The 72089-nt window shown below is 42.8% G+C and overlaps 1 pseudogene across 1 annotated transcript; it reads right to left on the minus strand.

Moving 5' to 3' along the window:
• Nucleotides 1–4138: 4138 nt before the first annotated feature.
• Nucleotides 4139–50784, minus strand: LOC309546650 (small nuclear ribonucleoprotein G-like; annotated as a pseudogene). The gene is made up of 2 exons: nucleotides 50507–50784; nucleotides 4139–4296 (listed from the first exon to the last, which is right to left on the minus strand). The product of its transcript is annotated as a small nuclear ribonucleoprotein G-like (transcript).
• Nucleotides 50785–72089: the final 21305 nt, after the last annotated feature.

The following is a 72089-nucleotide window of genomic DNA, read 5'->3' on the forward strand; positions in this document are numbered from 1 at the left end:
GTGGCGAATGCGGCCCTTTCAGAGGGGCTTCCTTCGGCAGTGGAATCCGGAAGATCACGATCAGCGTATCTTTATTTCCCACAGCATGAGGAGCAGCTTATTATGGTGGCTACAACGCAAGAACCTGCTCATTTGCCATTCTCTAGTCCCCATCACATGGGTCATCATTACAACCGATGCCAGCAACTCTGGCTGGGGAGCCCATTGCATGACAAAGGTGGCTCTAGGGAAATGGCCTCCGCAAGCCCACTCCCTGGTTTCCAACGTCCTGGAGCTTCGTGCGGCTTTTCTAGCTCTTCAAGCTTTCCATAATCTAATAGAAGGCAAATCCGTACTTCTTCGAATGGACAACACCACGGCAGTGGCTTATGTGAAAAGACAGGGCAGTATCAGGAGTCTCTCCCTTCTTCAGGAAGTAGACCCAATCATGACATGGGCCCAAGCCCATCTGTCCAACATCTCGGCGGCCTACATTCCGGCGCCACAGAATGTTCAGGCAGATTTCCTTTCCAGAGTTCAGTTGAATCACGAGTGGTCTCTGCACATAGACTCATTCAAGTGGATTCTGTCCCTAGGGGTCTCACCAGAAGTAGACCTGTTTGCATCTCCATGCAACCACAAGCTAGTCCGGTACTTCACACGCAGCAAGTGTCACCAAGCATGCGGAACGGATGCTCTGACCGACAGATGGGAATTCAGCAGGGCATATGCTTTTCCCCCATTTCCCATCATCCTCAGATTTCTTCAGAGACTCCAAGCAGAAGATGTGGAGATCGTCATGGTAGCCCCTCACTGGCCGAACAGGCCCTGGTTCCCACTTCTCCTGCAACTCAGCTATCGGAGCCCGATTCCCCTGCCCATCAAACCAGACCTTCTCTCGCAGGGAACAACATTACACCCCTGCCCCGCCTTGCTCAGGTTAACGGTCTGGTTCTTGAGAGGGAGAGGTTGGAGTCACTCGGATGCCCTCCTGGGGCAATCCCTACTTTAATGAACTCCAGGAGACCTAGCACGAACAGAGTTTACTGTAGAGTCTGGTCTAGATTCTTGGAATTTACGTACCCGAAGGGAAATCCTTCCCTGAATTTCGGAGTTCAAGAAGTCCTGAAGTTCCTTAAAGCAGGTCTGGATAAGTCCCTATCAGTTGGGACTCTCAGGGTGCAAATATCAGCCTTATCGGTGTTCTCAGGGTTCTCCTGGGCCAAGCATATGCTCATACAGCAATTCTTCAAAGGTGCGGTCAGACTCAGACCTCAGAGGAAGCCAAGGTTCCCAAAATGGGACCTTCCCCTTGTCCTTAACGTCCTTTCAAGTTCTAGTTTGTCTGACTCCATTAGAGATCTTACCATTAAAACAGCCTTTTTAGTAGCAATCACTTCAGCTAAAAGAGTTTCTGAGATCAGTTCTCTTGGTCATAAAGAACCTTTTCTTACGTTCTTCCCGGACCGAGTAGTCCTAATTCCGATGCTCAATTCCAATCCGAAGGTATCATCGGTTTTTCATGAGAACCAGGAGATTGTACTTCCTACCTTTCGTTCTTCAGAGGATAATGAACCTCATCCCTTGGATGTAGGGAAAACTCTTATGGAATATCTCCAGTCAACGTCTTCTTTCAGACAATCGGATAATCTCTTCGTCCTTTTCTCAGGCAAGAATAGAGGGAAACGGGCCTCGTCAAGGTCCATTGCGGCCTGGATTGTGTCTGCCATTCAGCGAGCTTACTGTGTAGAGGGTTTGGCTCCTCCGGAGGCGGTGACAGCCCACTTGACGAGAAGCATCTCAACGTCCTGGGCGGCTTCACATCATGTTGCACCAGAAGTAGTCTGCAGAGCAGCTTCCTGGTCTTCTGTAAATACGTTTATGACACATTATTGTGTGGAGCCAGCCTCCTTATCTTCAGTTAATTTTGGCTTGACTGTTTTGTCTGCTAATAATTTGAAGTAAAATTTGATTTGAAACATTCCCACCCGTGTGGTTTGGGCTAGTTATTTCCCACACGTAGGCTGCCATGGAGACTGCCAGGAAAACGGAAAATTCCTATCATACTTACCGTAATTTTCCTTTCCTGGTGGTCTCCATGGCAGCCGGAGTTCCCACCCTCTGGTCTTGGATTCGGCTAAGATATGGAACACTGGCTGTGCCTGCAAGCTGAAATTTATAGAGGGGGGTCCTATACCATTGGAGAGGAGGCGGGGTTAACCCACACGTAGGCTGCCATGGAGACCACCAGGAAAGGAAAATTACGGTAAGTATGATAGGAATTTTCCGTTATATGGACTGTAATATTTCTGGGACTTTATTTCTATGTCATTTTAGCACTGCAATTCTCTGTTTTGTATAAGAACAAATACCTGTATATATATTTTTTTAAAATAAATCACAGAAATCTAAACTTACTCATCCCTATTGAAAGCTCTGTCAATTTGCTAAAAAAATAACTAGTGTTAGATATAATTACAGTCAACAAGATTTTCATGTATTACCAAGGTGAAATATTTAGTAAAAGGCAATAACAGGAAGCAAGTTTTGCTCACAGCAGTCAGACTTCTGGTGGCCATACACATTTCAGATTGTTTTATCTGATCAATATGCAAATTGATCAAAGCAATCAAATCTGCAAATGTTCGAATTGCCTTAGAATCAATTTAGACTCAATTTTAATCAGACTGAGTCAGGGTGAAATATTATTGATTGTTTTGCAACACTTATTTATATATATACAATTGTATTTCAATTGATCAGATTAAGAGATCACATGGTGGAAACAGAGATACGATCGATAACTTTTGATTATAATTTATGATCATATCTTGGTTATTCATAGAAATCCACTTCTCTGTGGGTGGTATATCGATCAAGTGGGTTTGCCAACTATCGATCAGTTATTGCTATTGGAAGGTATCAATCGGAAACAAAAATCATTAATTTATCAAAGTCTGTATGTTCACCATACATCTGTAGTTTTGTAACAGGCTTGAATCTTTAGAGTGTATCTCCATTTTTGAAGGCAACTTCAAACACCTACTTTATATTTGTTACATTTCCCAATTCACATAGCATAAAATATATATATATTTAAACTTGCAACTTACCTTTTTTTTAGATGCTCTATTCTGGACCCTCCAGCAAAGAAAAATCTTAAATACTTTGTAAATTTGTTTAAAGGGGCAAGGCAGCTGTGTTTGGCATAAATAATCCTGTCTGTACTGTGCAGGCAAATCTACATGATCAAATTTAACTAGATTTCAACACTGTCCTAACAAACGGTTAAAGGTGAAGATGCTGGGCCTCTTGCATTGTATGTTACAAGGACAGACCTGGGACAGGCTCATTCTAACATTGTTCAAACAAACCTTGTAGTCAGCACCTCGCACTGAGGAACATCTAAAAGATAAGAAATATTTAAAAACATTTTTTTAGGCATGCTGTGTGACTGGGAACACATATCAAACATACAGTAAAATGTTCTCAAACGTGACTGGAAAAGTGGAAATAAGCTTTAAAGCGGAGTTTCACACTGAAAAAAATTTTTTAGCTAAAAATACCCCTGGGACAGTTAGGGCTAGTGCATTTCAGCAACGATAGCCTCTGAACTGTCCCCTGTTTCACTTACCTTTTAGAAGAAATACTTAACTTGAAAATGTCTTGTCCAGCGCTGCCATCTCAGGTGTGGGCAACTGAAGCCGGAGCATCCTCTTCGGTGTCCTCTTCGGTCACTTCGGAGTCCCAGAATGCCAGAGTCCCAGAATGCCCTGCTCGCCACTTCCGGGGCAGGCGCGTCATCCCTGCACAGCTTCTGGGCATGCCCAGAAGCTGTTTAGCAGTGAATGACGCGTCTGCACTGGAAGTGACGAGCAGGGCCGGTGAAGGCGCATTGACTTCTGGGAGCGATGACGCTCATCTCCCAGGAGTCAATGCAAGCAGGAAGAGACGGCGCAGGCCACAGCCAAGGAGGGAGGAAGAGGAAGGAAGGTAAGTATATTTTCTTTAAAAACAAGGTAAGTAAATAAAAAAAAAATGTAAACTATCCAATTCTTTTTCAGAAAAAAAAAAGAAAGCGGATGGTGCAAAATTGTTTTCGAGGCCTGAACTCCGCTTTAAGGAACACTCCGGTTTTTTTTTTTAGAATGCCTTATTGCTACAGAAAGTGTTCTTTCTCAAATAGTAAAGTAAATCTGTAATGTTCCAAGTCTGTAGAAACAGTGCCAATGTTTTCATGATTATTATCCTGTGATGCTTTTATATCCTGCTGTCCTCTCACAGCAGCAAGGGTGAAAGAGAAGCATGCGTACAGACCTGGAATATAAATCAGAGTTATGAAAGCATTTGAAAGCTCTGTCATAATGAGATATATGCTGCACTGAGAATCAATAGATGCCAAAGGTTTCTAATACTGATTTGCTTCCCAAGTTATGCCTGCAAATCACTGTCTGTAATTTATATACAGTTCTCAGTGTGCGCTACTTCATATGAGCTGTTTATTTACGTCAATGAACCCTGCTTAGGAATCATAGGACCTGGTTGACTAGGTAGATAATTGCATTGTATGTAATGTACTGCATTTATGGGGGAATATACATACAATGTCAGAGTTACAATGAGCCATTTACTTTGCTGCAGGGATTTATATTGAACACAAGTACTAATTTTCTTTAATTTTTATAGAAGGTCTTTTTTTTTAATTATTTCTCTTTATTTGTGCAATAACAGAATTTAATAAGTGAGCTTTGTACAATGGTATGCCTAAATGTAAGTTCTATGAATTTCATGCATCTAAACAAAAGGTTCAAACTATTAAAGGCATACTCTACCTTTTGCACACAAAAAAATTGTAAATGCAGCAACACTGATCTCATTAATGTGTAACTATTTTTTTTTTTTTTTGTAATGAATCCTGCAGGACATTGCACCTGTGATCACTGTGTTGCAGGAGGAATGCACATGCTTTTGCAAATTTTCCCCCAGCCTTGGATTTGTATAGACTGCTGTTATGGGCCAAAGGATGTCCTGCTAAACCTACAGAGCACTGAGAAGGAAGAGGAGGTGCTAATGCAGCCACCGATTAAATACTGCAATATATTAGAATTTTAAAAAGTGTAAATCATAAATAAGAAATATTTTAGGACAGCATATAATCATATATATTGTATTTTATTTTATTTTAATTTAATTTATATAGGTTGGTGTGGGCCATGCTTTGTCATAGCGAAGTGGTTAGCACTTCAGCCTAGCAGCGCTAGGGCTGTCAGTTCAAATCCCAACCACAGCACTATGTGGATGGAGTCTGCATGTTCTTCCTATGCCTGCGTGGATTTCCTCCCACACTCCAAAGACATGCTGGTAGGTTATTTGGCTCCTGTCTAAATTAGCCCTAGTATGTGTGAATGTGATTTGTGGACCTTAGATCGTAAGCTCCTCGGGGTAGGGACTGATGTGAATGTACAATATACATGTAAATCATTGTGTAAATGGAGTTATATAAGTACCTGAAATGAAAATAAAATAAAAATTCTTAAAGGTGGACTTTTTTTCAGTTTTGGATAGAAGTAAGGAAACACAAGCTCTGCCAATTCAAGGGCAGCAGCACACTTTATGCACTATGCACTGCCCAAAATACTACTTCTTAGTGGCAATGAGCCTTGCAAACGTTTTGCACTGAACTCTGTCTTAATGAAAAAATATTTGAAATAGAGATTTTATTTTAGTTATTGACTATTTTAGCAGCAATATTGTAACATACTGATTGAAATAGAATATGCTTAACATTCTTTCCATAGCATAGGAATCAAAACATCAAAACTAAACACTAATTACACAGTCTGGCAAAAATCAATACTATAATTACATTTCAGTGACTATTATATACAGCTCCACCAGTACTATAACAACTTCACAAACAAATAAAATGTTTTATAGATCAAAAGCAATTCAGTATTCTTAGAAACAAAAGTGTACAACATAACATTATTTGACTAGAAATACACCACAATATCTGATACATTCCATAAGAATTGCAACAACAAACAAATGAGCGCTACCTATGTGAAACTAAAAACAATTGTGGAGGGGTTGCCAACCCCCATTACTTTTTTTTACTGACAACACATAGAAATCTTACAGATTTTTTTACTGATAAACCTAAAATATGATAGAAACTCCTAATACAATTGATATTTAATATAAGAAAATTCATATTTAAGGAATAAAAGCAATATGTAAACATTAACAATATCTAAGCCTGGCTTTGCAATGAAAAATTTAAAACAGTGTACAAAATGTGAGCATGACTGGGGTTAGAAAAGACCTGAAAAAATATAAGTGAAATATAAGTGCTATGATGCTCATAGTGCTCCGTGGAAAATGGTGGTTGTGGTCAGAACCAGAGCCTAGTCACTGTATAAACTGCATGCCTATTACCTTGGCCCCCCTCACTACACACATAATCAGGCCCCTACCGCTACAACCCTGGCAGACAGACTATGCCAGAAGCTTCAAAAAAACATAGTCGCACTCTTGAGGGTCTGTGGTGTAAGACAAAGTCACAGCAAGATTTCTGCCAATATAAATCTGTCCTCAATTCCTGTCTCCACACTGCCAAACAGACCTATTTATCACTCTCATTAACACCCTATCACACAGTCCCCGTCAACTCTTTTCAACCTTTAACTTAATCACTGCCCAGGAGATTGCCAATCACTTAAAAAAAAAGATTGATACAATTTGTGATGAGATCTCTTCCTCACTTTTCACTCCTTGTCCTCCTGCACAATCAATATTCCCTTGTTTAACCCAGCTACTATAGAGGAAGTTACTAAACTTTTTCTAACGCCCACCTAACTTCCTGCCCCCTGTTCCTTCTCAAATACTATGGTGACCCTCTGGCTCTATCCTACACTCTCTAACTCATATCTTCAATCTCTCCCTCTCCACTGGCATCTTCCCCAACCCTCTAAAACATGCACTAGTCACTCCCATACCAAAGAAGGCCTCACTAGACCCCACCAATCTTAACAACCTAAGACCCATCTCCTTACTCCCTATTGCCTCCAAACTCGGAGTCCTTGAACATCTAGTCTACAACCGACCTCATTGAGAATAACTTTCTTGATACCCTTCAGTCTGGATTTCACCGGCAGCACTCCACAGAAACTTCTCTCCTAAAACTCACAAACGACATGCTCACAGCTAAAACCAACGGTCACTATTCCGTACTCTTACTCTTTGACCTCTCCGCTGCCTTTGATACAGTTGACCACCCCCTCCTCCTCAAAAACTCAATTTGCTTGGTCTCTGTGGCTGTGCTTTCCGTGGTTGGAATCTTACCTACCTCACCGCACCTTCAGTGTCATTTACAACTCCACTTACTCCTCTATTACCATTGTGGTCCCCCAAGATTCTGTCCTTGGACCTCTACTATTCTCGATCTACACCTCCTCCACTCCGCTTCCACTACCATTTAAATGCTGATGACACCCAAATCTATCTCTCTACCCCTTAACTAATCCCATCACTCTCCTCGCGCATCACTGATTTACTAAGAGACATATCAGCCTGGATGTCACACCACTTAATCAAACTGAATCTATCTAAAACTGAGATCATATTATTTCCTCCTCCACGTGCCCCTTGCCCTGAATTCTCAGTCAAGATCAATGGCACAACTATCAGTCCTTCCAAATATGCCAGGGTGCTAGGGGTAACCCTGGACTCTGAACTGTCCTTTCAGGCCCACATCCAATCCCTGTCCAAATTATCCTCCCCAACATCTCCAGAATATCCCCTTTTTAACCAACGACACCACCAAGCTTCTAATTCATTCCCTGGTTATCTCTAACCTTGACTACTGCAACTCCCTCCTCATTGGGTTACCTTTACATAGACTATCCCCCCTTCAGTCCATAATAAATGCTGCTGCAAGACTCATCCACTTTACCAACCGTTAAGTGTCCTCCACCCCTCTCTGCTGATCCCTCCACGGGCTTCCCCTTACCCAACAAATAAAATTCAAAGTACTAACAATAGTTTACAACACCATTCACAACTCTGCCCCCAGCTACATGACTAACCTGATCTCAAAATATTAACCAAGCCACTCTCTTTGGTCCTCCCAAGATCTCCTGCTCTCTAGCTTCCTTGTCACCTCCTTCCATGCTCGCCTCCAGGATTTCTCCAGAGCTTTTTCCATTCTTTTGAACTCCCTACCCCAATCTGTCTGACTGTCTCCTAATCTATCCATCTTTAGACGATCCCTAAAAACTCTTTTCTTTAAAGAAGCCTATCCAACTTCTAACTAATATACTGTTTCACTTTTTCCATCAGCTCATCCCCCACAGCTATTACCTTTTGTATCAATTAACCCTCCCTCTTAGATTTTAATCTCTAATGAGCAGGGTCCTCTAATTCCTTTTGTACCAAGTGTATTGTACCTGCAATGTCTGCCTTTATTTTATTAAGCGCTGTGCAAACTGTTGGCACTACATAAATCCTGTATAATATTATAATAATAATATACCACAGTCTGTGTACACACAAAATACTCTCAACTACTGTGTGACAAGTGACAGTCTCACAGACAAACATACCCATCTGGACATGCAAAAAAGTTACATATGCTTTTCTGCATAAAAAAAAAGATATCACTTTGTCTGACTCCATTAAAGGAAGAAATTCATTACAATCAGCAACTGTGGAAACAAATAACACTTTAGTGAGGACTATGTAATGACAACACACTGTACAGAGAGAAGCAGGCAGGATGAGGGGGAAGAGGTAGGAAAGGGAGAGACATAAAGAAGGAGAGAGGAAAAGAAAGGGCAAAGAGAAAGGGGAGCAGAGAGCGAGAGAGTGGAAAGAGTGGGGAGAAAAGTTAGGGGAGAGAGAAGAAGGGAGGAAAAAAGAGGGGGAAAGAGTAGGAGGGAGGGAGGGGAGAGAGGAGGGAGAAGAGAAAGGGAGGGGAGAGAGGGGAGGGAAGAGGAAAAGGAAAGGGAGGGATTGGGCAGAGAAAGGGGGAAGAGAGAGGGAAAGAGAGATGGGGACAGTGAGAAAAAGGAGGCGAGAGAGAATAGGGAAGAAGAGAAAAGAATGTAGAGGGAGGGAGTTGAGAGAGGGAAGGGGAGAGGAGACAGAGAGAGAGGAAGTAGAAAAGCAGGAAAAGAGAGAGGGAAGAAGGAAAGGGAGTATGAGAGTGGTCAAACAGAGAGGGGGGAAAGAGAGGATGGAGAGAGAGATAGAGGAGGGAGGGAGAGCAAGGGAGAGAAAAAAAGGGGGGAGGCAGAGCGAGAGAAAGGGAATGAGAGTGTAGCAGAGAGAGATAGTAGAGGGGAAAGGTGCAGAAAGGGAGGAAGGTAGAAAGAGAGGGAGGGGAGAGAGAGGATCGAGAAAAGGGGTGAGGAAGAGATTGAGGGAGGGAGGGAGAGAGGGAAGGGGAAAAGAGAGGAATAGAGAGATTTTGGAGATAAAAAGGGGGGGGAGAGAGAGAAATTGGGAAGAAAAGTGAGAGAGAGGGAATGAGAGAGTGGCAGAGAGAGGGACAGTAGAGGGGGAGAGGTGGAGAAAGGGAGGGGGAGAGAGAGGAGGGAGAAAATGGGGGAAGGAATAGATTAATGGAGGGATAGAGGGAAGGGGAAAAGGGAGGGATCCCTCCCTTTTCCCCTTCCCTCTATGAGAGAGGGGGTAGGTAGGGTGAGAGAGGAACAGCATGAGGAATATAGACAGAGAGAGAGAGAAAGAAAGTAAGAAAGAGAGCAAAGGGAAAGATGGGGCAAGAGAGAGGGGAGGAAAAGATGGGGGGAGCATTAATGCAGTCTGAACAGTAGGGGGAGAAGGAGCAGCATGTTAATAAGCATGTGCAAATTGCAAGTTCCAACATAGCAGTACAGAGTTCAATAAGGTGGTGTATGGAACTGGGAACCACATCCCATGTAACAATCTCACCCAACATTGTAGCTGTTACGAAGCTCATGTGATCTTGTGAGCGAAACGCATCATCATGTTATGTGACCCGGTCTCTCCAGCTTACCAACACGGCTCATACATCTGCTGCTCCTTAATGTCCCAAGGAGACTTGACAGCCTGTCTGATGACCTCTGAATGGCACCTATTCAGCTAGGGCACTGATACATGGCAGCCAGAAATCTATCTCCTGAGGACTTGGAAGTATTGAGCAGTTCCTGAACTCAGCTACGCTGTGGGTCCTATATGCCATTGTGAGATTCTATATGGAGCCAATTTTCTGATGTAACCTCTGTCTTTGAGCTTTGGTCATTTCTTCCTGCATATTGATTGTCTGGCTCCTGAAACCCCACCTTTGCAAAGGGTAAGTCGGCCACTAATTTACCTTTTGTATCTAAAGTGATGTATATCCCTTTTTAAACCCTTTAAGTGTATCCTATTTCTTTAATCAATTTAGATATAAAAATTTTAGCTAAAATACCCTTTGCTTACATTCTATTATAGGAACATAAATCCATAACCACCTGGTAGTTTATACCACGACGGCAAACAGGTTACAATATCATGGTGATAAAGTGCATATAAAGAGCACTACCCTATATGGGTTCTTTCTATTACCCCCTGTTTAAATATAAACAAAAAAAATATCAATTAACCATGAATGATGAATACAAATAAATCAAATACAATGCATCATAAATTACATATACTCCATTATCTCATATTGGGTAGTGCTCTTTATATACACTTTATCACTATTTAAAGGCACAGCACTTTTTAGAGCAGCAACCCACATTAATATATTTTTTCCACTTACACCATAAGCATGGGAATATAAATCAAAGTGGTATACACACATCCATATATACTGTATATACTTTTTTGTTTATTGGGTTAAAATATCAGTAAAGCAATTCTCCTGCAGCATATAGCAGAAAAATGACATATCTCATTTTCTGTTGTTGGATATCACAAGGCCTTCAATACTGTGTCCTGGCCCTATCTCATACATTATGCAAACATTGTGTTTTGGCCCTAATTTATTGGCTTGGGTGACTTCTTTATATACCAACCCCCAGGCTTACTTGATGTATGCAAGATTTAAGTCAGACCAGCTTGAGGGATGAGGACTAGGGATGATCGAACTTTTCAAAAGTTCAGTTCGGCCAGAACATCCGAACTTCCCGAAAGTTCGGCCCGGATTTCAGAACCCCATTGAAATCAATGGGACCCGAACTTCGGTAATCAAAAAACACAATTTTTAAGCCCTAAAACCCAATAAATGCCCCTAAAAAGTGCCTAGGGTTCTGGGTCATACCCCAGGGACTATTAATCACACAAAAAAAATCTTAAAAATTTGTCATTTTTGATAGAGAGCCAATTATTGAAAAAATTAAAAAAAAAAAAAAGAAATTTCTTTGGATTTAGTATCTGGGGGGGTCTAAAAAGTGTACCTGTGAAGTTTCGGCTCTGTAGCATGTCCAGAACCATAAAAAAATATTGTTTGTATTAGGTCACTTATAGAACAGGATAGTGGCTTCTCTCTTTTCACACCTTGCCGGTTTAGTAGCAAGCGTTTTTTTGGGCATTTTTTGGGGTCTTTTGAGGCAGGCAAAACATCTGAACTTGTGTATACGGGTATATATACACACATACTTATATGTATATATACACCTAGACATATATAGGTGTGATAGTAGCAGAAATGTATGCTTGCGCTAATGAAATAATTAACACTAATATAGTTACGCTCCTATAACACCTATATATGTGTAAGTGTAAAATACATATAAGTATGTGTGTATATATACCACTATACACAAGTTCAGATGTTTTGCCTGCCTCCAAAGAACCCAAAAAAATGCTAGCGCCAAAAAAAAAACGCCCAGGTGTGTTGTTGCAGGCATTTTTTGGGGGTTTTTGGAGGCAGGCAAAACATCTGAACTTGTGTATAGTGGTATATATACACACATACTTATATGTATTTTACACTTACACATATATAGTTGTTATAGGAGAGGAGCCATATTAGTGTTAATTATTCCATTAGCGCAAGCATATATTTCTGCTACTATCACACCTATATATGTCTAGGTGTATATATACATATAAGTATATGTGTATATATACCCGTATACAGAAGTTTAGATGTTTTGCCTGCCTCCAAAGAACCCAAAAAAACGCTAGCGCCAAAAAAAAAAAAAACGCCCAGGTGTGGTGTTGCAGGCATTTTTTTGGGATTTTTGTGACTTAGAGAAAATCTTTTCTCTATAACGGTCACCCTGATATGGAAGGGTTTGGTCACCCTGCCATAGCAGTCAGTGTCAGTTAACCCTACACTGCACTACGGTCCCCTTACACTTAACACTTTCCCTACAGAAACTTAATTTTTGCATCTAACTAAAGTGTCAAAGAGCACCCTAACTACACTAGATATCCCTTTACTCACACTAATAATTGCTAAATGACACTTTGAAGCAGAAGTAACAAAACTGCTTCCACTGTTTTCCACGTCCCTGTATTACAATGCTAGGAATTTGCCGGGGCTATCTTGTATACGGGGGGGCGTATTCACTAATGATTGGTCTAGGGACCCCCTAGTCACTCCAATCACATTTCTAGCATTCTCCTGCCCCTTCAATTGGCTTTTGCTAATGGTTCTGGTCCAGTCATGGGCTTTTAAAGCCCATTTCCTGTCCCATTGCATTTTGGTCGGTTCTGGTTGCCGAATTCAAAACTTTTTCAGCAAAAAGTTCTAAATTTGGCCCGGACCTCGAACAGCCAATGTTCGGGTCGAACCGATGGTCGACCAGAACCGTTCGATCATCCCTAATGAGGACAGGCTCTTGAGAGCTGGGTTTTTTTTCACCACATCAGTGGTTCCTGATTCAGGATTCATGCAACATCTTGAAACCATTTAAAGAGGTGACCAGAATGGTGAGCTATGACAAGGTGGGGATTAGCGCCACAATCCCTTTGGTGTTCTTGCTGGAGAACACACTGAGTGATTTCATACAATAGATGCTGAAAGCTAAGTGCCATCAGGATTCTTTGCCTACTGAAGGTTGAGGGGATCGCTGGGAGGAGAAGGAGGAGGAAATGGGGCAGGCTTCCAGGGAAAGTTTCACCCCTCCCAAACCCTGGGAGCTGTATGTTGGGTGGGGTAAAATCATTGAGGACACTGGATCACTTAAGGACACTTGGGGTCCTTATGCTGCAGGCAATCTGTGGCAAATGATCTCATTCATGCTATAATGCCTGTGCAAAGACCCCAGGATTTTAACTATAAAGGAGAGGGGCAAGTACTGTGTGGCTACCTTTTTGGATCCTTAGTACAAGGTGAAAGCATCAGATCTTATCCTAGAGGGAGCAAAAAATGAACCACTTGGAAGAGGTGCCATGGAATACCCTCTTTGCTGCATTTGCAGATAGTGGTAGAATTATCTCTCATGCCAATTGCTGAAAGGAGGACAAGCTGTTTCAGTGGCTGGCTTAGCAATGCTTTTATCTTTTTTGTTTTTTTCCAACCACAACAGACAGCAGTAACAGGTAGCACCCAAACCATATGATTCCAGACTACTTGGGGTCCAGGGCTGATGAAAACATCCTTCAAGGTGATGCACTATTTGGTGTTTAGGCTGGACCACTGGCAATAGCTTAAACGGTTTGCACTCGTGCTTCCTGCTTGTCCTACGGAGCTTCTTGCTTGTCCCTGGGGCATTCAGCACAGCAGGCTATTTTGTGACAGAGAGGCAAATTTGCCTGTCCCCAATACTGTGGGCTGGCTCACTTTCATAAAAATAAACCAGCCCTGGATCTGGATGAATACAAAATACCAGCAGCCAATACAGCAGGACAAGTTTTTCCTTGTAATTCGCCTCCCCCCCCAAAAAAAAAGATAGATTAACTCAATTACAAACCTCGCCAGCTCTTGCAACCTCTCTTGGCCTGCCGCTGCCATGGTTACCAGTTCTTGCAACCTCTCTTTGTCTGCTACTGCCACAGTTGCTAGCTCCTGCCACCACTATTTGTCTACCATTATTATTAGCTCCTGCCACCATTAGAGATTTTGCAATCTCTTCTGGCATGCCACCATTACTAGCTACTCCTACCTCTGATGGATTGCCACCATTACCAGCTCCTATTACCATTACAAGCTTCAGCCACCTCTCCTGCCCTATTGTTGCCACCATTACGAGCTACTACCACCTCCGCTAAAACTGCCACCATTACCACATTACCAGCTTGTGCCACCTCTTCTGGACTGCCATCATTGCCAGTTCCTGTCACAGACAGCAGCTCCTACCACCTCTACTGGTTTGCCACCATTTCTAGCTCCTAAAGGCTCTGCAGGCCAATCTACATTACCAGCTTCCACCACTTCTCCTGGATTGCTGCCGTTACCAGCTTCTACAAACTTTACTGGACTGCAACCATTACCAGCTCCTGCAACCTCTCACCTTGCCTGTCACCATTACCAGTTCCACCAGCTCCTGCTACCATTACCAGCTCCTTCCACCTCTGCTGGCCTGCCACAATACTGATTTCTGCCACTATTTCCAGCTCCTGTGGCTTCTGTTAACCTGCCACCATTATCAGCTCCTGCCACCTATCATTGCCTGCTGTTTCCACCATTACTAGCTCCTTCCACCTCTACTGGTCTGCCAACATTACCAGTTCCTTCCACCTCTGCTGCACTGCCAATATTACCAGCTCATGTGGACCCTGCTGGTCTACCTCCATTACTAACTCCTACCACCTCTACTGGCTTGCAGTCACCACCATTACCAACTACTGCCAATATTACCAGCTCCTATTTGTCTGCTAACATTGACAGTTCCTGCAGTCTCTCCTGCCCTATTCTGGTAAAGGTGCCACACAAATTTTTCTGCAGCTGTGGCCCATTCCAGTATTCTGGCACTCAAAAATATTTGTAGCTATTGTCTCTTTTTAAAAAAAAATACAATGTAAAGTTTTTTGTCAATAAAAAATGCCTTGTTTCTCCCCTTTACATTGTGGCCTAATAAATCTGCTTACTTATTGTACATTGATTGTACAATATTTCTAGCTATTGCCTGTGAAACTATAAACTCTAACTTTTATTTCTTGAAAAAAACTGCATCTTCTCTCCCTCCTAAATTGCCACCTGATAAAGCTGTTTACATACTGTGCATCAACTCTACAATATTTCTGGCTTTTGTCTCTAAAATAATACACTCTGATTTTTTATTTCTTAATGTAACAAGGGGCTAAGTTTTTTTTTACAATGCTTAACCTTCCAGATAGCTGAGTGCAGTGAGTGCAATATTTCAACAATTCATAAGTAATATAATAACAAATTTACTCTGCTTTGCTTAAAGATTGCATACATTGGAGAAACCAAATAAACACAATTTGTCCCAGGGAGTTCCTCAACTTCTGAAAACATCAGTAAATTTTGGAAGCAACAATCTTCAGATGGGATTTTAGGCACATCCACCAATGATGCCCTGGACCAGGGGTCTCCAAACTAAGGATCTTCTGCAGGACTGCATCCAGCCCGCAGGTAGGGTCAGGTTCCCCCTCTAATGGGGATATAATGTAAGAGGAGCTCTGATGGGGATCTGGATGTAAGTGGGGGTTCTAATGAAAACTGTGATGGGGATTCTAATATAAGGGGGACTCTAAAGGCAATCTCCGATTTGGGGGGGCTTTATTAGTGTCCCTGATATAAAGGAGGACTCTGATGAGAATTCTAATGTAAGAAGGGAACTCCTAAGGTGGAGTAACGGCGGCTCTGATGGGGACCATGAAGTAAGGAGGGGAGTTTGCTTGGTTTTAGTGAATTTTTTTATGTTTTGTTTTAAATCATATCATGCTGGTTCCAAAAAAGATCCAAGTAAAACATTAATTCATTTATTATTTGTTGATTTATAAAAATGATTTTTTTAGCCCAATAAAATCTATAAAACATACAATGTGCTCCTCGTATTAACAAAGTTTGGGGACCTAGACAAAGCTTTAATGTGGTCTTTTTTGTTCTCCTGCAAATGTGAGACTTTTTGAGGGGGCCCCTGCATAAAACTGGCTTAATTGTTTTAGCCAAATCATGGTAAAAGCTTGTCAGCCTCCTATGTGATAGCAATAAATAAAAAAAAATAAAAAACGTTTGAAAAAATAAGTTGCCCCACTCCAAAAATATCCCTACGTATATGCACATACAAGCATAAATACATGAGAAAATCCATAGGGGATGAAATGCATTAGGCAGGAGGGACTTTAGCACATTCAGATGACAGTCTGTCAGTGCGGTGTGGAAAGCTGTGTGTGATTTAAAGTTAGAATCTGGACTTGGCGAGTGAGAAACACCGGCTTTCATTTTACTTTCTGATCTTCAGCAGAACTGTAGACTTTATATATTGAAGTGGATAGATCTGGTGCAGATTTTTCCACCCTTACATGTGTTTTATGAATCCTACAAAATTCCAGATTTATAACAGTTTTATGTTATGTGCTCAACTCTCAATGAGGGGGACCACTCTCTCTAACTCCAATGTATAATATAAAATCGTGTCTTTAGTTTACAAGGATCTGGTGAACAATATCTATAAATGTGTACTTGAAAATGTGAAACAAAAATGTGAAAAGATAAAGACAATGAAATAATAGTAGTGATGGTGGATGAAAAGATGTATAAGGTATATTCAAATAGTCATCCAATCAAAAGTAGAACAGGTGAGTAAACTGGTGTAATCACAAGTGGCTGATCATGCAAGACAGAATAATGTGCAACTCATATATAATCAAACAATTCTAATATAAAAAGAAACACATGACAATGTAAATGTTGATCATAGGAGGCAAAGTGACCAAAAACAGACTCAAAAAAAAGTGCAACAATAATAAACTGGAACGTGCTTAAAATGTCCACCAACTGAGTCTGAACATCTAAAAAATATTGATAATAATAGTCCCAATGAGTGATTAAAGTGCAAGGTGCCAAAAAAAAATATTTTTATATATAAGGTGATCTTTTCAGTGCACTCTAGGGGTGAGGTGCTCTTTGCAGACACAGCAGAGTGAGTGTATCCCGGTGAGCTCACAATCCAAACACCGAGTGCAGTGGCCGCTCACCTCCACAACACTCAGACTGAGCGTTAGATATAAATATCCAGGCAACCCTCTCAACTCGTCCTCCAACTGCCTAGCGTCCTCCAGCAGCAATCGATCAAACAATGGGAGTATAACAGCATAGGAATTTCAAAGTGCCTTAATCCCTGTATTGGTGCTCAAGCAAAGAGAGGCTCTCATGGTGCAGAAACGTAGGGTAACTTTTATTAAAATACAGTACAGGCTACTCACATTACAGAAGGTAATAACGTGCTGACAGTTTCCAAAACCCGCCGATGCGGTGCGATCCAAAGCTTCCGGTCTCGGCCGAGGACCGGAAGTGACGTCAATACGGCTTACCCTAACGCGTAGCGCTACGTACACCCGTAGCTTTCTCAAAGGGGGAAAAGCTAAGTTACCCTACGTTTCTGCACCATGAGAGCCTCTCTTTGCTTGAGCACCAATACAGGGATTAAGGCACTTTGAAATTCCTATGCTGTTATACTCCCATTGTTTGATCGATTGCTGCTGGAGGACGCTAGGCAGTTGGAGGACGAGTTGAGAGGGTTGCCTGGATATTTATATCTAATGCTCAGTCTGAGTGTTGTGGAGGTGAGCGGCCACTGCACTTGGTGTTTGGATTGTGAGCTCACCGGGATACACCACTCTGCTGTGTCTGCAAAGAGCACCTCACCCCTAGAGTGCACTGAAAAGATCACCTTATATATGAAAATATTTTTTTTTGGCACCTTGCACTTTAATCACTCATTGGGACTATTATTATCAATAATTTTAGATGTTCAGACTCAGTTGGTGGACATTTTAAGCACGTTCCAGTTTATTATTGCTGCACTTTTTTTTTAGTCTGTTTTTGGTCACTTTGCCTATGATCAACATTTACATTGTCATGTGTTTCTTTTTATATTAGAATTGTTTGATTATATATGAGTTGCACATTACTCTGTCTTGCATGATCAGCCACTTGTGATTACACCAGTTTACTCACCTGTTCTACTTTTGATTGGATGACTATTTGAATATACCTTATACATCTTTTCATCCACCATCACTACTATTATTTCATTGTCTTTATCTTTTCACATTTTTGTTTCACATTTTCAAGTACACATTTATAGATATTGTTTACCAGATCCTTGTGATCTAAAGACACGATTTTATATTATACATTGGAGTTAGAGAGAGTGGTCCCCCTCATTGAGAGTTGAGCGCTGATTCTTTCCATCTTTTATTGACATTGTGATACGTGGGGACACTATCAGAATCAGCTGCTTGCTTGGAGGAGTTCCACGTTCATTATTATTTCCTTGATTTTGAACATCCGTCTGATCGCTTACCTCAAATAGCGCATAAGTTTACTATTTCTTTATGTTATGTGGATATTCATTTTTATTTTAATAGCATCGACTTGAGATGCAAGAGAGAAAAGACAGTGGAAGGAAACACAAGGGAAATTCTGTTATATAACATTTTTTGACCTGGTCTACAGCTCTGGTAAGTAACTTGATGTGGGAAGAAAACACTTTACATCATGTACCTGGTAGCAGAGCCTGATATGATGAGGAAGGCCTCTCTTATATCTCTGACTCGGGGCCGCTGATAGTGTAGATAGGAGGCACAGGAATACAGAGTGGCACGATTGCCTATAAGTCTTGCTAGAAGCAGGGCAGGTGTCCACGCTGGGTAGGAGAAGTCACCAGGTGGCTTCAGCAATCAGGTAAGTAGGCAGACAGCTGGCGCTGGCGACAGCAGGCAGAGTAGCATAGTCAGACAGGATGGATCAGGTACAGGGAATAGACAGGAACGTGGTCAGGGGACAAGCGGGAACTGATACCGATCAGTGGAATAGGAGCCAAAAAAGCAGGCAGAAGCAGAAGTCAGGGGTCAAGCCTAGGTTGATTCAGGTGGTGTATAGAGGAAGGTCAAGACTAGGGATGATCGAACTTTTGAAAAGTTTGGTTCGACCACTTCCCGAAAGTTCGGTTAGGATTCCAGAACCCCATTGAAATCAATGGGATCCAAACGTCTGGAATCAAAAAACATTTTGAAGCCCTAAAACCCAATAAATGCCCCTAAAAAGGGCCTAGGGTTCTGGGTCATGCCCCAGGGACTATTAAAAATTGTAGTTTTTGATAGAGAGCGAATTATTGAAAAAAATATTGAAAAAAAAAAAAAGAGATTTCTTTGGATTTAGTGTCTGGGGGGTCTAAAAGGTGTACCTGTGAAGTTTCAGCTCTGTAGCATGTCCAGAACCAGAAAAAAAAGATAATTTTTCTTAGAATTTTTAGTAGCGCAGGGATGGGGTTCCGCTCCTTTCACACCTGGGCGTTTTTGTTGCAGGCGTTTATTGGGCATTTTTTGGACGTCTTTGGAGGCAGGCATGACATCTGAACTTCTGTATAGGGGTATATATACACGCACACATATATATACAGTGGGTACGGAAAGTATTCAGACCCCCTTAAATTTTTCACTCTTTGTTATATTGCAGCCATTTGCTAAAATCATTTAGGTTCATTCTTCTTCCTCATGAATGTACACATAGCACCCCATATTGACAGAAAAACACAGAATTGTTGACATTGTTGCAGATTTATTAAAAAAGAAAAACTGAAATATCACATGGTCCTAAGTATTCAGACCCTTTGCTCAGTATTTAGTAGAAGCCCCCTTTTGATCTAATACAGCCAGGAGTCTTTTTGGGAAAGATGCAACAAGTCTTTCACACCTGGATTTGGGGATCCTCTGCCATTCCTCCTTGCAGATCCTCTCCAGTTCTGTCAGGTTGGATGGTAAACGTTGGTGGACAGCCATTTTTAGGTCTCTCCAGAGATGCTCAATTGGGTTTAAGTCAGGGCTCTGGCTGGGCCATTCAAGAACAGTCACGGAGTTGTTGTGAAGCCACTCCTTCGTTATTTTAGCTGTGTGCTTAGGGTCATTGTCTTGTTGGAAGGTAAACCTTCGGCCCAGTCTGAGGTCCAGAGCACTCTGGAGAAGGTTTTTGTCCAGGATATCCCTGTACTTGGCCGCATTCATCTTCCCCTCGATTGCAACCAGTCGTCCTGTCCCTGCAGCTGAAAAACACCCCCACAGCATGATGCTGCCACCACCATGCTTCACTGTTGGGACTGTATTGGACAGGTGATGAGCAGTGCCTGGTTTTCTCCACACATACCGCTTAGAATTAAGGCCACAAAGTTCTATTTTGGTCTCATCAGACCAGAGAATATTATTTCTCACCATCTTGGAGTCCTTCAGGTGTTTTTTAGCAAACTCCATGCAGGCTTTCATGTGTCTTACAGTGAGGAGAGGCTTCCGTCGGGCCACTCTGCCATAAAGCCCCGACTGGTGAAGGGCTGCAGTGATGGTTGACTTTCTACAACTTTCTCCCATCTCCTGACTGCATCTCTGGAGCTCAGCCACAGTGATCTTTGGGTTCTTCTTTACCTCTCTCACCAAGGCTCTTCTCCCCCGATAGCTCAGTTTGGCCGGACGGCCAGCTCTAGGAAGGGTTCTGGTCGTCCCAAACGTCTTCCATTTGAGGATTATGGAGGCCACTGTGCTCTTAGGAACCTTAAGTGCAGCAGAAATCTTTTTGTAACCTTGGCCAGATCTGTGCCTTGCCACAATTCTGTCTCTGAGCTCTTCAGGCAGTTCCTTTGACCTCATGATTCTCATTTGCTCTGACATGCATTGTGATCTGGAAGGTCTTATATAGACAGGTGTGTGGCTTTCCTAATCAAGTCCAATCAGTATAATCAAACACAGCTGGACTCAAATGAAGGTGTAGAACCATTTTAAGGATGATCAGAAGAAATGGAAAGCACCTGAGTTAAATATATGAGTGTCACAGCAAAGGGTCTGAATACTTAGGACCATGTGATATTTCAGTTTTTCTTTTTTAATAAATCTGCAACAATGTCAACAATTCTGTGTTTTTCTGTCAGTATGGGGTGCTATGTGTACATTCATGAGGAAGAAGAATGAACTTAAATGATTTTAGCAAATGGCTGCAATATAACAAAGAGTGAAAAATTTAAGGGGGTCTGAATACTTTCCGTACCCACTATATATATATATATATATATATACATATACACATACACACATATAGGTGTGAAAGGAGCGGAACCCCATCCCTGCGCTACTGAAATCAGTAGCGCAGGGATGGGGTTCCGCTCCTTTCACACCTATATGTGTGTATGTGTATATATATATATATATATATATATATATATATATATGTGTGTGTGTGTGTATATATATATATACCCCTATACAGATGTTCAGATGTCATGCCTGCCTCCAAAGATGCCCAAAAAATGCCCAATATACGACTGCAACAAAGACGCCCAGGTGTGGAAGGAGCGGAGCCCCATCCCTGCGCTACTGAAATTCTAAGAAAATTTATCTTTTTTTTCTGGCGGTCACCCTGACATGGAAGAGTTCGGTCACCCTGGCATAGCAGAGTCAGTTCACCCTAAACTACGGTCACCCTGACACTTAACACTTTCCCTACAGAAACTAGATTATTGAATCTAACTATAGTGGTATATAGTACCCTAACTACACTGCATATCCCTTTCCTCACACTAATAATTGCAAAATGACACTGGAGCAGCAGGAGTAACAGAAATGCTTCCACTCTATTGCACAGCCTCTCTATTACAGTGCTAGAGATTTGGCGGGGCTATGTTATATACAGTGGTGGGATTCAAAAATTTTAGTAACCAGTTCCGACTTTCCCAGCAGAATGACCAGCGTGCCCCCTTTCAATGCACAGTGACCAGCGTTCCCCCTTTCAATGCACAGTGACCAGCGTGCCCCCTTTCAATGCACAGTGACCAGCGTTCCCCCTTTCAATGCACAGTGACCAGCGTTCCCCCTTTCAATGCAGAGAGACCAGCGTGCCCCCTTTCAATGCACATTGACCAGCGTGCCCCCTTTCAATGCACAGTGACCAGCGTGCCCCCTTTCAATGCACAGTGACCAGCGTGCCCCCTTTCAATGCACAGTGACCAGTGTACATGCCCCCTTTAATGCACAGTGACGAGCGTGCCCCCCTTTCAATACAGAGAGACCAGCGTGCCCCCTTTCAATGCACAGTGACCAGCGTGCCCCCCTTTCAATGCACAGTGACCAGCGTGCCCCCCTTTCAATGCACAGTGACCAGCGTGCCCCCCTTTCAATGCAGAGAGACCAGCGTGCCCCCTTTCAATGCACAGTGACCAGCATGCCCTCTTTCAATGCACAGTGACCAGCGCTGCGTGCCCCCCTTTCAATGCACAGTGACCAGCGCTGCGTGCCCCCCTTTCAATGCACAGTGACCAGCGTGCCCCCCTTTCAATGCACAGTGACCACAGCATTGCCCCCAATCATTGCAGAGTGCCAGCCACAGCATTGCCCCCAATGATTGCAGAGTGCCAGCCACAGCATTGCCCCCAATGATTGCAGAGTGCCAGCCACAGCATTGCCCCCAATGATTGCAGAGTGCCAGCCACAACATTGCCCCTAATGATTGCAGAGTGCCAGCCACAGCATTGCCCCCAATGATTGCAAAGTGCCAGCCACAGCATTGCCCCCAATGATTGCAGAGTGCCAGCCACAGCATTGCCCCCAATGATTGCAGAGCGCCAGCCACAACATTGCCCCCAATTGCAGAGTGCCAGCCACAGCATTGCCCCCAATTGCAGAGCGCCAGCCACAACATTGCCCCCAATTGCAGAGTGCCAGCCACAACATTGCCCCCAATTGCATAGCGCCAGCCACAACATTGCCCCCAATTGCAGAGTGCCAGCCACAACATTGCCCCCAATTGCAGAGTGCCAGCCACAACATTGCCCCCAATTGCAGAGCGCCAGCCACAACATTGCCCCCAATTGCAGAGTGCCAGCCACAACATTGCCCCCAATTGCAGAGTGCCAGCCACAACATTGTCCCCAATTGCAGAGTGCCAGCCACAACATTGCCCCCAATTGCAGAGTGCCATTGCCCCCAATTGCATAACGCCAGCCACAACATTGCCCCCAATTGCAGAGTGCCAGCCACAACATTGCCCCCAATTGCAGAGTGCCAGCCACAACATTGCCCCCAATTGCAGAGCGCCAGCCACAACATTGCCCCGAATTGCAGAGCGCCAGCCACAACATTGCCCCCAATTGCAGAGCGCCAGCCACAACATTGCCCCAATTGCAGAGTGCCAGCCACAACATTGCCCCCAATTGCAGAGCGCCAGCCACAACATTGCCCCCAATTGCAGAGCGCCAGCCACAACATTGCCCCCAATTGCAGAGTGCCAGCGATCCCCCCCCCGCGAGACCCATGCACTTACCTCACGGACGGTCGCGCAGTCGGCTCCCCGCGTCTCCGAGTCCTCCCGCGGAGCCTCCTTCTCGTCCAACGGCACGGTGTTTGCCTTTCGGCCAATCAGGAAGCGGGAGGACCCGCTCCCTGATTGGCCAGGAGGAGGATCATGTGACAATAGCGAATTCTCATTCGCTATTGTCACAGAATGGGCGGGCCGTGGCGCCACGTCTGCCCGAGCGCGGGACATTCAATTGTCCTGCGCGTCCTCAGACGCGCAGAGGGATTCAGCCGGTTCTGCGAACTTGCAGAAAGTTAGCAACCGGTTCTATGGAACCGGTGCGAACCGGCTGAATCCCACCACTGGTTATATACTGGGGGGCGTATGGGGGGCGTATTCACTCCTGATTGGCCTCTGGACCCCCTAGTCACTCCAATCTGCTTTTACTGATGTTTCTGAGCCAATCACAGGCTTTTTAAGCCCAGTTCCTGTCCCATTGCATTATCGGTTCTACCCGAACATTGGCTGTTCGAAATTCGGCCGAATTCCGAACCTTTTGCGGTAAAAGTTCGGAATTCGGCCACCAGAACGGTGGTCGAATTCCAAACTTTTACCGCAAAAGGTTCGGAATTCGGCCGAATTTCGAACAGCCAATGTTCGGGTAGAACCGATGGTCGACCCGAACCGTTCGATCATCCCTAATCAAGGCAAGCCGGGTCAGCAACTGGAAGCAGGATGCAGGTTCACAGGATCACAGATACACAGAAGACTGAAGACAAAGCAGCACTGATCTTGAGTACTGGCTAAGTTTAAATAGCCTGTTTGGCGCCACCATCTGGCACAGGTGTGCACAAGCGCGCACAATAATGCGTGTCAGCACGTGTGCTCGCGTGAGTTCGCCTGCGCATATATATTAGCCAGTGCCCAATTCTTACGTGCATGAAAGGGAATATGTTTTGGCTTATGCCCAAAAGTTCGTCCAGAGGAGTTATCTAGTTTGCTGGCATGTGCATCCTGACTCACTTGTTGGAAATAGAGCATTTCATTTTAATTTTCAGGAACACTAGGATTTCGTTTTTTTCATGTCATAGGATGATATAAGCAGTTTCAGAAATTGTATTAGTAGGGGTGCTTTTTATGTTTGTATGTGTCAAAGGTCAGTTGTAAAGCAGATCTGCTGCTATTTGTGGTTCTGTTAGTATGCAATATCTCCTTCCTTTTTACAACATGCATCTTCCAAGACTCATATAGGCATTGCTGGAACTTACCTACTGGATTATTATTATTATATAGGATTTACATAGCGCTGACAGTTTGCGCAGCGCTTTACAACTTGAGGGTAGGCAGAACAAATACAATACACTGTAATGCAGTAGGAATCAGAGAGCCCTGCTCGTTAGAGCTTACAATCTAAGAGGGAGGGTCAAGTGATACAAGAGGTAATAACTGTGGGGGATGGGCTGATGGAGAAAATAAAAGTAGATATGTTAGGTGGATGCCAGATAGATATAGAGTATATACAACCTACAGCAGGTGTGTCAAACACAAAGCCCTCACACCTCTGCTGCAGCTGTGGTACCCCCCCCCCCCCTCATCTCCACATCCACCTTGTCTCAGCAGTTGGCAGCAGAGAGGACAACAGAACTCCTCCTCCAGATCCCTTACTTTATTGTGCAGCTGAAGGGAGATTCCTCTCTGCCATTCTCCCCTATCAGCAGTAGAAGGGAGGACAGAACTCCTCCTTACAGACTCTTTGTGCAGCCGCAGTACCCCCTCATTTCTGTCTCCCCTGGTCTCAGTATTTAGAAGACTTCGGCAGCTGACTCCAGCCCTCCTCTGGTCCTTCTCCAGACCCTGCACTTTCTACTTCCCAGCATTGCCTCCAGCTTCTTTCCAGCAGCAGCACAAGATAAGGGGGTGCAATTTGATGAAAGGAAGGGTCATCAAGCTCACTATTTAGCTGTATTTGGACCAACACCTGTTCCCTGAGCATTATGTTCATTTCCTAGCCCCAGTCTATATTAGTTACTGTGTTTCTATTTCTCTGTTTACCTATTTCAGTGTGTATCTGGCTACTCTTGTTAGCCCACCATGCTGGCCTTTTTACTGTCCCTTTATCTACAATTGCCTGCTGACTCTGTACCACATTCATGTTCTGTTCCTGTTCCTGTCCTATTAAGCTGCATTCTGCTTTGTTTTGATAGTCTGAGGACCACAACCTGGGACCCACACCAAGCAGTCCATAACTTTTTGCAGGATGTTCTGGTGAAGATCTGGTGTGTGTGCTTTAACTCTGCACCACTTTCCTTTTAAGGCATATCTAATGACAAAATCAACAATTTATAGTGTTGCAGTTTACCTGTCCTTAGACTGCAATCATATTTTATTTTATTTTTTTTCCTTTATTTTTTCTTTGTAATCTTGCCATTAAAGTGCATATACATGGTCAAAGGTAGGATCATATATGCATTTCCACATTGTATTTCAGTTATTTCTAGCCTACTTCTATTCATCTAAATGATCCTATAGTTATTAAACTTACTTCCTAAAGAATCCCACACATTTAGGCTGGGTTCACACTGGTGCGAATTGGATGCGGGTTTCCCTGCATCCAATTTGCATGTCAGGAGAGTGTGACTGGCTCTCATTGGAGCAAGTTCACACACCTCCAGGATAGCCGCGGAGCAGTTTGCAGGATATCCGTGTGCACCTTCTAGTCCGTTTCAGGTCCGAATTCAGACGAAAATTCGGACTGAATTCCAACCTGAAACGGGGACTGGGATGCACCGGGTCTCCTGCAGCGAGCCACTCTGGAATCCAGTGAGAACCCTTACTCCCTTTCACTTTGTGACACATAGGGGTAGATTTACTAAAACCAGTGCACACAGAATCTGGTGCAGATGTGCATAGTACCCAATCAGCTTCTAGGTTTTAGCCCCCTTTCACACCGGTGGGACAGTTCCAAATCAAGTCGCACCCGTTTGCCGGCAATGGAACCATTTGGAACTGAGACTCATGTCTCAGTGATTATGAAAAAGGTTCCTGCACTACTTTTTACCGATTTCATTGTGACTTGTGTAGACTTCTGCTAAATAGTTTTGCAAGCCGCAATGAAACTGGGAGTGCAACTCACACTGATATGCGGCTGAAATTACTGAAATATCCTGATTTCAAAGCTGCACCGATGTTGAAGTTAGAAGCTGATTGTTTACTATGCACAGCTGCACCAGTTTCTGTGTGCACAAGTTTTAGTAAATCTACCCATATTAACTATGCCCTGTAAGTAGGCAATGATGTGTCACATATTTCCCCCTCTCTGCTTTCTGAACTACAGAGGTGCTGAGAGGAGGAATTTCTGGAGATGGAATCACTACTTGCAGGCAGCAAAGTACTATGGGAAATGTAGTCTTTCAAAACTGAAATTAAACACCAGTCGAGATGCTGCAAGGTTGTGGAAAGAGATGGCCAGCAGAAAGGCACAACTCACAACATGAAAGAAGATTTTTTCAAGTAAGCTTATTTTGCATTGTCAGATATAACTATTGTTTGTGTTCCTTTTACAATGCTGATGTTATAAAATGAAAGTGTATGCTTTGACCATCGATTTACTTTAACAAACTTCTTGTCCTAGGATGACAACCATACTGAGCAGCGCTGTCTTCCTAAGAAATTTTATATGTAAATTTAACAGACCAAAAGCAAATGTTTTTATTGTTAGAGCTTGTATACACATTAAAGTGATTATAAAGGAATAATACAAACATCTCTATGCTTACCTGCGCTGCGCAATCAAATTGCACAGAGTGGCCCCCAACCTCCCTCTTCTCAGGTCCCCCGCCAAAGCTCCTGTCTCTTCCTCTTTGTACAGTGCACCCATGGGTAGCAAGTTCCCATGGGGGCACTTGTGCATGCTCACTCCCAAGCCCCACTGCTGTCTTCATTGACACAGATAGTGGGACTCAGCCCCGTCCCCTGCTTCCTCTTTACTGGCTTTAATTGACAGTAAATCAACGGTGCCCCACGAAAGCCAGTGAGACATGAAAGTGAGGGGAGAGAAGAGCTGCAGACGTGCACAGCGCAGGATTGACTGAGGGCTCAGGTATGTAAAAGGTGTGGTGGGGGGGGGGGGTCAAAACAGATACCTAAACATTGCAAGAAATGCATTAAGGTTAAAAAGGTTTAGGCTTTAGAATTACTTTAAAGCCTAGTACACACAGGCCAAATGTGTGGCGAGTGGTGACATCAGCCGGTTCTATAAAAATCAACTGATATTCGGCCCGTGTGTGTATGGCAGCCAGTCCAACAGAACCTGGTCATTGAGCCAACTTCTGTTGGATGTGCATGCTGGAAAACCAGCAGCCGACCAGCTCCCAATCAGAACACAACAGCTCTGTGGGGTAGATGGCTATGCTAAAATTGGATTGTTAGTACAGCAGCTCTGACCGGAGCTGTCAGTTTTTTTTCCTTCAACCCGCTGGGTTTAGCGAAAAGAAATCATGGTGTGTACCAGGCTTAAGGGTCTCACCTTATCTAACCTGGAGATAGCACAGTGGGTGCACTACCTTTTTTTTGTGTGACAATCTGGTTTTCCCTGCACTTCATAAATTGATTTGAAACCGTTTAGTTACATTCCTCTCTACTTTGAAATTTAAAGTGGTATCCATTGCAACCATAACCTCTGCCAGTCCAGTGTCAAAACGATTTATTTATTTTGCTGGAAGGCAATAAACTACAATAATTTCACTGATTTCATCCGACTTTTTAACTTTTTCAGGTTCCTTTTAACAGTTTTCCCCTCAGATAATCTTTAATTTCTTTAACTGACTTCTTGACTAGCTACCGTTAAATCATCCACATTTTGATTGTTATTGCTCCACAGTACAATATTTTTTTTTTTTTTTTCAATTCAATACGGGATAAATACTTTTTATTTCCTAGGCTTTATTAAAACAAATCTCTTCCTCAATCTGCTTTACATGCTCAAGCAAGAAAACCACTCCACAGTGTGTCTTCCTAGGACATCTCCACCCCTCTGGGTCCAAAAAGACCCAGGACCAAGTTGGTGTGAACCCCAGGAGTACATATGGAGGATAACAGGGGACTGAATGGGACTTTAATGGTGCCGTAAAGAGTAAATTAACTAACAAATATGTAGACACACATAATATAATGAAATCAATTTTATTATACAAAAATAATAATTTAACCACTTAAGCAGCGGAAGATTTTACCCCCTTCCTGACCAGGGCCTATTTTGAGATTCGGCACTGCATTACTTTAACGGACAATTGCGCGGTCGTGCGATGCTGTACCTAAACAAATTTGATCGCAAAAAGCGTATTTTGATTGGTTTGCGCAAAGGTTATTGCGTTTACTAACTAAGGGAAAGATTTTTGTCATTTTTGTTGTTTTTTTTTTAACGAGTAATGGCGCCGATCTACGTCGCTTTGCCTGTGGGGGGCTGACTGCCGACGTAAATCGGCGTTAGGCAGTCGGCAAGTGGTTAAAAGAGGTATCCATACATCACAGTTTATCCAAACAATAGCATTACATAGGAAGGACTAACTATCCACCTCATTACAGTCAAAGCATGCCGAATGGGCTAAAGACTGGCCGAACAAGATAATCGAGTCATCCAATCCTGGACATTGTACAGCTGTACAGTAAACCCCCGTTATATCGTGGTTCAGTTTTTGCGGTCCCGATATTTTGCGTTTTTTTCTGTAAGACCTATTAATATTATTTTACTAATTAAATCATTGTTAATGAAGTATTTTTGTGTTTTCATTTGCTCTTGCTCTGTCTCTCAGTATCTTTTATGTGTTTAAATGTGTTTTCTATTGTTTTAAAATTGTGTTTAAAGACCTTAAAATGCTTTTAAAAGTACAGTGAAAGTTATAAAAACATGCCTACAGTGTACTTAAATAGGGTATTTCTATTTTGCGGATTTTCACTTATTGCGGGTGGGTCTGGAACATAACCCCCGCGATGGAGGGGGGTTTACTGTATATGCCATGTTCATGCCCATCCATACTTAACATGTTTTGTGGACAAAAGCCGCTTCTTCAGAAGTTCTAGCAGTTTAACTATAGTGGATCGAAAAATACATTGTAAGCATCATCATAATATACATCAATGTTGTTACTCCAAATATAAACAGTAAAGAGGCCTTGAAAAAGGTTCACTGTCATCCACTGCCACCATCAACAATATGGAATAAAGGGAAAGAGAAATAAAGCACGAGACCAATGGGTATCCCCCCCAGCCGGGTGTGAAGGCACCTATATACCGCCTGCCCGTAGTCAAAAGATCTATAAAGAGAGAGAAACCCAAACAATAAGGCTATGTAGCTCAGCATGGTAAAATGAGCCTGACCAGTTAGGACAAAGATCTTCCTTAAAGTAAAACCTTAAGGGAAAGGAAATCCCCCCAGAGGATAAATGCTATTATATTGTTATCCTGTATGAATTCAGACCAAGCGAGCACTATTGCAAAGCACAATCCTATATAAGAAAACAGAAGGGGGGAAAAAGGTATATATAAGTTAGTTACTGATCTAGCCTACATGTATAAGATCATTTCACCACAAATGTCATGGCCATGAATATTTACCCCATAAGATTATAGCTGAGTGCAAATGAGAGGCTGCGGGCCATAAGTGGAGGCCATCCCAAGATGGAGATATTAGATGTCCCAAACTAAAGGAGATTGATATACTGCCATGTAGGAGTGTCATTCACCATTGGACTTCCATGGCGTGCCCAGATGTAATGTTGTTACTTACATGTTTTCTTGCTTGTGCATATTATTTGGACGTTGGTGCCTGTTGAAAACATTGATGATTACAGCCATATACACAATTTCACTGCTTTACATGCTGTTGTATGTGTTATTATTATTTCTTGTTCTCTTTCCTTAGGTCACCTTTTCCATCTAAGTGAATGTCTGATATAGATGAAGGGAATTCCAGACTGATTTGTTTACAAAGAGAACAAAGTGGCTGGGAGGTGCCATTTTGCTAGCAATTAAATTTCCTTGTCAATGTCAGTGTAGCTGTGGTAGGTTGTCTATGTAGCACAGATGTGTCACTTCAAAAGCAGGGCCAGGGAATCCCCCAAAACATAATATTATTTAATAGAGTTTTCCATTTTTAATGTTTTACTTTAAGCATTGCTAAATGTGTTGCTCCCAGCGCAAAAAAAAAAAAAAAAAGCTTTAGTGCTTTGGTACATGTTCCTCAGGGCAATGCCCAGCACCCTATGCCATTTGTGTGGCAATCTCTTGCCCATTAACCAAGAAAATGGCCAAAATGGTCCTTTTTGCTGAACCCTGCTCGATCCATACCCAGATTTGTTTGGCACATCATCAGTCCTAATCTGGTTTAGAATATTGTGATAATGAGTGACTTTATGTGAGATAACTATTTCTACTGATGATGGAAAAAATTGTATGACCAATAATTATAAACTGAAAAACTATTAACATTTGTCTATTGTGCCTAATGGTAAATTTAGCATGGACTCGAACCATTAGGATATTTAAAATTATGTAGGGTTGCCTACTTTCATCAGTATTTTATATTTGCAAAACCATTGATATTACATCAGGTCAGGTTGCTAACAATAAATATAAGTTATTGATAGTCTATTATCAATGTTAATAAATCCCTGTGTCTATTGCCGATTTCTTCTTCTATCAAAAAGACAAATTTGAAATAGTTTTCTACCCCCTTGCTTCAACAGAAAGTATAGCTAATATGTTTGGGTTCCAAAGAAAACTACACTTTTAACCTGGTATTAAACTAACAAACTTTTTGGTATAATTGTACAGAATTACATTGTTTTGTCTAAACAACTTTCAGATTATCTGAGCAGATGGAATGTCCCCTATGGCCCTTGAATGAGAAGAATAAATGTGATAATGACCTTTCTACTCTTATTATATTTATAATACCTTAAAGATCATCCTATTTAAATCCAAGTGCCCAGCAGCCCATCATTCCTAAAGGACCTCTTCTCCAGCACTGACTTTCTCTCTGGTACCAATAAATGTGACTTGAGATCTAATAACTAGGGTTGAGCGGACACCTAGATGTCCGTGTTCGACGGGTTCGGCCGAACTTTAAAAAAAAGTCCGGGTCCGTGTCCCGGACTTTTACCGAACTTTTCCCGGACACCGAACCCCATTGAAGTCAATGGGGACCCGAACTTTAAGGCACTAAAATGGCTCTAAAACACCAAAGGAAAGGGCTAGAGTGCTGCAAATGGCAGCAAAACGTAATTAAGAGCATGGCAAGTGCTCTGCAAACAAATGTGGATAGGGAAATAACTTAAAACAACAAAAAAAAACAGAAAAATAAAACAATGTTCTTCTTCATCTCTGAAGGACGAGGCCCATATGGAGTAGGAGGGAGGTTGAGGTGGTGGTGGATGTGGCGGTGACATAGGCGTGCGCACAGGGTGTGCTGGGTGTGCCTGGGCACACCCTAATCACCTAGGGCACATAGCATTGCCAGTGAGGAGATGGGAAAGATCTCCCTGGGACCTGCTCTGCTCTATTTCTCCTTGCCTACAGGTACATGGCCCCGATACATTACTCTCCCTGCTGGCAAACACATGCATGTGTATTTCAACTTTGGGGTGCACACCTTAATGCAATAGGCTGCGCACACCTATGGGCGGTGTAGGTGGAAGCGGCGGTGGAGGAGGACCAGGGCCGGATTAACAGCATCATGGGCTTGGTGCTGAGGATTTTGAAGGGCCTTAGGGCCGTGCCTTGCCATGCACCCAGAGGAGGAAGGGTGCAGCCATGCATGCCTAATTCAACATGGGATGCTGTCTCTGAAGCCCATAAACACATCCATGCATCGCCAACTGTCCCTCCTTGTCCGGCCTTCACGCTGTGTGGGGAGGTTCTGAGGGTGCTGCCTGGGGAAGCGAGCATAGAAGCCAGACTTCTGTGTTTACAAGTGACAGAAGAGCGGTAACAGTGAATATGGCCAACCCGGGGCCTATATAAAAGGTAGGGGCCTGGAGCTGCAGCTCCAATAGCCCCTACATTAATCTGGCCCTGAGGAGGAGGACGAGGTAGCCAACACTGCTTCTTTTCACAAATTTTAAATGAGGGTACACCCCAAAAGAGTGAGAAAGAGCAAAAATGGAACAATGGGTGGGTAAGGTCGGTATCCATTGCTATTCTGCATAAGGTACGGAAAAGTCCCGTGGGATCCATGCCTGGTTCATTTTAATGAACGTGAGCTTGTCCACATTGTCTCTGGACAGGCGGCTGCGCTTGTCTGTTATAACGCCCCCAGCCGTGCTAAATACCCGTTCAGATAATACACTGGCTGCAGGGCACGCCAGCACCTCCAAGGTGTAAAGGGCAAGCTCAGGCCATGTGCCCAATTTGGAGACCCAGAAGTTGAAGGGGGCAGACCCGTCATTCACTACATGTAGGCGTGTGCACACATACTGCTCCACCATGTTGGTAAAATGCTGCCTCCTGCTAAGACGTTCCATCTGAGCTGCTGGTGCTGCTGTTTGTTGTGGCGTGCTGACAAAGCTTTTCCACATTTCGGCCATGCTAACCCTGCCTTCTGAGGTGCTGGCGGTGCCCTGGTTGCGTTGGCGACCTCCTCCTCCTCCTCCTCTGCCTTGTGCTTCCACTGTGGCCCCGCTGTCAGATGGGAATGCCAGCAGCATGGCGTCTACCAGCGTGCGCTTGTACTCGCGCATCTTGCGATCGCGCTCCAGTGAGTGAATTAAGGACGGTACGTTGTCCTTGTAACGGGGATCCAGCAGCGTGGCCACCCAGTAATCAGCACAAGTTAGAATGTGGGCAACTCGGCGGTCGTTGTGGAGACACTGCAGCATGTAATCGCTCATGTGTGCCAGGCTGCCCAGAGGCAACGAAAGGCTGTCCTCTGTGGGAGGTGTATGGTCCGTGTCCTCTGTATCCCCCCAGCCACGCACCAGTGATGGCCATGAGCTGGCCTGGGTGCCACCCTGCTGTGAACATGGTTCCATCTCCTCCTCCAGCTCCTCCTCCTCCTCCTCCTCATCCTCCAGAACTGTGCCCCTGCTGGACAATTGCGTCCCTGGCGTTTGCGTGTGCAGGAACCCACCCTCGGAGCCCCTTGCGAATGACTGCCCTGAAAGCCTTGGAAATGTTACCTCTTCATCCTCCTCCTCCTCCTCATCCTGTGCCACATCCTCTTCCATCATCGCCCGAATTGTTTTTTCAAGGAGGCATAGAAGTGGGATAGTTAAGCTGAGAACGGCGTCATTGCCACTGGCCATGTTGGTGGAGTACTCAAAACAGCGCAACAAGGCACACAGGTCTCGCATGGAGGCCCAGTTATTGGTGGTGAAGTGGTGCTGTTCCGCAGAGCGACTCACGCGTGCGTGCTGCAGCTGAAACTCCACTATGGCCTGCTGCTGCTCGCACAGTCTTTCCAGCATGTGCAAGGTGGAGTTCCACCTTGTGGGCACGTCACATATGAGGCGGTGAGCGGGAAGGCCGAAGTTACGCTGCAGCGCTGCCAGGCGAGCAGCAGCAGGGTGAGAACGCCGAAAGTGCGCACAAACGGCCCGCACTTTCTGCAGCAGCTCTGACATATCGGGGTAGTTTTTAAGGAACCTCTGCACCACCAAATTCAGCACATGCGCCAGGCAAGGGATGTGCGTCAAACCGGCTAGGCCCAGAGCTGCTATGAGATTTCGCCCGTTATCGCACACCACCAGGCCGGGCTTGAGGCTCGCTGGCAGCAACCACTCATTTGTCTGCTGTTCCATGCTCCTCCACAACTCCTGCGCGGTGTGTGGTTTGTCCCCCAAACAGGCAAGTTGTAAAACTGCCTGCTGTCGTTTACCCCTGGCCGTGCTGAAGTTGGTGGTGAAGGTGTTACGCTGTCCGGATGAGGAGGCGGTAGAGGATGAGGAAGCGGAGTAGGAGGAGTTAGGAACAGGAGGCAAACTGAAGCGCCCTGCAATCCTCGGTGGTGGAAGGACATGCGCCAAATTGCTATCCGCCTCAGGCCCATCCGCCACTGCATTTACCCAGTGTGCCGTTAGGGAGATATAACGCCCCTGACCGTGCTTACTGGTCCACGTATCCGTAGTTAGGTGGACCTTGGCACAGATGGCGTTGCGCAGTGCACACCTGATTTTTTCCCCCACTTGGTTGTGCAGGGAAGGGATGGCTTGCCTGGAAAAGTAGTGGCGGCTGGGCACGACGTACTGTGGGACAGCCACCGACATAAGGTTTTTAAAACTGTGCGTCTCCACCAGACGGAATGACAGCATTTCAAAGGCCAATAATTTTGAAATGCTGGCATTCAGGGCCAGGGATCGCGGGTGGGTAGGGGGGTACTTCCTCTTCCTCTCAAGTGTTTGGGAGATGGAAAGCTGAACGCTTCCACGGGACATTGTGGAGATGGTTGTTGGTGACCCAGGTGGTGGTGTTGCTGACAGATCGTCTGTTTGCGGGGTGGCAGGTGCCGGTATCACTACAGATGTGGCTGGAGCGGCCGAGACTGCAGCAGAAGAGGAAGCAGGATGAGCCAGAGATGTTTCTTGGTTTTGAAGGTGTGTACTCCACTGCAGCTCGTGCTTTGCACTTAGATGCCTGATCATGCAGGTTGTGCTCAGGTTGAGAAGGTTCATGCCTCGCTTCAAGCTCTGATTGCACAGGGTGCAAACCACTCGTGTCCTGTCATCAGCACATTTTCTAAAGAACTTCCACGCTAGAGAACTCCTTTGAGCTGACTTTGGTGCGCTCGTTCCCTTGCTGCGTTGGGCAGTAGCGGGCGTAGTGTCTAGGGCACGGCCGCTCCGCTTCTGCACCCTGCTCCCTCTTCTGCTGTGCTGGTGGCTCTGTGCGACCACCGCCTCTTCCTCCAAACTACTCAGTTCACCTGCATGACGTTCATTCCATGTGGGGTCGAGGACCTCATCGTCCTCCACATCATCTTCCACCCAGTCTTCACCCCTGCCCTCCTTGTCGGTCTCCACAATGCTGAACGCCGCAGCAGTTGGCACCTGCGTTTCGTCATCATCGGAGACGTGCTGCGATGATCCTTGCATGTACTCATCTTGAGAAATAAGTGGTTGGGCATCGCTGCACTCAATCTCTTCCACTTCTGGGGCAGGGCTAGGTGGATGGCCCTGGGAAACCCTGCTGACAGAGTCCTCAAAAAGAATAAGAGACTGCTGTATGGCTTGGGGCTCAGACTGCTGGCCTGATTTGCAAGGGGGTGAGGTGAAAGACGGTTGGACATTGGCTGCAGGTGCCAACTCTGACCTTTCTGCAGTAGACTGGGTGGGAGACAATGTGAAGGAACTGGAGGCACTGTCAGCAGCAAACCAATCTACTATCGCCTCAACTTGTTCTGGCCTCATCACTTCTAGGGGCGTTTGATGCCCTACCAAATACTGATGCAGGTTCTGTCGCCTACTCACACTTGAGGAAGGTGTTTCACTTGTGCGTGTAGCTGGCACAGATCGACCATGTCCTCTCCTTGCATCAGGAGCTCTACCAGCAGCACCACGACCCAGGCCACGGCCCTTATTTGACGGTCTCCTCATATTTCTGTAATTTAAGATCTTGCCCTAGAAAGGTTTTTATTGAATAGCGGAATAGAAAATATGATCCAAAAAAAGTGTATGTATATCACACGTACACAACCACACTAGGCCCCAATTACTATTGTTTGTACCCCTAAAAGGCTAGATGAGGAGTAGGGGGAGTATGGAACAGGCAGCACCCTCAAACCTTCAGAAGTATGAGATGAACCCCAACAACTTGGAAAGGTGGATCTCTCTCACACGTACCGACACAGACTATCCCGCAATTCAATTGATCCTCAAAGGTTTTTATTGAATAGCGGAATAGGAAATATGATCAAAAAAAGTGTATGTATCTCGCACGTACACAACCACACTAGGCCCCAATTACTATTGTTTGTACCCCTAAAAGGCTAGATGAGGAGTAGGGGGGGTATGGAACAGGCAGCACCCTCAAACCTTCAGAAGTATGAGATGAACCCCAACAACTTGGAAAGGTGGATCTCTCTCACACGTACCGACACAGACTATCCCGCAATTCAATTGATCCTCAAAGGTTTTTATTGAATAGCGGAATAGGAAATATGATCAAAAAAAGTGTATGTATCTCGCACGTACACAACCACACTAGGCCCCAATTACTATTGTTTGTACCCCTAAAAGGCTAGATGAGGAGTAGGGGGGGTATGGAACAGGCAGCACCCTCAAACCTTCAGAAGTATGAGATGAACCCCAACAACTTGGAAAGGTGGATCTCTCTCACATGTACCGACACAGACTATCCCGCAATTCAATTGATCCTCAAAGGTTTTTATTGAATAGCGGAATAGGAAATATGATCAAAAAAAGTGTATGTATCTCGCACGTACACAACCACACTAGGCCCCAATTACTATTGTTTGTACCCCTAAAAGGCTAGATGAGGAGTAGGGGGGGTATGGAACAGGCAGCACCCTCAAACCTTCAGAAGTATGAGATGAACCCCAACAACTTGGAAAGGTGGATCTCTCTCACACGTACCGACACAGACTATCCCGCAATTCAATTGATCCTCAAAGGTTTTTATTGAATAGCGGAATAGGAAATATGATCAAAAAAAGTGTATGTATCTCGCACGTACACAACCACACTAGGCCCCAATTACTATTGTTTGTACCCCTAAAAGGCTAGATGAGGAGTAGGGGGGGTATGGAACAGGCAGCACCCTCAAACCTTCAGAAGTATGAGATGAACCCCAACAACTTGGAAAGGTGGATCTCTCTCACACGTACCGACACAGACTATCCCGCAATTCAATTGATCCTCAAAGGTTTTTATTGAATAGCGGAATAGGAAATATGATCAAAAAAAGTGTATGTATCTCGCACGTACACAACCACACTAGGCCCCAATTACTATTGTTTGTACCCCTAAAAGGCTAGATGAGGAGTAGGGGGGGGTATGGAACAGGCAGCACCCTCAAACCTTCAGAAGTATGAGATGAACCCCAACAACTTGGAAAGGTGGATCTCTCTCACACGTACCGACACAGACTATCCCGCAATTCAATTGATCCTCAAAGGTTTTTATTGAATAGCGGAATAGGAAATATGATCAAAAAAAGTGTATGTATCTCGCACGTACACAACCACACTAGGCCCCAATTACTATTGTTTGTACCCCTAAAAGGCTAGATGAGGAGTAGGGGGGGTATGGAACAGGCAGCACCCTCAAACCTTCAGAAGTATGAGATGAACCCCAACAACTTGGAAAGGTGGATCTCTCTCACACGTACCGACACAGACTATCCCGCAATTCAATTGATCCTCAAAGGTTTTTATTGAATAGCGGAATAGGAAATATGATCAAAAAAAGTGTATGTATCTCGCACGTACACAACCACACTAGGCCCCAATTACTATTGTTTGTACCCCTAAAAGGCTAGATGAGGAGTAGGGGGGGTATGGAACAGGCAGCACCCTCAAACCTTCAGAAGTATGAGATGAACCCCAACAACTTGGAAAGGTGGATCTCTCTCACACGTACCAACACAGACAATCCCCCAATTTAACTGATCCCCAAAGGTTTTTGATTAAATAGCGGAATAGAAAATATGATCCAAAACAAGTGTATGTATATCACACGTATCACAACCACACCTTGAGGCCCCAATTACTATTGTTTGGTACCCCCTAAAGGCATAGAATGAGGAGTAGGGGGGGTATGGTGAAACAGAACCTTCAGAAGTATGAGATGAACCCCAACAACTTGGAAAGGTGGATCTCTCTCACACGTACCGACACAGACTATCCCGCAATTCAATTGATCCTCAAAGGTTTTTATTGAATAGCGGAATAGGAAATATGATCAAAAAAAGTGTATGTATCTCGCACGTACACAACCACACTAGGCCCCAATTACTATTGTTTGTACCCCTAAAAGGCTAGATGAGGAGTAGGGGGGGTATGGAACAGGCAGCACCCTCAAACCTTCAGAAGTATGAGATGAACCCCAACAACTTGGAAAGGTGGATCTCTCTCACACGTACCGACACAGACTATCCCGCAATTCAATTGATCCTCAAAGGTTTTTATTGAATAGCGGAATAGGAAATATGATCAAAAAAAGTGTATGTATATCACACGTACACAACCACACTAGGCCCCAATTACTATTGTTTGTACCCCTAAAAGGCTAGGAGTAGGGGGGGTATGGAACAGGCAGCACCCTCAAACCTTCAGAAGTATGAGATGAACCCCAACAACTTGGAAAGGTGGATCTCTCTCACACGTACCAACACAGACTATCCCCCAATTTAACTGATCCCCAAAGGTTTTTGATTAAATAGCGGAATAGAAAATATGATCCCAAAAAAGTGTATGTATATCACACGTACACAACCACACTAGGCCCCAATTACTATTGTTTGTACCCCTAAAAGGCTAGGAGTAGGGGGGGTATGGAACAGGCAGCACCCTCAAACCTTCAGAAGTATGAGATGAACCCCAACAACTTGGAAAGGTGGATCTCTCTCACACGTACCAACACAGACTATCCCCCAATTTAACTGATCCCCAAAGGTTTTTGATTAAATAGCGGAATAGAAAATATGATCCCAAAAAAGTGTATGTATATCACACGTACACAACCACACTAGGCCCCAATTACTATTGTTTGTACCCCTAAAAGGCTAGGAGTAGGGGGAGTATGGAACAGGCAGCACCCTCAAACCTTCAGAAGTATGAGATGAACCCCAACAACTTGGAAAGGTGGATCTCTCTCACACGTACCAACACAGACTATCCCCCAATTTAACTGATCCCCAAAGGTTTTTGATTAAATAGCGGAATAGAAAATATGATCCAAAAAAAGTGTATGTATATCACACGTACACAACCACACTAGGCCCCAATTACTATTGTTTGTACCCCTAAAAGGCTAGGAGTAGGGGGAGTATGGAACAGGCAGCACCCTCAAACCTTCAGAAGTATGAGATGAACCCCAACAACTTGGAAAGGTGGATCTCTCTCACACGTACCAACACAGACTATCCCCCAATTTAACTGATCCCCAAAGGTTTTTGATTAAATAGCGGAATAGAAAATATGATCCCAAAAAAGTGTATGTATATCACACGTACACAACCACACTAGGCCCCAATTACTATTGTTTGTACCCCTAAAAGGCTAGGAGTAGGGGGAGTATGGAACAGGCAGCACCGTCAAACCTTCAGAAGTATGAGATGAACCCCAACAACTTGGAAAGGTGGATCTCTCTCACACGTACCAACACAGACTATCCCCCAATTTAACTGATCCCCAAAGGTTTTTGATTAAATAGCGGAATAGAAAATATGATCCCAAAAAAGTGTATGTATATCACACGTACACAACCACACTAGGCCCCAATTACTATTGTTTGTACCCCTAAAAGGCTAGGAGTAGGGGGGAGTATGGAACAGGCAGCACCCTCAAACCTTCAGAAGTATGAGATGAACCCCAACAACTTGGAAAGGTGGATCTCTCTCACACGTACCAACACAGACTATCCCCCAATTTAACTGATCCCCAAAGGTTTTTGATTAAATAGCGGAATAGAAAATATGATCCCAAAAAAGTGTATGTATATCACACGTACACAACCACACTAGGCCCCAATTACTATTGTTTGTACCCCTAAAAGGCTAGGAGTAGGGGGAGTATGGAACAGGCAGCACCCTCAAACCTTCAGAAGTATGAGATGAACCCCAACAACTTGGAAAGGTGGATCTCTCTCACACGTACCAACACAGACTATCCCCCAATTTAACTGATCCCCAAAGGTTTTTGATTAAATAGCGGAATAGAAAATATGATCCCAAAAAAGTGTATGTATATCACACGTACACAACCACACTAGGCCCCAATTACTATTGTTTGTACCCCTAAAAGGCTAGGAGTAGGGGGAGTATGGAACAGGCAGCACCCTCAAACCTTCAGAAGTATGAGATGAACCCCAACAACTTGGAAAGGTGGATCTCTCTCACACGTACCAACACAGACTATCCCCCAATTTAACTGATCCCCAAAGGTTTTTGATTAAATAGCGGAATAGAAAATATGATCCCAAAAAAGTGTATGTATATCACACGTACACAACCACACTAGGCCCCAATTACTATTGTTTGTACCCCTAAAAGGCTAGGAGTAGGGGGAGTATGGAACAGGCAGCACCCTCAAACCTTCAGAAGTATGAGATGAACCCCAACAACTTGGAAAGGTGGATCTCTCTCACACGTACCAACACAGACTATCCCCCAATTTAACTGATCCCCAAAGGTTTTTGATTAAATAGCGGAATAGAAAATATGATCCCAAAAAAGTGTATGTATATCACACGTACACAACCACACTAGGCCCCAATTACTATTGTTTGTACCCCTAAAAGGCTAGGAGTAGGGGGAGTATGGAACAGGCAGCACCCTCAAACCTTCAGAAGTATGAGATGAACCTCAACAACTTGGAAAGGTGGATCTCTCTCACACGTACCAACACAGACTATCCCCCAATTTAACTGATCCCCAAAGGTTTTTGATTAAATAGCGGAATAGAAAATATGATCCCAAAAAAGTGTATGTATATCACACGTACACAACCACACTAGGCCCCAATTACTATTGTTTGTACCCCTAAAAGGCTAGGAGTAGGGGGAGTATGGAACAGGCAGCACCCTCAAACCTTCAGAAGTATGAGATGAACCCCAACAACTTGGAAAGGTGGATCTCTCTCACACGTACCAACACAGACTATCCCCCAATTTAACTGATCCCCAAAGGTTTTTGATTAAATAGCGGAATAGAAAATATGATCCCAAAAAAGTGTATGTATATCACACGTACACAACCACACTAGGCCCCAATTACTATTGTTTGTACCCCTAAAAGGCTAGGAGTAGGGGGAGTATGGAACAGGCAGCACCCTCAAACCTTCAGAAGTATGAGATGAACCCCAACAACTTGGAAAGGTGGATCTCTCTCACACGTACCAACACAGACTATCCCCCAATTTAACTGATCCCCAAAGGTTTTTGATTAAATAGCGGAATAGAAAATATGATCCCAAAAAAGTGTATGTATATCACACGTACACAACCACACTAGGCCCCAATTACTATTGTTTGTACCCCTAAAAGGCTAGGAGTAGGGGGAGTATGGAACAGGCAGCACCCTCAAACCTTCAGAAGTATGAGATGAACCTCAACAACTTGGAAAGGTGGATCTCTCTCACACGTACCAACACAGACTATCCCCCAATTTAACTGATCCCCAAAGGTTTTTGATTAAATAGCTGAATAGAAAATATGATCCCAAAAAAGTGTATGTATATCACACGTACACAACCACACTAGGCCCCAATTACTATTGTTTGTACCCCTAAAAGGCTAGGAGTAGGGGGAGTATGGAACAGGCAGCACCCTCAAACCTTCAGAAGTATGAGATGAACCCCAACAACTTGGAAAGGTGGATCTCTCTCACACGTACCAACACAGACTATCCCCCAATTTAACTGATCCCCAAAGGTTTTTGATTAAATAGCGGAATAGAAAATATGATCCCAAAAAAGTGTATGTATATCACACGTACACAACCACACTAGGCCCCAATTACTATTGTTTGTACCCCTAAAAGGCTAGGAGTAGGGGGAGTATGGAACAGGCAGCACCCTCAAACCTTCAGAAGTATGAGATGAACCTCAACAACTTGGAAAGGTGGATCTCTCTCACACGTACCAACACAGACTATCCCCCAATTTAACTGATCCCCAAAGGTTTTTGATTAAATAGCGGAATAGAAAATATGATCCCAAAAAAGTGTATGTATATCACACGTACACAACCACACTAGGCCCCAATTACTATTGTTTGTACCCCTAAAAGGCTAGGAGTAGGGGGAGTATGGAACAGGCAGCACCCTCAAACCTTCAGAAGTATGAGATGAACCCCAACAACTTGGAAAGGTGGATCTCTCTCACACGTACCAACACAGACTATCCCCCAATTTAACTGATCCCCAAAGGTTTTTGATTAAATAGCGGAATAGAAAATATGATCCCAAAAAAGTGTATGTATATCACACGTACACAACCACACTAGGCCCCAATTACTATTGTTTGTACCCCTAAAAGGCTAGGAGTAGGGGGGAGTATGGAACAGGCAGCACCCTCAAACCTTCAGAAGTATGAGATGAACCCCAACAACTTGGAAAGGTGGATCTCTCTCACACGTACCAACACAGACTATCCCCCAATTTAACTGATCCCCAAAGGTTTTTGATTAAATAGCGGAATAGAAAATATGATCCCAAAAAAGTGTATGTATATCACACGTACACAACCACACTAGGCCCCAATTACTATTGTTTGTACCCCTAAAAGGCTAGGAGTAGGGGGAGTATGGAACAGGCAGCACCCTCAAACCTTCAGAAGTATGAGATGAACCCCAACAACTTGGAAAGGTGGATCTCTCTCACACGTACCAACACAGACTATCCCCCAATTTAACTGATCCCCAAAGGTTTTTGATTAAATAGCGGAATAGAAAATATGATCCCAAAAAAGTGTATGTATATCACACGTACACAACCACACTAGGCCCCAATTACTATTGTTTGTACCCCTAAAAGGCTAGGAGTAGGGGGAGTATGGAACAGGCAGCACCCTCAAACCTTCAGAAGTATGAGATGAACCCCAACAACTTGGAAAGGTGGATCTCTCTCACACGTACCAACACAGACTATCCCCCAATTTAACTGATCCCCAAAGGTTTTTGATTAAATAGCGGAATAGAAAATATGATCCCAAAAAAGTGTATGTATATCACACGTACACAACCACACTAGGCCCCAATTACTATTGTTTGTACCCCTAAAAGGCTAGGAGTAGGGGGGAGTATGGAACAGGCAGCACCCTCAAACCTTCAGAAGTATGAGATGAACCCCAACAACTTGGAAAGGTGGATCTCTCTCACACGTACCAACACAGACTATCCCCCAATTTAACTGATCCCCAAAGGTTTTTGATTAAATAGCGGAATAGAAAATATGATCCCAAAAAAGTGTATGTATATCACACGTACACAACCACACTAGGCCCCAATTACTATTGTTTGTACCCCTAAAAGGCTAGGAGTAGGGGGAGTATGGAACAGGCAGCACCCTCAAACCTTCAGAAGTATGAGATGAACCCCAACAACTTGGAAAGGTGGATCTCTCTCACACGTACCAACACAGACTATCCCCCAATTTAACTGATCCCCAAAGGTTTTTGATTAAATAGCGGAATAGAAAATATGATCCCAAAAAAGTGTATGTATATCACACGTACACAACCACACTAGGCCCCAATTACTATTGTTTGTACCCCTAAAAGGCTAGGAGTAGGGGGAGTATGGAACAGGCAGCACCCTCAAACCTTCAGAAGTATGAGATGAACCCCAACAACTTGGAAAGGTGGATCTCTCTCACACGTACCAACACAGACTATCCCCCAATTTAACTGATCCCCAAAGGTTTTTGATTAAATAGCGGAATAGAAAATATGATCCCAAAAAAGTGTATGTATATCACACGTACACAACCACACTAGGCCCCAATTACTATTGTTTGTACCCCTAAAAGGCTAGGAGTAGGGGGAGTATGGAACAGGCAGCACCCTCAAACCTTCAGAAGTATGAGATGAACCCCAACAACTTGGAAAGGTGGATCTCTCTCACACGTACCAACACAGACTATCCCCCAATTTAACTGATCCCCAAAGGTTTTTGATTAAATAGCGGAATAGAAAATATGATCCCAAAAAAGTGTATGTATATCACACGTACACAACCACACTAGGCCCCAATTACTATTGTTTGTACCCCTAAAAGGCTAGGAGTAGGGGGAGTATGGAACAGGCAGCACCCTCAAACCTTCAGAAGTATGAGATGAACCTCAACAACTTGGAAAGGTGGATCTCTCTCACACGTACCAACACAGACTATCCCCCAATTTAACTGATCCCCAAAGGTTTTTGATTAAATAGCGGAATAGAAAATATGATCCCAAAAAAGTGTATGTATATCACACGTACACAACCACACTAGGCCCCAATTACTATTGTTTGTACCCCTAAAAGGCTAGGAGTAGGGGGAGTATGGAACAGGCAGCACCCTCAAACCTTCAGAAGTATGAGATGAACCCCAACAACTTGGAAAGGTGGATCTCTCTCACACGTACCAACACAGACTATCCCCCAATTTAACTGATCCCCAAAGGTTTTTGATTAAATAGCGGAATAGAAAATATGATCCCAAAAAAGTGTATGTATATCACACGTACACAACCACACTAGGCCCCAATTACTATTGTTTGTACCCCTAAAAGGCTAGGAGTAGGGGGAGTATGGAACAGGCAGCACCCTCAAACCTTCAGAAGTATGAGATGAACCCCAACAACTTGGAAAGGTGGATCTCTCTCACACGTACCAACACAGACTATCCCCCAATTTAACTGATCCCCAAAGGTTTTTGATTAAATAGCGGAATAGAAAATATGATCCCAAAAAAGTGTATGTATATCACACGTACACAACCACACTAGGCCCCAATTACTATTGTTTGTACCCCTAAAAGGCTAGGAGTAGGGGGAGTATGGAACAGGCAGCACCCTCAAACCTTCAGAAGTATGAGATGAACCTCAACAACTTGGAAAGGTGGATCTCTCTCACACGTACCAACACAGACTATCCCCCAATTTAACTGATCCCCAAAGGTTTTTGATTAAATAGCTGAATAGAAAATATGATCCCAAAAAAGTGTATGTATATCACACGTACACAACCACACTAGGCCCCAATTACTATTGTTTGTACCCCTAAAAGGCTAGGAGTAGGGGGAGTATGGAACAGGCAGCACCCTCAAACCTTCAGAAGTATGAGATGAACCCCAACAACTTGGAAAGGTGGATCTCTCTCACACGTACCAACACAGACTATCCCCCAATTTAACTGATCCCCAAAGGTTTTTGATTAAATAGCGGAATAGAAAATATGATCCCAAAAAAGTGTATGTATATCACACGTACACAACCACACTAGGCCCCAATTACTATTGTTTGTACCCCTAAAAGGCTAGGAGTAGGGGGAGTATGGAACAGGCAGCACCCTCAAACCTTCAGAAGTATGAGATGAACCTCAACAACTTGGAAAGGTGGATCTCTCTCACACGTACCAACACAGACTATCCCCCAATTTAACTGATCCCCAAAGGTTTTTGATTAAATAGCGGAATAGAAAATATGATCCCAAAAAAGTGTATGTATATCACACGTACACAACCACACTAGGCCCCAATTACTATTGTTTGTACCCCTAAAAGGCTAGGAGTAGGGGGAGTATGGAACAGGCAGCACCCTCAAACCTTCAGAAGTATGAGATGAACCCCAACAACTTGGAAAGGTGGATCTCTCTCACACGTACCAACACAGACTATCCCCCAATTTAACTGATCCCCAAAGGTTTTTGATTAAATAGCGGAATAGAAAATATGATCCCAAAAAAGTGTATGTATATCACACGTACACAACCACACTAGGCCCCAATTACTATTGTTTGTACCCCTAAAAGGCTAGGAGTAGGGGGAGTATGGAACAGGCAGCACCCTCAAACCTTCAGAAGTATGAGATGAACCCCAACAACTTGGAAAGGTGGATCTCTCTCACACGTACCAACACAGACTATCCCCCAATTTAACTGATCCCCAAAGGTTTTTGATTAAATAGCGGAATAGAAAATATGATCCCAAAAAAGTGTATGTATATCACACGTACACAACCACACTAGGCCCCAATTACTATTGTTTGTACCCCTAAAAGGCTAGATGAGGAGTAGGGGGAGTATGGAACAGGCAGCACCCTCAAACCTTCAGTATGAGATTGTGTTCACTGTACCCCACAAAGATTGAGTTCACTGCACCCCACAATGATTGTGTTCACTGCACCCCACAAAGATTGTGTTCACTGCACCTCACAAAGATTGTGTTCACTGTACCCCCCAAAGATTGTGTTCACTGCACCCCACAAAGATTCTGTTCACTGTACCCCACAAAGATTGTGTTCACTGCACCCCAAAAAGATTGTGTTCACTGCACCCCAAAAAGGATGTTGTTCACTGCACCCCAAAAAGGATGTTGTTCACTCCACCCCAAAAAGATTGTGTTCACTGCACCCCACAAAGATTGTGTTCACTGCACCCCAAAAAGATTGTGTTCACTGCACCCCAAAAATGATTTTGTTCACTGCACCCCAAAAAGGATTTTGTTCACTGCACCCCAAAAAGGATGTTGTTCACTCCACCCCAAAAAGATTGTGTTCACTGCACCCCAAAAAGATTGTGTTCACTGCACCCCACAAAGGATTTTGTTCACTGCACCCCAAAAAGATTGTGTTCACTGCACCCCAAAAAGGATGTTGTTCACTGCACCCCAAAAAGGATTTTGTTCACTGCACCCCAAAAAGATTGTGTTCACTGCACCCCACAAAGGATTTTGTTCACTGCACCCCACAAAGATTGTGTTCACTGCACACCAAAAAGGATTGTGTTCACTGCACCCCAAAAAGATTTTGTTCACTGCACCCCAAAAAGATTGTGTTCACTGCAGCCCAAAAAGATTGTGTTCACTGCAGCCCAAAAAGATTGTGTTCACTGCAGCCCAAAAAGATTGTGTTCACTGCAGCCCAAAAAGATTGTGTTCACTGCAGCCCAAAAAGATTGTGTTCACTGCAGCTCACACACAGAAAAATGGATGTGGATCACTGACACCTGCCTATCTCCAATCCCACACCACACAGCAATATCGATTGTAGTTTGTAGAACACAGTTTCCCTAAAATTCAGCAGACTCTGTCCCTAACAGGATTGAGAAGAGATCGTAGATCAGGATTGAGTGCAGACCCCACCCCCCACACAGCAATATCGATTGTAGTTTGTAGAAGACACTGACCCTATATAATTCAGCAGACTCTATCCCTAAAATGCCTACAACTCGCCCTGCCTAAACACTCCGACCTGTCCCTCAATTCTATCCGGACACAAATGGTTTTTTCCTGCCTATCTTTCCCTAATCAGCAGCCAGCACGTTGATGTGTGCTCTGTCCCTGAATCTAAGCAGCATAATGACGCCGCTGCGGCTGCCTCGAACTTATAAAGACTTGGTCACATGCTTCAGACGGCCAATCACAGCTACTGAGACATTTGCAGGCATGGCTGGGATGGCTTAAGGCACACCAGTTAAACGATTGTTGATTGGCTGTTGAAAGCCCGCCATGAAAAGAGCGCCAAAGCATGCAAAACCCGGAAATAAAACGACCGAACACGGATTTTTACCCGAACATACAGTAAAGTGTCCGTGTCCGTGTTCGGGTACAAAAAATCCAATTATTCGGTACGAACACGAATAATACAGTCCGTGTTCGCTCAACACTACTAATAACCACTTAACAATGCCTCACTACCTTTTGCAGGGAATTCCTTTCCAAATGTAATCCTTCACCATTGCAAGTCACGCACCTCCTTAGGTCATGTGGGACCAATAACATATGAATACAACCCTCACCTTTTTGGATTCCTGTGCTTATAACCCCTTTAAAAAATGTAAGCCTGTGAAGTTATCTCAGTATAGATATCTTAACAGTCTTTAGATATAGTGGATGCATTCATTTTTTCAGGCTTTTGTTCCACTATTTTCCCCTGCTTATCATTACAATCTGCACTATACTGTATCACAAAGGAAAGAAGTGTTCTGTAGTCCATAGAGGAACATTGGAAAGGCTGAAAAATATAAATGCAACTTCCACGTCTAAGGACTGGCATTCTGCAACATATTACCATCTTGTTCTTTGGTTTAAATATATCTTAATCATTTTAGTGAACAGCCTGATGCTTTTTACACTGAAATAGTTAAAGTGTTACTAAACCCAGGACCCTGTAGTCGCTATATCTGGTCTCCCACAGTACAGAGAACATGGAAATGCTATTATTTTAGTAAATATAAACTGCTAAATACCTTTTCTCATCAGCAGTATATAGCAGTCTTGTGACTTCTATCAGTGTCTGATTAAAGCTTGTAGGAGTAGTTTTCATTCTCCTCTGACTGTCCTTTGAGGCCTCATGACCCCTGACCCTTTGCCTGGACAGTGCTGATTGGCCCTGTGCTGATCACATGCACCCTCCCAAGAAAAAATTTAATTCTCTAGCAATACACACCAAACTGAGCATCTGCAGAGTGCCTCCAAAGGCTTTGTCTTCTCAGAAGATGGATTGGAAACAAACAGCCTTTTTACACAATGTGGAGGATTAACCCCTTAGGTTCCACAGTGAGTATAACTAGCATGCTTTACTGCATATACAGATTGATTTTACTGTTGTGGGTTTAGTAACACTTTAACAATGTGTAATTGTCACCTTGAGATGATAAAAGTGTACAAAACAAAAAAAGCGGGAAAACTATAGGTGAAATAAGTCTGCTAATGCAGTCAGCTTCCATCAATAAACATTTACAGTTTAATCAAGAAATGGAGCAAATCAATGTAAACTTATTGGGCTGAAAATGAGATACCCAGTGGATTTAATAGGGCAGTCCTGTAGTTATTAAACACAGAATTGGATAAGAATGAGCAAGATTGCATTTTGTGTTTAGAAGAAATTATTCTTATTCACAGAGCTCCATCTAGATACCATCACAGATTGTTAATGTCAAGAAAGCTGCGCAAGATCTGTGTGTCCCTGTGAAGATTTACAAACGTGATGCATGCCTCTGATGGTGGTGGTTACTTAGCATTTTGTCTTGTTTATGCGCTTTATTTGCTTTTAGGCAAATCATTGGGTGATAGCAGATTTGCTCAGCTGAGTTAATGAACATTAACTGCTGACATTAGAGGTCAGTTTGCATGAATAAGAGGAAACATTTTAAGGTTAGAGGAAATGAGAATGCATTTTATTCTGAGTTCTATTAAGCTGCCAGCCCTAGGTCTGTAAAGGAGTTTGAATTTATGGCCCACCTTAAACTTTGTGCGAAATACCTGCACAAATAAAAACACAATTACTACAGTTTTTTTTTTTTTCACATTTTATTGGACACTTAAACAGTATATTTAAATAATGATGAGCACAAGGCCCACAGCAAATTAGGCAATTTGACATTTGTCCAACTACACAAGTATTAGACATTTTATTTAGGCTTGATTAGAAACTGTGAAGTCAGTAGAATAGCCAAAATTAAAGGATAAAAAGTGATACTTATTCATGAAGATAAAAATGATCAAATATATGAACACAGCTTTCCCCATTTCTATTATCCCCCTAACATATTATAGTAATTAGGCATCTGAACTTATATAAGGGGCAGCTCCCCATAATTGGACCATTTACCACTGATGACAACATAGACCACACTTTTCCCATACTTATTGGCTTTGGTGCATTGCTATAGACATTTCTGATTCTGAAGACAAACTAGAAAAACACAATGCAGATATCATATAATAAAAGCTGTATTTCAAATCTAGATTGAATTGAGAAAGTGGTAATCACAGAAACAAAATCTTTGCAGGTCACAATTCAGGACTCACTGCCAAAAAAACATTATATGCCTCGACTATCTGTTCATTTATTTGCAGGGATATAGCAGTTTCTTGGTTTACAAAACCACTTTGGCATCCAGCTACTTTCATTTATTTCATTATTATAAGTAGGGATTACCTAAAAAGACCTATTTTAGGTTTGATCAGGGTTCAGTAAGCATTATTAAAGTTCAGGTGCCATTTTCTGGCCATTTTTAGGCTAAAAGGCAATAAATTGTGAAACAAATGGTATGGGCATTTCTATGCGGGACATGTGCCAAACCAAAAGAAAAAAATTGTGTTGCTGGGAGCAGTGTTTTTTTTAAGTGAAAAACATTTTAATATCAAAGAAAAAAAATGAACAGCACAACAAATGGTAATGGGTATCAAACCAGTAGGATGACTAATTGAGGGTTGAGATCATAGGGAGGTTAGGCTCATCATATCCTATCCTATAATACTATAAATACTATACTCGTTCCAAAAGCTTCCAACATGATTATGCTGTTCCCTCATATGACCACCATGCCAATATTTTGATGCCCACTTGGTGACACTTCTTTTACCACAAGATTCATGAATGGTGTAAAATCCTGAAAGTATTCCCTGAACATGTCTCCCTCCGTTTAACTTTAAAGATAATTTTTTGTTCATTACCTTCTTTAACTCAGGCGGGTGCGCTTTGCTTATGGTGAAGCCGTTCCTTCGATCTGCTCCGATCACACAACGTTCTCAGCACACGGTGCAGCACGCCAAATCTAGCAGTGTTTTTTTTTAATGTTAAAGTGAAACATTAAAAATGAAAAACCCCATTAAATATAATGTCTTGGGGGTGCATTGACCATCCTTGTGAAGTATGCACCTGTATACATCAGTATAGAAGCTACTACAGAAACACTGACATTTACAGAGGGAAAAGGTGTGTTTAAATTGCCAGTATAATGACTTCCAAAAGCTTTATTCTGTTTGTATACAAAGCAACCAGGGATTTAATGTGTCCCTTATCCTAGATGAGGGTCTGGTATAGATGTTAATGAGGGACCTCCATAAAAAAAAAATATATATATATATAGCGTGGGGTACCCCCCTTTAATCCATACTAGGCCCTTGTATGGATTTTAAGGTGGAAACACACACACACAAAAAAATATGGTCAATGATGTCATCTGGCAGATCTTGCCCCTTTGTATATAACAGCTGTCATCCACTGGCGCTGTCAGTAGTGGGACAACAGTCATCTGGTTTAGAGGTGTGTACACGGGCAGAATTTTATTTCTTTTGTTGGGTCGGCGGCCATCAGGTACTGTGATTAACATGTATCTAATTGCTGGACAATGTAAATGATGATAATGATGATAGTGGTACATCCTGGGACATTTTTTTTATAATAGAGGACAAAAACTATCTCTGTGTTTTAATTTACACTTTAATTTAATTTTATTTATTTTTTCATGAATGAGTAGGGGTATCTCCAGATCCTTTGTTTACCTCGCTTGGAGATCTTTTAAAGGGGACCCAACCAAACAAAAAAGGTCCCTCCCAAATTCTATACTAAACCTCTCAGGTCTGGTATAAATTTTAAAGGGGAGCCCTATGCAAAATCAAAAAAGAAAAAGCATGAGATCCTGCCAAAATTCCATTCTAGGAAAGGGAAAATTAGTATGCACCCCCCCCCCGACCCATACCAGGCAACATGGCCTCAACATCGCGGGTACCATGTGATGTCCCTATGTCGATAAAATGCATTATTTACGTGCATGTATGCTTAGGCACATTACAGTTATCGGGCTGTATTTTAGCTCAGCTGTACAGAAACTGTACTGAGCTTTTTCAAGCTGAAGTATGTAAGAGGCCCTAAAGAAAAAAAAGTTTAGTTTTTAGTATATATGGTGAAAGGAAAATCCATCTCTGACTTTGAACTAAAGCCAAAGTACAGAGAAGGACTGCTGCAATTTCTTGGTTTTTTTCCTGATTTTTATACTTGGTCTGGTTTACTGATTACAAAAGTGTTGAAGACAGCTGGGCTGATTCGCTGAAGGAGTTGAGAATCTTCACTGTGTGAATATTCACTTAAGTTAAATAAACATGTGTGGGGGGGGAGTGGTTCAGCGCTGATGTGAGCAGCGCACATAGCTCACCTGTGCTCCTTCATCCTGAGGAGCTGACTGGTGTGCTCTGAGTGGGAGTGGAAGGTAGGAGCGATAGGAGTGGCAGAAGGATACATAAAGGAGCAGTGCTATGGATGCTGGCGAGGTGGCGAGGGTCTCTCTCTAGAGTCCATCTTGACCGGTCAGCTTCGGCGGTAACAGCCTTCGGAGACTTCCCTGCATGCACGTGTTGCTTGGAGAGGAGGAGGGAAGACCGCTCAGCTGTACATGAGAGGAAGCAGCGCCGCATCGTGGAGGATGAGTGTGGGACGGATCCCTTCGACCCCTGACGGGTCCTATTGGTTTCTCTTCAGCTCCTGTCAGCTCCTGTCGGTTTTCTACTGTAAATTGGTATAAGGGTGGAGGAGGGGAATGAGAGGGAGGAGCTATTTTTTATTTTATTTTTTTGTGCAGAATTAGGACAGGAAAACAGACTCACCTATTTGGTATAGAAATAAAATGGGAATGAGCCAGGCACATTGGAATTTAAACACGAGTGTATGTTCAAAAATTTTTGTAGATGTCAGGTATAAGGTATAGAGGTAATGGGTAAAAGAAGATTGCCCCTATATATATGGGAGGGTTCACAAGTTTTATATATGTGTATGTATATATATATATATATATATATATATATATATATATAAGTATTTTTTTTTATGTAGAAGAAGTAGGATGTGTGGTGAGGTGACGGTTTGTTCATGTAATGTAAGAGGACTGGGAGACTTGTTAAAAAAAGATAGCCCTATTTAAGACAATCTCAATTCTTAGAGTATCTGTCCTTTGTTTGCAGGAGACACATCAAACTAAAGAAACAGTGTCACGTTTAAAATATAAAGGAGTCCCTTTTTCAGTACCACTCAGTGTATACATCATACTCAAGAGGAACAAGTATTTTAATAAATAGATCAGTAGGGTTCTCCTGTAGACAAGTTAAAATAGATGGGGGAGGAAGATACATATTTATATATTGTGTGCTGGCTGAGATGAAAAAGGCTGAGAATAGAAGGTTTTTTCTAAAACAGGCCCATTATGAAGAGGGAGAAAAAACTGGACACATGCTTGACCTCCTGGCAAGATCTCAGAACACAAGTATGCCTACTACAATGTCCGATGAGACTCGTGCTGGAAGGCTGACCATGTGTCCAGTAGAAATAGTGAATGTTTTTAAAGACTTTTATTCCGATCTCTATAGGTCTAAGGTAGGGGAGTATATTAGAGAAATGGGAGACTTTATCCAGGGTTTGGCAACTCTCAGAGGAAAATAGGGCATTATTGGAAATGCCTATTACTATTGAATAACTACAAGAGGCAGTAAGGGAATCAGCTAACCATAAAGCACAAGGGCCAGATGGATTGCCAAATGAGATCTATGGGGAATATGGAGAGATAATGTTGCCAGAGCTTCTACAAGTGTTAAATGAGGCATTGGAAAAGGGAGAACCACCGGTATCAATGACGGAGGCTACAATTATATTACCAAAAGAAGGGAAAGATCCAACTCAATCTGCATCATATATACAAATTACTTTACTTTGCTTAGATGTTAAATTATTAGCAAAAGTATTAGCTATTAGATTAGGTAAGATAGTTCATACTATAATCCATCCTGAACAATGTGGATTTATTCCTGGCAGAACAACATCGTTAAATATTAGGAGATTATTTTTAAATTTACAAATTCCATCAGAAGAGTTGAGATCAAGAGCTATATTGTCCATTGATGCTGTTAAAGCATTTTATAGCATTGAGTGGAATTATTTGTGGTTGGCTCTATCGGCATTTATTGTTGGTCCCATTTTTATAACTTGGATTAATCTGTTGTATGCTGGCCTAAGGGCCAAAGTGAAGATTAACGGAAGATCCTCGGAATACTTCCCTTTGTTCCAGGGACAAGGCAGGGCTGTCCTTTGTTACCCCTGCTTTTTGCTATGGTGGTGGAACCTTTGGCCATAGTCATTAGAACAGCGGAAGGTATAAAAGCTTTTAGAAGAAGGAAGGAGGAGGAAAAGATTTTGCTATATGCAGATTATGTCCTTCTTTCTTTGGAGGATGTGAACCCTTTATTGATCGTTGTGATGGATATTGTGAAAAGATTTGGTTTGTTCTCAGGACTCTCCATCAACTGGGAAAAATCTGTTCTTCTCCCGGTAGATGGATTGGAGCAGGAGCTACCAGAGAGTGCTAGACATCTGCAAGTAGTAGAGAGTTTTAAATACTTGGGAATAAATATAACTGTAAACCCTAAGCTATATGTATTAAAAACCTTAGAGCACCAAATGAAATTATTTAGAGTAAAGTGTAGGATGTGGAGCCGTCTCCCCCTATCAGTAGTGGGTCGTTGCAGCCTGATCAAAATTATATGGCTGCCTCAATTGTTATACATCTTGCATAATTCTCCAATATGGATTCCTGGAGTATGGTTTAAGAAATTGGAGTTTTTTTTTTTTTTTAGGAAATTGATTTGGAGGAAAGGGCCGGCCTAGAGTTCATCTGCGAGTACTGCAGTTGCTGAGAGATGGGGGGGTTTGGCCATCCCCCCTCTTTGGAGCTACTTCCTGGCAGCCCGGCTACAACAAGTAGGGAGCTGGGAAGTGGGTAATGACACCAACAGTTATAGCTCATGAGCCTTGTTGGCCTGTACCCCACATACATTGCTAAAAGAAGCATTGGAAGCAAACCCTTTGGGGGGGGGGGGGATAGGTCAGTGTCCATCGGCAAGGTTGCTGCGGAAGGTATGGAATATAGCAAGATCAATATTTCAGCGCTCAGGATTTACACAGTATACACCTGTTTGGGGTAATGTACATCTAACGGAGAATATAAGTAATTGGAAACAGAAGGGAGTGATAAGACAATTATATAAAGCAGGGATATTGAGGACATTTCAGGAGCTGAAAGAGGAATTTGGGTTCTCAAACAGAGATTTTTATATGTATTTACAAGTGAGACATGCGTTGACAACACAATTTAGGGAAGAAGGACTATAATGGAGTAAAATCCCTTTGTTAAAATGTAAAAGTAATGGAAAAAGACTCTCATCTGCCTAGTAGAGTAACACTGGGGGAGAACGTGGGGAAATGAACAGACGTGCAATGGGATGGTAAAGTGACCTCAATAGATACATTACCCCCCCCCCCCCCACCCTCAGCAGCTCAGAACAGTCCAAAACACCAAAAAGATTGCTTTTGTTTGAGGGACGCCCAGATGCATCCTGCCCCAGATGTAAGGTTGCAGATGGGGACTTGATTCATATGGTTTGGAAGTGCCACAAGTTACATAGATACTGGGAGGAGGTGCGGGATAGCATATACTCAATGTTTGAAACAAATGTATGATTTAATCTTTATTGGGGTACATGGAGCAGGGAGTGGGTTCCCGGGACTCAGCGAATAGCAGTTTTGAGATGTTTGTATCAAGATGGAAAAGTAATTACAGGGAAGTGAATAAAGTCTAGACAGCCATATATAATAGATTGGCTGAGAATGGTTAATAATATAATATTAAGAGCAAAACTGGCTTATATAAGAAGGGGAGGTATAAGAAGATTTGAAAAAATATGGAAAGCATGGTTAGAAACTCCAGGTCTGGCACCTGAGATAGTGAATATTTAGAATGTCTGGTTAGGTAATATAATAACTTCAAATGGGATATGGGGAGGGCGGGTGAGGATGGGGGGGGGGGGGGTTATAAGAAAGTATTATTGAATGGTTGTTACTATTTTCGTATGTGATCTTTTGTTTATTGGAAACAAAAATATAGTAATAAAAAAAATAATCATGATTAATCAAGATGTAATTGGTACACAGGAATTTGCTTTTTATATGGATAATTGACATGAATACTCAAACAATTGATTAAGTCCTCAGTATACCAGGATAATGACCAGGCACCTTGCATTTTTAGAAGGTCAGCAAAGGTAGCCTCCTTTTTTTCTGAGTAAAGGTTTAATTCAATATATTTTTGTTTGCAAAACTGAACAGAAAATGTCTTACCAACCATAGGACCCCCTCCCCCTTGAGTGTTTTTTTTTTTTCTTTCAAAGATTTTTATTGAGTTTTAATAAACAATTGTACAAACGTCAAGGGCATAAGGTAACATACGTTTAGCAGAAGTATCCCTAGAAAAATCTATAATGGTAACATACAAATGCAAAAGAGCCTTGAAAAACATTATTAGTCCGTTGGCCCCCATGATGTAAGTACTGGTGAGGCATTCCCATTCCATCGGAGACCCTAATGGGAACTCAAACTGTCTCCCAGAGAACAAGAAAAAAAAAACCCCAGTTCGAGTTGCAAAGGATGAATGGGGACATAATGGCAATTGTTTATTGGATCCAAAGGTAAAGGAACTCTAGGTAACTATAACGTTGACCCTCAAAGTAGTATCCGAAGGTGTGATTTGTGAACTATTTTGTTCCACGTTGACCACTTCTGGACCGGAAGATTTTCCCCCTTAATGATCAGGCCATACTTTGCGATCCGGCACTGCGTTACTTTAACGGACAATTGCGCAGTTGTGCAACGCTGTACCCAAATAAAATTGATGTCCTTTTTTTTTCCACTAATAGAGCTTTCTTTTGGTGGTATTTGATCACCTGTGTGATTTTTATTTTTTGCGATATAAACAAAAAAAAAACGACAATTCTGAAAAAAAAAAACAATATTTTTCACTTTCTGCTATATAACATTCTCAAAAAAGAAAAATTTTAAAATCAAAATTGTTTAACATTTTAGGCCATTTTGTGTTCTGCTACATATTTTTGGCAGAAAAAAAAATCGCAATAAGCGTATTTTGATTGGTTTGCACAAAAGTTATTGCGTCTACTAACTACGGGAAAGATTTATGTCATTTTTATTGTTTTTATTTTTTACTAGTAGTGGCGGCGATCTGCGATTTTGTACGGGACTGCGACATTGCAGCGGACAGATTGGACCCCTAACTGACATTTTTTACACTTTTGGGAGTACCAGTGACATTACTACAGTAATTAGTGCTAAAAATATGCACTGTTACTGTAATAATGCCATTGGCAGGGAAGGGGTTAACCCTGTGGGGGATCAAGGGGTTAAATGCAAGTCTAACTGTGGGGGGGCGTGGCTTCTGAAATGACCATAGAGACATGTGATCCTATATAGAAGGATCACATGGGCTCTATGATCATTCCAGGGAGAAGAACGGTCAGCTGTGTTTACAACAGCTGACCGTTCTTCTCTCTCAGCGGGGAGTGATCACGGTGTCAGACGGCATTTGAAGCCACCTGACCCATGCATCGGCTTCCCCGCTGCTGAGTGGGGGCGGAAGCGCACCGGCGGCGGGGCGCGCTCACCCCCTAGCTTCCCACGCATGACCGACATAGGTCTACGTTGGTTTGTGCAGGAGAGCCACCCTGCCGCAGTAAAAAGGCGGCGGGTGGTCGGGAATCGGTTAAACTAGGGTCGTTTGACGCCCTTTGAGTATCATGTGTAACAATGACCGAGCAGTCTGGCCCCTTGTCACAGAAAAGCACAGTTCTACCTAATAATAAAGCCAGATAGGGGAAAAGGAAGAAGTAGGGGGGAAAAGAAAACTCAGTAGATATATGAAAGATAAAGCTGGGAAAATGATAAGGAAATGGAAGAAGATGTCCTGGCTTGTCCTGAAGTTTTCATGAACAGGGCCCAAGATTCCCAGACAGTTTCAAAAGAATGATTGGTATTTAGTAATCTACTAGCCTGCTTTTCTTGAGTCACGATCCACGTTATTTTCCTTTTCGTCATTGTAATCGAGACTGTGGGTTGTTTCCAAGCTCTCGCCAGGGTAATTTTATCACCTAGTAGCATGAAGTGGATCAGCTTCATTTGGTATTTTGTGGCTATTAGGGATGATCGAACGGTTCGGGTCCACCATCGGTTCGGCCCGAACATTGGGTGTTCGAGGTTCGGCCGAATTTAGAACTTTTTGCCCAAAAAGTTCGGAATTCGGCAACCAGAACCGACCAAAATGGGCTTTAAAAGCCGTGATTGGACCAGAACCATTAGCAAAAGCCAATTGAGGGGGCAGGAGAATGCTAGGAATGTGATTGGAGTGACTAGGGGGTCCCTAGACCAATCATTAGTGAATACGCCCCCCAGTATATAAGATCGCCCCCCGCCATATTCCTAACATTGTTATACTGGACATGGAAGAGAGTGGAAGCAGTTCTGTTAATTTTACTTTAAAAGTGTCATTTAGCATTTATTAGTGTGAGGAAAGGGATATCTAGTGTAGTTAGAGTGCTCCTTTACACTTTAGTTAGCTTCAAAAATTTAGTTTCTGTAGGGAAAGTGTTAAGTGTAAGGGGACCGTAGTGTAGTGTAGGGTTAACTGGCAGTGACTGCTATGGAAGGGTGACAAAACCCCTCCATAGCAGGGTGACCGCTATAGAGAAATGATCATTTCTCTGAATTGCTTCGGGACAGGCATATGGCTTCTCACCAGCCAAGCATTTTTTATGCTGCAGGGGCTGCCACTGCCAGTGCTTTTTTGAGGACATGTTTGATGTCAGACATGACATCTGAACATGTGTATAGGGGGTATATATACACATATATGTCTGTATATATACCCCTAGACATATATAGGTGTGATAGTAGCAGAAATATATGCTTGCGCTAATGAAATCATTTACAGTAATATATTTCTGCTACTATCACACCTATATATGGCTAGGTGTCTATATACATATAATTATGTGTGTATATATACCACTATACACAAGTTCAGATGTTTTGCCTGCCTCAAAAGAACCCAAAAAAATGCCAAAAAAACCGCTAGCGTCAAAAAAAAAATGCCCATGTGTGTTTTTGCTGGCATTTTTTGGGGGTTTTTGGAGGCAGGCAAAACATCAGAACTTGTGTATAGTGGTGTATATACACACATACATATATTTATATACACACCTAGACATATATAGGTGTGATAGTAGCAGAAATATATGCTTGCGCTAATGAAATCATTTACAGTAATATATTTCTGCTACTATCACACCTATATATGTCTAGGTGTGTATATAAATATATGTATGTGTGTATATACACCACTATACACAAGTTCAGATGTTTTGCCTGCCTCAAAAGAACCCCAAAAAATGCCAAAAAAACGCTAGCGTCAAAAAAAAATGCCTAGGTGTGTTTTTGCTGGCATTTTTTGGGAGTTTTTGGAGGCAGGCAAAACATCAGAACTTGTGCACAGTACCACTATACACAAGTTCAGATGTTTTTCCTGACTGCAAAGAACCCAAAAAAATGCCTTCTATTAAACCGGCAAGGTGTTACAGCAGCGAAGCCAACCCCCTGAGCTGAAAGTTTTCTAATACAAACAATCTTTTTTTTTATGGTTCTGGACATGCTACAGAGCTGAAACTTCACATGTACACTTTTTAGACCCCCCAGATCTGAAATCCAAAGTAAAAAATCAAAAAATCTCTTTTTTTTACAATAATTGGCTTTTTTATCAAAAATGACAATTTTTAAGAACTTTTTTTGTGTGATTTTGTGTCTGGGGAGTCTAAAAGGTGTACCTGTGAAGTTTCAGCTCTGTAGCATGTCCAGAACCAGAAAAAAAAGGATTGTATGTATTAGAAAACTTTCAGCTCAGGGGGTTAGCTTCTCTCCTCGGTTTTCACACCTTGCCGGTTTCAAAGCAGGCATTTTTTTGGGTTCTTTGCAGTCAGGAAAAACATCTGAACTTGTGTATAGTGGTACTGTGCACAAGTTCTGATGTTTTGCCTGCCTCCAAAAACTCCCAAAAAATGCCAGCAAAAACACACCTGGGCATTTTTTATTTTACGCTAGCTTTTTCTTTGGCATTTTTTGGGGTTCTTTTGAGGCAGGCAAAACATCTGAACTTGTGTATAGTGGTATATATACACACATAATTATATGTATATAGACACCTAGTCATATATAGGTGTGATAGTAGCAGAAATATATTACTGTAAATGATTTCATTAGCGCAAGCATATATTTCTGCTACTATCACACCTATATATGTCTAGGTGTGTATATAAATATATGTATGTGTGTATATACACCACTATACACAAGTTCAGATGTTTTGCCTGCCTCAAAAGAACCCCAAAAAATGCCAAAAAAACGCTAGCGTCAAAAAAAAAAAAATGCCCAGGTGTGTTTTTGCTGGCATTTTTTGGGGGTTTTTGGAGGCAGGCAAAACATCAGAACTTGTGCACAGTACCACTATACACAAGATCAGATGTTTTTCCTGACTGCAAAGAACCCAAAAAAATGCCTGCTATTAAACCGGCAAGGTGTTACAGCAGCGAAGCCAACCTCCTGTGCTGAAAGTTTTCTAATACAAACAATCTTTTTTTTTTATGGTTCTGGACATGCTACAGAGCTGAAACTTCACATGTACACTTTTTAGACCCCCCAGATCTGAAATCCAAAGTAAAAATCAAAAAATCTCTTTTTTTTTTTTTCAATAATTGGCTTTTTTATCATAAATGACAATTTTTAAGAACTTTTTTTGTGTGATTTTGTGTCTGGGGGGTCTAAAAGGTGTACCTGTGAAGTTTCAGCTCTGTAGCATGTCCAGAACCAGAAAAAAAAAGGATTGTATGTATTAGAAAACTTTCAGCTCAGGGGGTTAGCTTCTCTCCTCGGTTTTCACACCTTGCCGGTTTCAAAGCAGGCATTTTTTTGGGTTCTTTGCAGTCAGGAAAAACATCTGAACTTGTGTATAGTGGTACTGTGCACAAGTTCTGATGTTTTGCCTGCCTCCAAAAACTCCCAAAAAATGCCAGCAAAAACACACCTGGGCATTTTTTTTTACGCTAGCGTTTTTTTTTGGCTTTTTTTGGGGTTCTTTTGAGGCAGACAAAACATCTGAACTTGTGTATAGTGGTATATATACACACATAATTATATGTATATAGACACCTAGCCATATATAGGTGTGATAGTAGCAGAAATATATTACTGTAAATGATTTCATTAGCGCAAGCATATATTTCTGCTACTATCACACCTATATATGTCTAGGTGTGTATATAAATATATGTATGTGTGTATATACACCACTATACACAAGTTCAGATGTTTTGCCTGCCTCAAAAGAACCCCAAAAAATGCCAAAAAAACGCTAGCGTCAAAAAAAAAAATGCCCAGGTGTGTTTTTGCTGGCATTTTTTGGGGGTTTTTGGAGGCAGGCAAAACATCAGAACTTGTGCACAGTACCACTATACACAAGATCAGATGTTTTTCCTGACTGCAAAGAACCCAAAAAAATGCCTGCTATTAAACCGGCAAGGTGTTACAGCAGCGAAGCCAACCTCCTGTGCTGAAAGTTTTCTAATACAAACAATCTTTTTTTTATGGTTCTGGACATGCTACAGAGCTGAAACTTCACATGTACACTTTTTAGACCCCCCAGATCTGAAATCCAAAGTAAAAATCAAAAAATCTCTTTTTTTTTTTCAATAATTGGCTTTTTTATCATAAATGACAATTTTTAAGAACTTTTTTTGTGTGATTTTGTGTCTGGGGGGTCTAAAAGGTGTACCTGTGAAGTTTCAGCTCTGTAGCATGTCCAGAACCAGAAAAAAAAGGATTGTATGTATTAGAAAACTTTCAGCTCAGGGGGTTAGCTTCTCTCCTCGGTTTTCACACCTTGCCGGTTTCAAAGCAGGCATTTTTTTGGGTTCTTTGCAGTCAGGAAAAACATCTGAACTTGTGTATAGTGGTACTGTGCACAAGTTCTGATGTTTTGCCTGCCTCCAAAAACTCCCAAAAAATGCCAGCAAAAACACACCTGGGCATTTTTTTTTACGCTAGCGGTTTTTTTTGGCTTTTTTTGGGGTTCTTTTGAGGCAGACAAAACATCTGAACTTGTGTATAGTGGTATATATACACACATAATTATATGTATATAGACACCTAGCCATATATAGGTGTGATAGTAGCAGAAATATATTACTGTAAATTATTTCATTAGCGCAAGCATATATTTCTGCTACTATCACACCTATATATGTCTAGGTGTGTATATAAATATATGTATGTGTGTATATACACCACTATACACAAGTTCAGATGTTTTGCCTGCCTCAAAAGAACCCAAAAAAATGCCAGAAAAAACGCTAGCGTCAAAAAAAAAAATGCCCAGGTGTGTTTTTGCTGGCATTTTTTGGGGGTTTTTGGAGGCAGGCAAAACATCAGAACTTGTGCACAGTACCACTATACACAAGATCAGATGTTTTTCCTGACTGCAAAGAACCCAAAAAAATGCCTGCTATTAAACCGGCAAGGTGTTACAGCAGCGAAGCCAACCTCCTGTGCTGAAATGTTTCTAATACAAACAATCTTTTTTTTTATGGTTCTGGACATGCTACAGAGCTGAAACTTCACATGTACACTTTTTAGACCCCCCAGACCTGAAATCCAAAGTAAAAACCAAAAAATCTCTTTTTTTTTCAATAATTGGCTTTTTTATCAAAAATTACAATTTTTAGGAACTTTTTTTGTGTGATTTTGTGTCTGGGGGGTCTAAAAGGTGTACCTGTGAAGTTTCAGCTCTGTAGCATGTCCAGAACCAGAAAAAAAGGATTGTATGTATTAGAAAACTTTCAGCTCAGGGGGTTAGCTTCTCTCCTCGGTTTTCACACCTTGCTGGTTTCAAAGCAGGCATTTTTTTGGGTTCTTTGCAGTCAGGAAAAACATCTCTCCCAGGCTCTAGCATATCTCGGTTTCTCACCATGACTGGTAAATTACTTGTATATAGCTGAGATTCCCCCCTTCTGCTTCATGGCTGTAACTCTCCTGCGTTTTATGTATGATGTGGATTTTCAGCTGCAGAAATATTCCACTTCAGTAGTCATGTAGAGAAACGCTGAGACACCATTCCCAACTCTCAATGACTCATCATGTGTGGATGATCTCAATTCAGCAAGTAAATACACACACTCAATAAGATGTTTCCTAGAGTGACTTATGTATATAGTAACACAGTGATGATAGGCTGAGGAGACAGGTTGGGTAGAGATGGTAGATGACAGACACTTGAAAGAAAATGTTCTTGAAAGTAAGATAGTAGCAGATGGGATGCAGATAGGTTTAGCAATCATGTATGGTAGCAGATGACAGAGTAGCAGGTGGACATACAAGAGAGATCAACCCAGTGCAAGAACAGGTGGTAGTAGGCTCAAGAGCTAGCAATCTTAGATAATGCAGATGTAGTAATAGTCCTTAGTATGCAGAGCTAGATAGTGTAAGCTTTAGTATGAAAGTTATAGAGGTTTCCCCTATGGGGTACTTATCACTAATAGCAATGTAGCAGAGGAGAGGTTCGGCAAGAGCGGATGATCCGGTAGCGGGATACAGGGATCAGCGCAGCGTGGTTCCGACAGCGAGGTATGCTTGCAAGCATGAGAGCTTCAAGACAGGTTAGCATCAAGGCACAAAGCAGTTTGAACGAACACATGTGAGTGAGAGCCGGCGATCTAAATAGCCATCCAGTCCGGCACTCAGTGATGACAGCATCAGTCTTAAAGGTGTATGTGCACCTTACCAAAAGAGAATGGTGGGGCGCATACACTTATGAAAGAGTAATTAGGGTACCCAAAGGTACCAGAACATTACAGTAACCCCCCCCTTAAGGCCAGCTCCTGAAGGCCTCTGGAGCTGGTTTGTCTGGGTACTTCGCATGAAAATTGCGGATTAATCTAGAGGCATGTATGTCAGAGGTGTTTAGTCAGGTGTCGTCTTGGGGCCCATAGTTCTTCCATCGAACCAAGTACTGAAGTCTTCCTCTGTGGATACGAGAATCCAGAATCTCTTTTATCTCATATTCTTCTCCACCTTCAACTTGTACAGGAGGAGGAGGTGGGATAGTAGGCCTTATTCCTTGGTCAGGAACATGGGACTTCAGTAGCGACACATGGAAAATGGGATGTATTTTGAGGTCTATTGGCAATGTAAGCTGTACTGCAGCTTTTCCAATAAGTTTCTTGATTGGGAAAGGTCCCAAGAACAGAGGTCCAAGCTTTTTGCTAGGGATTTTCAGTCTTAAATTTTTTGTTGAGAGCCAAACGAGGTCCCCGATAGCGTACTGAGGAGAAGGTCTTCTGCGAAGATCATAGTACTTCTTTTGTTGACTATGAGCGTGTGCAATGGTAGTATTAAGCAAACCCAGAGAGTCCTTTATTTGGGTAAGATAGTCTGAAGCTACTGGGTTATTTGAAGGAAGGATGCGTGGTGGAAGAATAGAGGGATGAAACCCATAGTTCAAGTAGAACGGACTCTGCTTGGTCGTACTGTGGGTTGCGTTGTTGTAGGCAAATTCTGCCAGAGGGAGAAGATCCACCCAATCATCCTGTTGGTAAGAAGTGTAACAACGTAAATATTGCTCGATGCATTGGTTGACTCTTTCAGTCTGTCCGTTGGTCTGCGGATGGTAAGGAGAAGTGAGCTTCCGCTCGATCCGTAGTATGTGACATAGTTCTTGCCAGAACTTGGAAATAAATTGTGATCCACGGTCAGACAGAAGAGTTTTTGGGATACCATGTAACTTAAAGACATGTTTCATCAGGAGTTCTGCCGTTTGTTTGGACGAAGGTAGTCTGCGAATAGCAATGAAATGTGCCATTTTTGTCAGATGGTCCACTGACACTAAGATGGTATTAAATCCTTTGGAAGGAGGCAATTCCACTATAAAGTCCAAGGACACAACTTCCCATGGAGTTTGGGGTATTGGTAGACTGCATAGTAGACCGGATGGTCTCGTAGTGTCAATTTTGGACCTGGCACAGACATTGCATGAAGAGACGAATTTTTGTATAGATGTTTTCATGTCAGGCCACCAGAATTGCCTGGCAATCAGATTAAGAGTCTTTGTCATACCCATATGTCCTGCCATAGGCACATCATGCGATAATTCCAAGATCTTGGTGCGTATGGTAGGTGGTATGTAAAGTTTGTCGTTGTAGTAGAGGAAGCCTTCTGCATCAGTATTTAGTTGTGGTGGGGGTGAATCCAAACTTATACCATGCAAAACCTCTTCCTTCAAGGAACGGACAACTCCAATAATGCGTTTGTGAGGTATTATAGGAACGGAAGGGATATCGAAGTAGTTTTCTTCAGTTAGTCGTGATAGTGCATCCGCCTTTTTGTTCTTATCTGCAGGTGTGTAGGTCACTAGGAAGTTAAACCTTAGAAAAAATAGTGACCATCGTACCTGTCGGTGCGAGAGAGTTTTGTTAGTCTGAAGATATTGGAGATTTTTATGGTCCGTGTATATAAGTATTGGTAATTGGGTGCCTTCGAGTAGATGTCGCCAATTCTCCAGAGCCAATTTTATAGCAAGCAGTTCCTTTTCACCCACGGGGTAATTTATCTCTGGACTGCTTAGGGATTTAGAAAAAAAGGCGACTGGATGAAGTGGTGAAGTGTGAGTTGGTCGTTGGGAGAGTATTGCTCCTACTGCCATGTTTGACGCATCTACTTCCAGAATGTATTGGAGGGATGGGTCTGGATGGCGTAGTATGGGAGCAGAAGTAAACCTTGTCTTTAACAGGTGAAAAGCTTTATTTGCTTCATCTGACCATTTGAATGGTTTTTTAATGCTAGTGAGCTGTGTGAGGGGTCTCACAATGGCAGAGAAGTTTCTAATGAACTTCCTGTAGAAATTTGAAAATCCAAGGAATCGCTGTAGCGCCTTGCGTGTGGTTGGTGTAGGCCAATCCTGAATGCAGGATTTTCTTACTCATGTCCATCTCGATTCCTGTTTTGGATATGATGTAGCCTAGAAACAGTACCTCTTCTTTATGAAACAAGCATTTTTTCAGTTTCACATAAAGGTTGTGTGCAAGCAATCTCGATAAAACTAGTCTTACATGTCTTATGTGTTCAGACAGGGATCGTGAATATATAAGTATATCGTCCAGATATACCACAACACAGACATCTAGTAAGTCTCTGAAAATATCGTTTATAAATCGTTGAAAAACTGCAGGGGCGTTGCATAGCCCGAATGGCATTACAAGATATTCGAACAATCCGTATCTGGTTCTGAATGCAGTCTTCCACTCGTGTCCATCAAGGATTCGAATGAGATTGTATGCTCCTTTCAGGTCCAATTTTGAAAAATAGGTAGCTCCACGCACCTGCTCAATGAGCTCAGGGATAAGCGGTAGAGGATAGCGATCTTTTGTTGTAATAGCATTCAATTGCCTATAGTCGATGATAGGCCTGAGACTTGAGTCCTTATTGCGGACAAAAAAGAGTCCTGCTGCTGTGGAAGAAGTGGAAGGTCTAATAAAACCTTTTTCCAAATTCTCATCCAAATAGTCTTTGAGATGGGAAAGTTCATCCTGTGAAAGAGGATAAACATGACCGAACGGCAATTTGCTATTTGGGAGTAGATCAATGCTACAATCATAGTCTCGATGGGGAGGTAGTGCTTGAGCATTTTTCTCAAGAAAAACCTCAGAGAGATCCTGATAACATAGTGGTGCAATCTCATCTGTCACCACAGACAGGATCTTCCCGAAAGACGGGAGGTTACACGTACCCTCGCAATAGCAAGAGAGGAAGGTCAGGGTCCGTTCCTTCCAATCTATGGTTGGTTGATGTGTGTGCAACCAGGGAAGTCCCAAAACAATGGGAAAGTGGGGTGAAGGTATTAGATCGAAGGTAGTGGTCTCCATATGAGACCCGTTAGTAGTGACTAGGAGTGTCTGATCAGTGATCGGACCAGAGGATAAAGGAACACCGTTAATAAGACTCACTAAGACAGGTTTAAGTTTAGAAATAATAGGAACTTTATTTAAAGCAGCAAAACGTATGTCAATATAATTTCCACAAGATCCTGTGTCAATCATGGCCTTAGTAGTAATCCTGTTCTGGTCCCACTGTAATGTTAAGCAAACAGAAAGGTAAGGGTTAGTGATTGAAGTTGTCAATCCCCCTAGGAGGACATGTGAACACTCACCCTTCTTTTTGTAGACTAGGGGACAGACGTTTATCTTGTGATCCGGGGATGCACAGTACAAGCAGAGATTACCAGATCGTCTTCTGGCTCTTTCCATAGTTGATAGAGGTGGGCGTATGGTTCCTACCTCCATAGGAATGGGGTCAACGGCTGAAATCCGAGAAGAACTGGATAATGGCATTCCCATTTTCTCAGCCTTTCTTTCTCGTAGTCTTCTATCTATGGTGATACTGAGTTGTATCAATGCATCCAGGGTTTTTGGCAGATCCGCTGGGGCGAGCTCGTCTTTAACGGCCTCTGATAGGCCAAGCCTAAATTGGGATTTCAGAGATGCATCATTCCATTCTGAATCAAGGGTCCATCTCTTGAATTCTGCGACAAAGTCTTCTACAGGTCTCCCACCTTGTTTCAAGGATCTTAATTGAAGATCGGCAGTACTCTGCCTATTGGGATCATCATATAGGCTAGTGAGTTCTGCTAGGAACAAGGCATAGGAGTTGAGAAGCTGGTCGCTTTTTTCAAAAAGAGAATTCGCGAAATTTTTTGCGATCGCCTGTAAATACCAAAGGAGGATTTATTTTGGGTTCAGGGGACTGAGCAGTGGTAAGTTGTGTCAGTCTAATTACCTGCTGCGACAGTGCCTGATTGTCTTCTTTTAATTCAGCAAGTGCATGTGTTAACGCAGGTACTTGCTGTTTTAATTGTGTCATCTGAGTGGTTATTTCTGCTGAATCCATTTGTGGTTCGTTCAATCTGTAACGCTCCTGCGTTTTATGTATGATGTGGATTTTCAGCTGCAGAAATATTCCACTTCAGTAGTCATGTAGAGAAACGCTGAGACACCATTCCCAACTCTCAATGACTCATCATGTGTGGATGATCTCAATTCAGCAAGTAAATACACACACTCAATAAGATGTTTCCTAGAGTGACTTATGTATATAGTAACACAGTGATGATAGGCTGAAGAGACAGGTTGGGTAGAGATGGTAGATGACAGACACTTGAAAGAAAATGTTCTTGAAAGTAAGATATTAGCAGATGGGATGCAGATAGGTTTAGCAATCATGTATGGTAGCAGATGACAGAGTAGCAGGTGGACATACAAGAGAGATCAACCCAGTGCAAGAACAGGTGGTAGTAGGCTCAAGAGCTAGCAATCTTAGATAATGCAGATGTAGTAATAGTCCTTAGTATGCAGAGCTAGATAGTGTAAGCTTTAGTATGAAAGTTATAGAGGTTTCCCCTGTGGGGTACTTATCACTAATAGCAATGTAGCAGAGGAGAGGTTCGGCAAGAGCGGATGATCCGGTAGCGGGATACAGGGATCAGCGCAGCGTGGTTCCGACAGCGAGGTATGCTTGCAAGCATGAGAGCTTCAAGACAGGTTAGCATCAAGGCACAAAGCAGTTTGAACGAACACATGTGAGTGAGAGCCGGCGATCTAAATAGCCATCCAGTCTGGCGCTCAGTGATGACAGCATCAGTCTTAAAGGTGTATGCGCACCTTACCAAAAGAGAATGGTGGGGCGCATACACTTATGAAAGAGTAATTAGGGTACCCAAAGGTACCAGAACATTACAATGGCATTACCACACCAGCCTTCGTAAGGCGTTACTGTGGGAGGTGAAGGTTTAGTTTTCCATATAGAGTGAAGGAAATGCGAAATCTGTTGGAACCGAAATCGCTAAGTGTTCAGCATTTTGAGTTTGTTCAGACAGTGTGAAAGGGAGATCGGGCCTGTGCGGTTAAAGAAGTGTTGTATTCTGTACAGCCCCTTGTCCATCCACCATTTAAATGATGCAATATCTAACCCTGGAGGGAAGTTTGGGTTTTGGAACAGGAGTGCCAATGGGCGCAAGAGAGAAGTGATTTCAGTGTGTCCTTTGAGTCTTTCCCATAAGGAAAAGGAGTGAGATAAATTTGGTGAAAGTACTGCTGGGCGAAGTTTGGGGCGACACCACATTAGGTAGTCCAAAGTGTGAAGTGGTACTGCTTGACACTCCATTTGGACCCAATCAGGTTTTGCTGTACAAGTATAAATGATCGAGATTTTGGCCAATTGTGCTGCTTGATAGTACCAAAGAAGGTTAGGGAGGCCTAATCCTCCTTTTTTCCTAGATCTAAAGAGAATCGCCTTTGCTAGCCTATGTCCCAATGAACCCCAAATAAAGGTAAGAATTTTAGACTGGAGTCTCTGGAGATGTCCCTTGTCCACAGGTATAGGCAGAGATCTAAAATAATAGAGAATACATGGCATAAGTGTCATCTTGATAGCGTGAATCTTCCCAATCCAAGAAAGGCGAAGTTGTGACCAGCTTCGGAGGTCAGAGTCTAGTTTCTTTTATAAGGGGGGGTAGTTAGCTGAATAAAGTTGGTTGAATCTATTTGTGAGGGTAATACCCAGATTAGGGATGGCCCACTCACTCCAGGTGAAAGGGAAATGATCTTTCAGACGTGATAGTATTTGATCCGAAACATTAATATTTAGGGCTTGTGATTTGGACATGTTGACCTGTAGACCTGAGACTGCCCCAAAGGAAGTGAGAAGATCACAGATGTTTGGAAGCGAGATAAGCTAGATAAGCGGAGAGGTGATGAAAAGGACTAGATCGTCAACAAACAGGGCACATTTATATGTATGCGAACTCCGTGGATATTTGGGTGGTTCCTGATTGCCAGGGCTAGTGTTTCTATTGCTATGGCAAACTAGAGGGGCAAAAGGGGACAGCCCTCTCATGTTCCTTTTGAGATAGGAAGAAGGTCTGAGTAGCACCCCTGGAACCTGACTTTAGCGGTAGGATTCGAATTTAATGCTTTAAGGATATTTATGAAGTGTTGGCCGAAGCCCCATTTCTCAATTATAGTGAATAGGTAAGTCCAAGAAATAGAATCAAATGCTTTTTGTAGATCAATAGACAGGAGGAGTCTCTCTTGAGTTGGACCCCCATCCCATGAATGCAACAGTGAAACAACATCAACTGCCCATCTAATTTGGTCCGCGCCTTGTCTGCCTAGTGTAAAGCCCACTTGGTCTTTATGAATATATCTGGCAATAAATGAGGAGAGTCCATTAGATAGTATTTTGGTTGGAATTTTGAGGTCATTATTTATAAGTGAGATTGGGCGGTAATTGCTAACCTCACTTGCGTCCTTCCCTGGCTTTGGAATCACAGTGATATAGGCCGAATTAAGTGAACTTTCTAATTGTGGGTTTTTGCAGAACTCATTAAAGAGCCGTGCTAGGAAGGGAGAGATTGTTGCTCCAAAAGCTTTGTAATATTGGGCGGAAAAACCATCCGGCCCCGGAGCTGAGCCCGCTCTTAAGTTTTTGATATTGAAATAGATGATTCTATTTCCTCAGCTAGGATAGGGTCCTCCAGCAGAGAACGATGATGATCTTCTAATTTTGGAAGGGGTACAGATTCCAGGAAGGAGTGAAGTAGAGTTTGATTTGGGACTGAGTTACTGCTGTAGAGATGTTTAAAGAAGTCATGAAAAGCTCCTGTTATTTTCTGTGGGTTACGTGTGCCTATGCCGTTAGAGGGACGTATCAATGGTGGAGCTTTCAGTCGGGTTTTAGGAGTCAACCCTGATGCTAACTGGGGCCCATCTTATCTCTCTGGTAGTAGAAGTGAGCGTCACTCCATCTAATATGCTTGTCCCCTCTTGCAGTTAGGGCAAGGTTTAACCCTGTCCTAGCAGCATCTAATTTTGCAATTGAAACAGACTTGGGGTCTTGTTGGTGTTGCTTTTTGAGTAGTGGGAAATCTCCTTCCAGACGCTCCAAATCCAATTTCTTAGCCTTATGGATTTGGGAAGAGATTTGGACGATTTTCCCTCTGATGGTGGCCTTATGGGCCGCCCATAGAGTGATTGGGGAAATGGCGTCTACATCTTTAATAGAGAAAAATTCCCTAATGGCTGTCTTGATCTCGCACCTCCTAACCAGATTATTGAGTATAGATTCATTAAGTTTCCATTGATTATGAGTGAAATGATTCGGGGGCCTTTGTAAAAGGAAAATAACTAAGGAGTGATCTGACAACGCAGTATCTCTAATGAAGGATTTAAGTGCTAACGGTACCAGAGCCATTGGAAGTTAGATGTGGCCGATCCTGGAGAAGGATTGATGTGGATTGGAAAAGTGGGTGTAATCTTTTAGTGTGGGATTAAGTTCCCTCCAGATGTCTACCTGAGCTTGGTTGGGGGCATAATATGATATAAAGGTGAAAATATGGTCCTCAACGGTCCCTTTAACCAATAGATACCGGCCTTCTGGGTCTTTATGTTCTAATATCAGAGAGAATTTACACCTGTGGGAGAAGGAAATGGCTACTCCTTTTGTCTTCCCCTCAGCATTTGCTAGGAAGAATAATGGGAATTTAGAGTGGAGGAATTTGGGGCTGTACGTTTTGGGAAAATTAGTTTCCTGGAGAAGGATTACATCTATTTTCTGACGACTATGGTGGTATTGAAGAGTCTTTCTCCATTTGGTTGGGGAGTTCAGACCTTGCGTGTTGTGTGTCACTATTTTAAGAATCGAGGGTGATTCATTTTTGTTAGCCATAGAGCAATAGGGTGAGATACCAATGCGGAAACAAGCCCCATACCTTAAAAGAGTTGATGAGTCCAGTAGCGTGAAAGCTGCAAGACACGCGAATCGTTGCAGCTGGTCTAGTGCTGTAGAAAGGGCTGCCAGGACATCTGAAATGAGAGATACTGGTAAGGGAAAGAAAATAAAAGGAAGTCAGGGGTGAGGAGAAAGAGAGATGGATTTCACTCCAAGGAAGCGCAGGATAATACCCCATCACCTCCCTGGTGAAAATATGTGGTATCCCTCACTACTAGCGGGGAGGCTCCTAGTCTCCGATCGCTGATCCTGCCGCTGCACCCACAAGTCAAAAACTGTAAGTGAAACAACATAGCATATGCCAACAGGTGGT

Source organism: Pelophylax lessonae (assembly GCF_965119305.1).
Source record: "Pelophylax lessonae genome assembly, chromosome: 2".
Taxonomy (NCBI): Eukaryota; Metazoa; Chordata; class Amphibia; order Anura; family Ranidae; genus Pelophylax; species Pelophylax lessonae.